General features: G+C 34.3%; 6 protein-coding genes across 11 annotated transcripts in view; all 6 read left to right on the forward strand.

Moving 5' to 3' along the window:
- The window catches only part of LOC131150617 (pentatricopeptide repeat-containing protein At3g51320), a 20,842-nt gene extending 16,788 nt beyond the window's left edge, over positions 1–4,054 (forward strand). For 3 of the 6 annotated variants that reach the window (XM_058101448.1, XM_058101447.1, XM_058101450.1), the window contains 2 exons: positions 29–72; positions 378–2,430. In XM_058101448.1, coding sequence (XP_057957431.1) covers positions 422–2,218 — 1,797 coding nt within the window. In that variant the 5' untranslated portion in view covers positions 29–72; positions 378–421 and the 3' untranslated portion in view covers positions 2,219–2,430. Of the gene's footprint in view, positions 1–28; positions 2,431–3,174 lie in introns of those variants that run through there. The other 3 variants (XM_058101449.1, XM_058101451.1, XR_009135577.1) reach the window with 2 other exon arrangements.
- Positions 4,055–6,715: 2,661 nt separating this feature from the next.
- LOC131150620 (putative disease resistance protein RGA3) lies at positions 6,716–10,041 on the forward strand. The gene has a single exon (XM_058101454.1). The coding sequence runs from the start codon at positions 6,979–6,981 to the stop codon at positions 9,928–9,930; it is 2,952 nt and encodes a 983-aa protein (XP_057957437.1). The 5' UTR covers positions 6,716–6,978; the 3' UTR covers positions 9,931–10,041.
- A 6,243-nt stretch (positions 10,042–16,284) lies between these two features.
- LOC131151533 (secreted RxLR effector protein 161-like) lies at positions 16,285–20,621 on the forward strand. Its single transcript, XM_058102774.1, has 3 exons — positions 16,285–16,399; positions 19,974–20,148; positions 20,306–20,621. The coding sequence occupies exons 1-3, from the start codon at positions 16,285–16,287 to the stop codon at positions 20,619–20,621; spliced, it is 606 nt and encodes a 201-aa protein (XP_057958757.1).
- A 3,999-nt stretch (positions 20,622–24,620) lies between these two features.
- Positions 24,621–28,200, forward strand: LOC131150621 (putative disease resistance protein RGA3). Its single transcript, XM_058101455.1, has one exon. The coding sequence runs from the start codon at positions 24,989–24,991 to the stop codon at positions 27,965–27,967; it is 2,979 nt and encodes a 992-aa protein (XP_057957438.1). The 5' UTR covers positions 24,621–24,988; the 3' UTR covers positions 27,968–28,200.
- A 12,931-nt stretch (positions 28,201–41,131) lies between these two features.
- Positions 41,132–44,431, forward strand: LOC131150622 (putative disease resistance protein RGA3). The gene has a single exon (XM_058101456.1). It carries the CDS (start codon positions 41,313–41,315, stop codon positions 43,605–43,607), a length of 2,295 nt encoding a protein of 764 aa, XP_057957439.1. The 5' UTR covers positions 41,132–41,312; the 3' UTR covers positions 43,608–44,431.
- On the forward strand, positions 43,661–44,431 carry LOC131150623 (putative disease resistance protein At3g14460). Its single transcript, XM_058101458.1, has one exon. The coding sequence runs from the start codon at positions 43,661–43,663 to the stop codon at positions 44,339–44,341; it is 681 nt and encodes a 226-aa protein (XP_057957441.1). The 3' UTR covers positions 44,342–44,431.
- Positions 44,432–72,089: the final 27,658 nt, after the last annotated feature.

The following is a 72,089-nucleotide window of genomic DNA, read 5'->3' on the forward strand; positions in this document are numbered from 1 at the left end:
AAAGTTAATTTTTGTTGTGGATCTGCAGAGCCAGTGGAGGCTTTCAATCTTCTCTCCTCAACGCAGCAGTGGGTAAGTTTTTTTTTTTTTTGTCCACTTATCTATCATGATTGTGTTTGTTTGGATCAAAGGAAAATGGAAGGGAAAATGTTAAAATCCCACTGCATATATGCATATGTGTGTGTGTGTATATATATATATATGTACGTATGATTTCTCCTGATCTGAAAGAGAGATGTATTGATCATGATCTCAGATTGATGATCTCTCTCTCTTCTTTTCTTTTATTTATTTATTTACTTGTTTGTTTGTTTTCTTGGATGCTACTTTCCTTTTATTTATTAATTTACTTATTTGTTTGTTTTCTTGGATGAAAGGAAGTCAAGTATCAGACGATCAACGAAACATGGGTTCCAGATGAATGGCAAGAATCTCAATACGAGGAACCTCTCATATTAGAAACTTGTTTCTCTCTCATCCCACTGCACTTCCCTCCAGATGTGCTCTCTATTCTTCTGCCTTTAGCTCTTCATCGTCTAAGGATAGCACAACTTGTCTCTACCATTCCATCGTTGCTCTCTTCAAAACATGTCAAAACACAAGACACTTGTTTCAAATCCAAGCTCACTTGATCACCTCGGGGCTATTTCTCAACCCTTTTCTCGCCGCCAGAGTTCTCCAACACTCTGCAGATTACTGCGACATCAACTACACCGTGTTGGTTTTTGGATTCATTGAATTACCCCACACTTATTGCATAAATACCCTCATCAAGGCGTACTCAGTTAGCGATGTGCCCCACGAAGCTGTGTCATCCTATTTTGAGATGTTGCGGAATGGGTTCTTCCCTAACAGCTTCACTTACCCTCCGCTAATTAGTTCTTGCGCCAAAGATGGTCGGTTGGAAAATGGGAAGAAATGCCATGGGCAGGCTATTAAGAACGGCGTTGATGATGTACTGCCAGTGTGTAACTCGTTGATTCACATGTACAGTAGTTGTGGTGATGTTGAAACGGCCGTGCAGATGTTTGATAGAATGTCTCAAAGGGATTTGGTGTCTTGGAATTCGATTGTTGATGGGCATGCTAGATTTGGAGACTTGAGTGTTGCGCGCAGGCTGTTTGGGGCAATGCCACAGAGAAATGTGATTTCTTGGAACATAATGATTGTTGGGTATTTGAGAGATGGGAACCCGGGGTGTGGGTTGAAGTTATTTAGGGGAATGACGAATAAAGGAATGAGAGGGAATGATACCACGATGGTAAGTGTGCTTACTGCTTGTGGTCGATCAGCTAGATTGAAGGAAGGCAGATCAGTTCATGGGGCTCTTGTGAGGACACTCCTAAAATCGAGTTTAATCGTGAATACTGCTTTGATTGATATGTATAGCAAATGCCGGAGGGTGAGTGTTGCGCAGAAAGTGTTTGACGGGATGATTGAGAGGAATTTGGTTTGCTGGAATGCAATGATTCTGGGGCATTGCATTCATGGGAATCCAGAAGACGGGCTTAATCTGTTTGCAGAAATGGTGGATAGATTGAGGTATGTAGATGAAGATGGAATGATCGACTTTCCTAAGGCAATGAATTCAGATAAAGGAGGAGTTTTCCCAGATGAAATTACCTTTGTTGGTGTTTTGTGTTCTTGTGCCCGCGCTGGATTGTTGATACGGGGAAAAAATTACTTTAGCCAAATGATTAATCAATTTTGTATAAAGCCCACTTTTGCACATTACTGGTGCATGGCCAATCTCTTTGCTGGTGTTGGGCTAATTCAAGAGGCAGTTGAAACCTTAAAGAGCATGCCATTGGATGATGCAAATGCATCACAACAATCCACAATTTGGGCTGGTTTGCTCGGTTTATGTCGTTTCCAAGGATATGTAACTTTGGGAGAGCAAATAGCCAAGTCTTTGATCAAATTAGAACCTCAAAATTTGTCATACTATGCGTTGTTATTGAATATCTATGCTGTGGCAGGCCAATGGGATGATGTTGCTAGGGTGAAAGAGATTATGAAGGTTAAAGGATTTGGAGAAATGCCGGGTTGTAGTCTCATGGACTTGAAAAAAATTGTTCACGAGTTCAAAGTGGGAGATCGATGGCAAATGGGGGTGGAGGAGGTAGGCATGGTGATCAATACACTTGCTCAGCGACTAAACTCGTCAACCACTGGTTCACAACCACAACCACTGTTGGAGACACAAGTCAAAAGTTAGTGTCAACCCCATTACATGTGAAAAATAAAATTGCCTGGATATGGATTGTCTAGTCAGGATGATGCATCTCCTAACTTTTTTGTTCTAAATTTTGGTTGAGAAAATGATTCATTAATCCCATCTTAAAATTATTGTGATATGGCTTATCATGCGAGAATAATGTTGATGATAATTGTGATGAATTGAATTGAATTGAATTTTTTTAAAAAGTATCAGATTGTGTCAGATTAGTTTATTGAAGTTTACATATGGGTTTTAAATTTGGAAATTTGTGCATGTGGCTCTTCTCTTTTACTAACGGACAGAGCATCGAGAACTTCGTTCAGCTCTTGGTTGTGTCGGGGAGGAGAAGCCTACCGCCTAGTTGAAATTAATGGTTAAATATTTTTTATATTATAGTAACAGGAAACAATGTGGATTAAACTGTGGTGGAGCATTTTGAATTATATTGTTTTAATTATAGAGCATATGTAAAATAATGTTATGCTTTAACCAAGTTACTCAATATTTACACATTCACACCTCTATGCACAACACAAGTATCGTATAAGTGGCCTAAGCCATCATGCATGATATCAATAGAATAATATCATCTATAAACATTCACATATAAGCGCATGAATTATGTTATAATTTCATCTATAAGCATTCACATATAAGCACATGAATTATAAACATAAGAAATAGCAATCACACATTAACATGCACAACAAATGAACTTCACATCATACATACATAAAAGGGTATATTTATGTTAGACATTATTAAACAAGACACCAAATACATTTCTTTACTCAAAAGAGCTCATGTTTACAATATAAATCCTGGAAAATACACAAAAAGCACAAATCCAAAAAGAGTAACATATCGAGTCAAGATCTCTCTAGTTTTAAATTTTATTTTTTAAAATATAAAATTTATTATATAAGGGCAGAAATGCAGAACTTAATTTGCAGGTTATGGTGAAGGCTGAAGGTGAGCTTGATGCTACAGAGGTGGACAGTTCATCCAAATGCCGAGGGAAATACTAGAGTTCATCACTGAGATTTTTTTAAAATTTTTTATTTTTTTTAAAAATAATTTGCTGATACCAAAGCTGCCTTTGGTTGGTATCATTCACAAGGAATCTTTGGTTGGTATCATTCACAAGGAATTTAGAAGAACATGATTGACTGTATTTTAGTGATTGATCTTTTAAGCTCTCACATAAGATGGTTCTGGCTTTGCCCATCATCTGCTTCATGCTACTGCACCCATAAGAGCAACAAATTTCTGACGCATTGTTAAAATTTGAAAATTCATCTAGCATGATTTTCTAGTTGGGGGCAGAGATGGTTTCAGGCCGTTCAGCACTTGCATTCCAACTGTTGAGGTTTTTTGAGTGGCAGTTGAACTACAAGGTTTTTGTGTGGTCTACAATTCAAATGTTCCTTCCCATAACCCTAATTCTAGATATTGTGGGGTCTTTCCTTGAAGGCTTTTAAGTAACAGTTGAACTAGAAGGATTTTGTGTGATCTACTGCCCAGATGTTCCTTTATAACCTTATTTTTAGCTGGATATTGTCTGTCTTTGATATGTGCTTCTATAATCTAGGTTGCTGCTATGTTTCTGGATAGTAATTTGATGTTCTGTAATCTGAGGGTTGACTTCTGTTTTATGAAGCTACTTAAGGCTGGGAGGTGACTTTTTTCTTCCCTCCTGTAAATCGTTTCTTGCTGCTACAATAAAATCCCCATGGCTGATTGTTTGAAAAGAAGGAAAAACATTATGCTTGTATGAAAGAGTTGGTTGCTATGCAATATTTTTGGAGGACAATTCTATGATAAGAATGGCTCCATCTGCTGTGGAAGGATTTCAACATATTTGCATTTTAAGCATTTGAGTCCAAGATTTTATTTGTTACCATTTAAGCACGAAGAGAAGATGTGGAGCAAGAAGTAAACATTCATCCCAAATTTTTTAGGTCAGAAAATCTGGCTTTTGTTTAAGCAAAGCCTGCAAAAAATTGTGTATAACAAACAAGAATGTTTTTTCCCATGGAAACAAGTTTGGGAACTAAGTTGAGAAACGACATATGGCTTATCAGGACTTTTGGGAATTTCAGATGGCCCAAAAAATTGGTCATGCTAACATTTATTATTGCCAGTTGGGTTTTATTAGCTACATTTCTTAACAGGCTTATTAGAGGTGTGAAGTGCACATTAAGATTTCAAACATGTCAGTGTTTAAGCATGAAGTTGAAGAGGGTCTGGGGCAAGAAGTAAGCTTTCTTGTTGATGACTTTAATTAATTCAACTCCCAAAGGATCAACATGATACCAAATGAATCCCAATTTTGTTTCGCAGTATCACATGCTATTGATTGTTCATTTTCCTTTTATTTTTGGCTGGGCTATGTAATTTTCCAAAAAATTTAGTGCTGGAGTTTCAGAAATTATTTTCCAAAAAACAATACCATTCAAGCTCTTTCATTAGGAAGAAATGAACTTTAGCCATGAAAAACTTGAGGCTTCCAGCAGTGACAGATTGAAGAATGAAAATATAGTATAGTAAAATATTAACTCTGGTTCTAATAATCTCATAATTTGTCGAGATATTATCTTTGATCAAATGGCATCATTGAATTGGCAAGAAAATTATGTATACATATCAATAGTGAAATGACATGAATTCCTGCTCATCTTCACAGCCAAAACTCAGATTATTGGAACCTCATGACCAAATTTGATAAGTAAAATAATTAAATTCATTGTTTTTTCTCTTTCCCAATTTTTTTGGTAGGCTACTTAATTTGGTTGTTTGATATTTTGATCTTTATGCTCTTGGTTTACTTTTGCATGTACTGATCCTGGTGATTCTTGGTAAAAGGATGAGTGTTAATACGCTGATGATTCTTGCTCTGTTCCACCTCCACAGCCAAAATTCTTCCACATATTGTAATAGCTAGCACTAGACTTGATCACACCAGGATTTATAGGTATTGTGTTATTCATTGCTGTGCTGGTGTATTTAAACCAATATTCTACTTAGAACCTTCAATTGTTATTCCTTCGCACAATGCCACCACTCCCTACAGCTATGAAGTAATCATTGCTCACTATAGAATTTAAAAAATATAGATTGGGAAAATTGGATGTCTTGTGTAAATGAAATGGTAGTTACATTTTGAAAATCATTTTAATGATGGCTTCATATCCTATAGAATTTTAAAATTATAGAATGGGAAAATTGGATGTCTTGTGTAAATGAAATGGTAGTTACATTTTGAAAATCATTTTTATGATGGCTTCATATCCTATAGAATTTAAAAAATATAGATTGGGAAAATTGGATGTCCTGTGTAAATGAAATGGTAGTTACATTTTGAATATCATTTTTTAAATTTTTTTTCCGGTATCATTCACAAGAAATTTAGAAGAACATGGTTGACTATATTTTAGTGGTTGATCCATGCTTCATGCTACTGCGCACCCATAAGAGCAACAGATTTTGACGCATCATTAAAATTTTAAAAATTCATAAAGCAGTATATTTTTTTCAAGTTGGGGCATAGTTGGTTTCTGGTGGTTTGACACTTGCATTCCAATTCTTGAAGGTTTGACAGAACTCAGAATATTGGAACATCACAGCCATTATTTTAGAATAATAATAATAATAAAACTAGGCCGTGTAATTGAGCTTGATATTTTGATTATGATGCCCCTGGTTTACTTTTGTATAATAACCCGATGATTGGAAACTAAAAGGTTGAGTGTTCATACTTTATACCAGAGGCTTGCCAATGTTTTACATAGCCAGAGGGTTATAAAGAGAATGGTAAATCCAACAATTATACAACTCAATGCTGGATCACATCTTCATCCTCTGTTTGCACTTTGTAATGGTTCACATCAATGCATATTTGCATTGGTTGCTTCGATACAAAATTTTTTATAGTCCAAGAATTGTAAAAAGAATTGCTTTGCGTGATGCTCTACCCCAACTCCAATTAAGGATGTGTCTTTGGCACATTGAGCTTTACAGTTTCCCCCATAAATGGGACCTCACAAGATTGAAATCTAAATCATTTATATAAGGGTCTTTCTAGGAATGTAAGAGGCCCCCTCAACCGATATAAATGATCCAGTCCACATTATTGTGTGAGACTTGCACCTTTATGTTATGGCAGTACTATTTTGGTAAGGCATAATCTTGGGGCATATTAACATGCTTGGTCTGATTGTGAGATGATTGCGCGCTCAAGGCATCCATTACTTTGAACCTTTGGAACATTAATTTAAATAATTAAATAAATAAATATGAATTTAAAGTATAAGTACAATAATAAAACTGAGTGTTATTTTTCCTTTTATTTTTGGCTGGGCTACGCTATTTGATTGTTTGGTAAGAGGAGGAGTCTCCACTTCAGAGGCTCACCATTTAAAAAAATGAAAAACTGTCCAAAGCGAAGGGGAAAAAGAAAAGTTACTTCTGATCATGACACAAGGTATCTGATGCTGACATGCTGGCCCACATTTTCATTACTTCTGATCATGCAACGCAAGGTATCTGACATGCTTGTCCACATTTTCATCCTAGAAACTTAATTTTTTTCGACAATGGAAATTGACGAATTTAAAGTAGGATGGATAAAGCTGAGCTCAAAAGCAAACTGGATCTGGTAAGGTATCAGTGCTCGTCTTTCTTTACCCTCGTTGGGCGCTTCTGAAGATCAGTCTTCTCTAGCTGTTGCTCATCGAATTCAAAGCAAAGAAATTGATATGGCAGCTGAAATGGTTCTCACTTTTGCAACAGAGGAAGTATTAAGGAAGGTGATTTCACTGGCATCTGAAGAAATAAAGCTTGCGTGGGGTTTCAAGGGCGAGCTCAAAAATCTTGAAGAATCACTGAAAAAGATTCAAGCTGTACTGCATGATGCCCAGAAACGGCAAGTGAGGGAAAAGACTGTTCAAATTTGGCTCAAGGATCTTGAAGAGATAGCTTATGATGCTGAGGATGTTCTGACTGAGTTCTCTTACGAAATGCTCCGACGTCAGGTAAAAATTCAAAATCAATTTATGAAAAACGTACCCTACTTCTGTTCATTCTCTAGCCCCATAGTGTTCCGTATCAAGATGGCTCATAAAGTGAGAAATTTCAATTTCTCATTGGAAAAATCTAAGAACGACGCAAATAGCTTTGGGCTTATATCGATGTCATCTAAAGATCCAATTTCTCAAATAAGAGCGAGTCGAGAGACCAACTCCGCCGTAGATGAGTCAAAATTTGGAAGGGAAAATGATGTATTAACTATAGTAAACAAGGTGACTAGCTCATCCAGTAATGATGTCTCTGTAATTCCAATCGTGGGTATGGGGGGCATCGGGAAGACTACGCTCGCTCAACTAATCTACAATGATGAGCAAGTGAAAGAACATTTTGACGTAAGAATTTGGGTATGTGTATCTGAAAATTTTGATGTCAAAAGGATTCTAAAAGAGATTTTGGAATCTCTTACCAAGAAAAGTTGTGGGATTGAAAATCTGGATACGGTCTTTGAAAACATTAAGGATGAGTTGGAAGGGAAAATATATCTTCTCGTACTAGATGATGTTTGGAATGAAGATCAGAATAAGTGGGAAGATTTCCGAAGTCGTCTGCTGCCAATGAGTTCAAAAAACGTCGGAAACAGCGTTGTTGTGACTACTCGGAGCGACAAAGTGGCTTCGATTATGAAGACACTTCGTCCTCATCGCTTAGGGAAACTATCAGAAGAAAATTGTTGGGCGATATTTGAGCGAAAGGCATTTGTAGATGGTGGAGCACCGAAGACTCAAGATTTTATTGATATAGGAAGGGGTCTTGTGAAAAAATGTGGGGGCGTGCCACTAGCAGCAAAGGTGCTGGGAGGGATCATGCGTTTTAAGAGGGAGAAGCAAGAGTGGTTGTCCATTTTGGAAAGTGAAACATGGAATTTACGAGAAAGTGAGGATGGGATCATAGCAGCATTGAAGTTGAGCTTTGACAATTTGCCATGGGCTTCTTTGAAACAATGTTTCACATACACTGCAATTTTCCCCAAGGATTATGTCATTGAGAGAGTAAAGCTAATCAAACTATGGATGGCCCAAGGATTTCTTGAGTCATCTCAAGAGTGCAGTTTGGTGATGGAAGACAAAGGTAATGAGTACTTCAATGTCCTGTTGCAGAATTCCTTGTTTCAAGATGTTGAAAGGGATGAATTTGGGGATGTCAAAACATGCAAGATGCATGATCTTGTGCATGACCTTGCACAATCTGTTTTCAAATCTGAAATTTCTGCAGTCCGACATGTGTCATTGACAGATTATGAAGAAGGGAAGCACATAGTTGGGAAGGACAATGGTAAAAAATTACGCACCTTAATTTTATCAGGGGTTGTTAATGTTTCCGATGAGGTGTTGGTTACCTCAAAATGCTTGAGAGTTTTAGATTTAAGCCGGAGTAAAATTAAGGTGCTGCCAGATTCTGTTGGGAAGTTGAAACATTTAAAGTGCCTTGATGTCTCCCGTACTAAAATTAGAAGGTTGCCGGATTCAATTACCAAGCTATACCATCTGCAGACGTTGAATATGGAGTACTGTTATGAGATGCAGGAGCTACCAAAAGAAATGAGGGCATTAATCAACTTGAGACATTTGGGACTTGACCAGTACAGTGCAGTGAGAATAATGAAGGATGGACCGATTGAGATGAGGCGGTTAATTCATTTGCGGACGTTACCGGTGTTTGTGGTGGGTCGGGGCAGGGGACGCCGAATTGAAGAGCTGGAACCCTTGAACGAGCTCAGAGGAGAATTATGGATTTACGATCTACAGCATATGAGGGGTAAAGAAGAAGCTGAAAAAGCAAATTTGAAGGGAAAGAAAAACATTGAAACATTGGGGCTTCAATGGGGTAATGATGATGAGGTTGGTATTGGTGAAAATGATGATGAGGTGCTGGAAGGGCTGCAACCACACTTAGATCTGAAGCGGCTTATAATAGATGGATTTAGGGCTGCAACCACACTTAGATCGTGGATGGCGAAGTTGCCAAATCTTCAGAAGTTGGTAATATACCGTTGCCATAAATTGAAATCCATTCTTCCCCCGAATTTAGAGGGCTTCCCGCCCTCCCTTCAGCAGATGAAACTCAACTGGTGTGAAAAATTGACGTCTCTGCAATTCGGTACATCTCTCAAGAAACTAGGCATATGGAATTGCCCAAATCTGGAATCTGTGCCGGCTGATTTACTAAAATTGCACTCCCTCTCAGATTTAAGTATTTGTAAGTGCAAAAGATTGAGTAGTTTGCCGGAAGGGCTATTGTGCTGCCTCCCCGAGTTGAAGAGCCTAGTGCTCGGAGAGTTTAATGAGGAGCTGGATGGTTTCCCCTCACTTCTCTGCAGCACCGACCACCACCGCCACTGTCACCACCAATTCCAGCTTGAATCACTATCTCTGTATGGTTGGCCTAAGCTCAAGTCTCTGCCTGACCATGAACAACTTCTTCTTCCCCGCCTCTCTTCCCTACAATTTCTCCGGATTGAGAAGTTTGGTCGTTTGGAAGCTCTGCCGGAGTTGCTTCCGAAAAATCTTCGACATCTATATCTTGAGAAGTGCGAAGACAATGAGCATCTGGTGGAATCCGTGCAAAGGGTCGCCAAATCAAGAAACTTGACTGTTCATAACGATGAGGTTAACTGGCCTTAATTTTTTAATGAGTAGTTTTTTTTTTTTTTTAACAATTTTTGTATTTTATAAAAATTTCGATGTTTAAGATATTCCCATAAAAATTTTAATAAGTAGAGTCTTATTTTTGCCATGCTGTCTTCCCTACAATTAAGCAGGAGGAGAATTAATTCTCCCTGTGCATGTTTTTATTTATATCTCATAGCTTTTTAATTATTAAGTGTTGAAATTATCTATCTAATTTTTTTGTTAAATAAAATATAATTTTATTTCAACAACTTTTATTAGAGATTAATATTGTTATTAATATAATTTTTTACTATTTACGCCTTCCCTCATTGATATTCTTATTATTATTATTATTATTATTAAAATTTTTAATATAATATTTTAATCATTCTTTGATTTACCATTTCCTGTCACTAATTTACAAGTTTGCATTTGCCTTTTTTCTCAGCTTCATCTTAATTCTTAAACAACTCAAATAATGGTTGTTATTTCACGTACGGACAGGACAGGGTAAATATTCTCCTTGAAATGAGTATCATCTTGGAATAATAATTATTTCCTTTGGAATGTAGAAAACTTATGGTCAATTTGGAATAAAGATTTTATTTGGGAAAAGAAAAGAAAAGGAAAATAAGTAGAGAACTCATTTCTTATTGTATTTTCCTTTTATATTAAACATTATTAAAAATGTTAAATTTTTTTAAGATAATTAAATATTAGAAAAAAACTAAATATGAATGTTGTATAAAATTAATATTTTATTTATGGATTTGATATGCTTTTTTTGTTTTCTTTCTCACTTTCCTACGAAAATATGGATTCCTTAATATTTTTCTTTCATTTCCTTAATATTTTTTGAGTTTTAAACAGAATGTCTAGAGAAAGGGAAATTTTTTTTTAAATAACTCATTTTTTTTTTATTTAATTATTAAGGAAAGTAAAAATAAAAATAAAAAATATGTCAAATCAAGAAACAAATTTTGATTTTATAAATCATTAATTTTTTATATTTTTTAATTTTTAATCATATTGTGAGCAAATTTTAATTTTAATTAGTAGAGAAAAATTATAATGAAAAGCTAGTTTAGTTTCTTTCCTATTTCCGTTCCTTTTCTTTTCCCACCAAAATCTTTAACTCAAACCAACTCTATATGTTCTCTATTATTTCATGTAACATGTAATGAGGAAAAAAAATATTATCGTTGTGAAATTTGAAAATAGTTATTCCTGAACTTGTAAAGTTTATATTTTTTGAATTACCATATAGTTACTATTTTTTGAATCCCGAAGAATTTGGTACACCATTAAATTTATAATCAGATGTATAAATAAAGTTTATTTTAATTCAAATTGCATTTTTATTTGTTTTTAAAATATGAATTTAGCCCAGTCGTAATTTGGTCCACTTCTAATAATACTGTCAATAAGAAGGTAGCATTACCCCCAGGGTGTGGTTTAGGTGGTAGTGCGGGCTGCGGGAGTGCCTCTTCCGAGGTCAAGTGTTCAAACCCTCCCGAGCTCGTTTCCACCCCTGGACTCATGAATTTATCCTCCCTTTGGAGTTGTGGGGTCAACTTTAAGGGGCGCAAGATTAGTCATGTGGACCGTAAAACGGACATGTGGGTACCCGGTGCGTAATCTAAAAAAAAAAGGTGGCATTTAATAAGGCAAATGAAATGAAAAATGAGTTTCTTCCTTATTTTTTTCTAAATAAAATTCTTGATTCAAATGGACCGTAAAAAAGTTTTTTTTTTTTTTATAAAAAAAAAAAATTTTATTTTACACATAATTAATATTTGTTTTTTCAAATTTTTAATCATATTAAAACAAAATTTTATTTTTATAGCATTTAATAAGGCAAATGAAATGAAAAATGAGTTTCATCCTTATTTTTTTCCTAAATAAAATTCTTGATTCAAATGGAACGTGAAAAAGTTTTTTTTTTTTTTTTGGTTGCAACATAACGAAAAGAAAATATTACAATTTTCTTTTGATTCCTTTAATTTGTTTCATTTAGTTATGAGGATTGTTGTTATTCTTGTAATTATGTTATCATATCCATCACTAGCTATGGGATGTATATGTGTTTAATTGAAACAAATAAGGCCTTGTTTGAACTTTGGACAATATGAGGGAAAGGAAAAATATCGAATTTCTCTTATTTTATTATTAAAGAAAATAAAATATATATCAAATTTATGAAAAAATAATTCTTTACGCCATTAATTTTTCTTAAATTTTAATCACATTAGAACAAACTTTTATTTTTAGTAATATTTGATATAGTAAAAAATATACAATGAAAAATGAGTTTTCTTCTCATTTTCCTTTTTCTACTAAAATTCTCTATTCAAACATATTCTAATTGTATAAATTTTTCAACCATAAAATGATTGAACAACAAAAAAATTAGTCTAAGTGAAAAAACTTTGATTGATTAAAAATAATATTTAATTAAAATAACTCGATACTGTTACAGTTCAATTAAAATAGGATGCATGCACTTATGAGGATCTTTTAGTTTTTAGAGTTAACCAAAATTTTTACCATGATACTTGATGAAAATTAGAAAATTGATTGACATCATAATGTGTAATATGTCTTTATTTAGGCTTTCTTTCTAGAACTCAAAAAATGCTAAGGAAAGGAAAATATTAAGAAATTTTAATTCTACTCATCATTTATATTTCATTTTTTAAAAATATTTTTAATCATATTAAAATGAACTTTCATTTTCAATAATATTTAGAATTCTTTTAGATTAAGAATTTTTTTGGAGGGGAAAGGAAAGAAAAGAATAAAAAGGAGAAAACTTGTCTTCCCTTGTATTTTCCTTTTCTATATAGAATACTATTAAAAATAAAAGTTTATTTTACTATGACTAAAAATTAGGAAAAACTAAATATCAATGATGTGTAAAATCATTGTCGTGTTCATAGATTTGATATTTTTAATTTTCTTTTTCCCTTTCCTCAATAAAGAAATATGAAAGTGTGGATTTTTTGATATTTTCCTTTCATTTTCCTAATATTTTCTGAGTTCCAAACAAGCCTTAGTATGGAAAAAAAAAATATAAAAAAAAAATAAATTTCCTTCTTCTTCCCCTTGGTAAAATCCTTACCCCAAATGGACTCTTAAGTTATCTTTGAAATTAAATTTGTGTGTTAGTATTTTAAAATGTTAAGAAATAGACACTAATGAAGGCACTTTATGTATGAATTATTTCTAAAATGTTTGTATTAGATGCAATTAGTTATGAATTAATCATATAATATTTAATATCTTCCTATAGTAAATTAGTTTTACCATTTAACTAATTAATTAGTAAGAACATTTTAGGGAATAAAAAGCAGACAACCAAATGTAAGAAGTTTGAGTGTGTACAGTAGGCATATTGAACCCGCATGAGTAGTGTTTGGAAGTATCGATTTTGAATTTTGAATTTTGATAAATTTTAATATAATTTTATATTATATCTTATTCAAATCCAATACAATTTCAAATCCAATGCTTCTCCAAATATGAGGAAAGGATTAATTTAAAACTTGAAAAATATGAAAGAAAGAAAAGAAAGATGTAAAAAAATATTGTTTTTCATGTTTGGTTATTAAGAAAAGGTAGCCAAAAAAAATTACATAGTAAGTCAATTACTAAAATTTTGGTTTTACACATTACAAATATTTAATTTTTTTTTACCTCTTAACCATATTAGAATAAATTATCATTTTTAATGATATTTGAAGCAAAGAAAAATAAAATAAAATAGTAAGTACAATTTCTTCTTTTTTTCTTTTCTTTTCTTTCCTCGAACGAGATCCTTCATCCAAATAGGGTGATAATGTGTCTACGAATATCTTCATTTATTTCTATATGATTAATACTTTTATTTTACTATTATTATTTTAATTTTCTTGAATTTTTTTTCTTGTCTAGATTATGTAATCCTTATTCCATCATGGATCTAGGGGTGACAAAACAGGTTAGCGAGTCGACTTTGAGCGGATCGTGAATGGATAGCGATAAAAGTGTTTGAATTGACTTGTTTACTAACAAGTGACTAACATATAAATTCAAACCCATCCGTTTAATAAACAAGACATAAAAGGGTACCCATTAAGAATCCGTTTAAAAATATATTTTATTTATTTTTAAACTTCAAAAAATTACATATAAAGTGACATTTAAAAAAAAAAACACTCTTTTATTTTATTTATTAATATTTTAATGAAAAAACATAAAATATAGAAAATAATACATCTTTTTTAATTAATATATTTTAAAATATTATATATATATATATATATATATATATATATCAAATTAAACGGGTCACCGGTAGGTACCTAACCCAAACCCACCAAAGCTGTTTATTATACGAGTCAAATTCGAATTGACCCGTTTATAAACGAATGACTTTCTACTAAATTCGAATCTAATTTAAACGGACGGATAATGAGTCACCCATGAGTTCTAATCCGCTTTGTCGTCCCTGTAAATTTTGGAGATAGAGAATTGCCCTAAAGAAAAATCCATTCTTCTTCCGAGTATAGAGGGCTTGGTGACCTCCCTCTCAGATCTAGAAACTACTACATATTCTGCAATCATATATTTCTAAAACTAAGAGAATGCAATTATAGTAAACTAACTAACATGGAGTCCACATTTGGGCACCTCCATATTCTAGTAGGATTCATTTTAGAACAATGAAAAATATAAATAATATATATATATATAATTTTATTTTTTATATTTTGATTATTATTAACATCCTAACAAATGCTATATCACAGCAGCAGCAGCTATCACGCAATAGCCTTCCAGCTCTTCATCGAGTGCTGCAATAGATCTCCTGCAATGCAGCAATTTCTCATTCAGCTATAATACACATCAGCAGTTTTTCAGTTCTCCATTGAATGCTACAACAGAAAATTATTTCTCCAGTAGTAGCATTAGTTAGTTAAATTAGACATAACAGAGTTAGCAATAACGGTTACAGTTTAGTTTAGGTTCTCTTATTCAAGTTGTTATTTTATTTTCTAATTGTTAGTTCAGTTGCTGAATTTTTGTATATATACAATTGTAAAATCACTCTTCAAATAATATATACAATTCAAAACCCTTTCACAATTTTAATATGGTATCAGAGCAATTCTGAATTTCTTCCGCATCTTATTTTCTTTTTGAAGTTTTCCTAAAGCTTTCATGGCTTCCACCAATTCATCTTCTTCCACCACTACTTTCTCAAATTCATCAACTGTGGATGATTTCATCAATCCTTATTTTCTGCATCATGGAGATAGTCCTGGTGTTGCTCTCGTTACAACACCTCTCACCGAAACAAACTACCATACATGGAGTCATTCCATGATTACATCTCTTCATGCTAAAAATAAGCTTCCATTCATTGATGGCTCTCTTCCACAACCTGCCATTAATGATCCTCTTCATTTTGCATAGGGACGCTGCAATTAAATGGTTGTTGCATGGATCACAAATTCATTATCTAAGGACATTGCATCCAGTGTCTTATTTTCTAATAATGCAAGAAATATATGCCTGGATCTGCAACAACGTTTTTCCAAGAGCAGTGCACCGCACGTTTATCAACTGAAGAAATCAATCTCAGATCTTTCTCAAGCGCAATTATCTATCACTCAGTATTACACTCAACTGAAGACTCTCTGGGATGAGCTCCAGACTTACCGTCCTGCTCCTTGTTGCTTTTGTTCACCATCTTGTTCTTGTGGAGCACTTCAAAAAGTGTTTGAACGTGAGCAATTTGATTATACTATTCAATTTCTCATGGGATTAAATGATTCTTTCTCAGCTATACAAGGTCATTTGTTAATGATGGATCCTCTTCCTACCATTAACAAGGCATTTTCTTTACTACTTCAAGACGAAGGCCAGCGAATACTTACTTCAATTTCAGCTCAGATCTTTGATTCTGCTGCCATGGTTGCAACTGCTAAACCGTCATCAAATGCAGCAAAGTTTTTCAAGAAAGAGTAGCTTGTTTGTTCTCATTATGGAATTTCAAACCATACTATTGCAAAATGCTATCGCCTTCATGGTTTTCCACTTGGATTTAAATTCACCAAATCTAAGAAAGAAAATTCTTCTGCAAATCAGGTTATCTCAAATATTCCTTCCTTACCATTTACTCAAGAACAGTGTACTCAATTGTTGGCTCTTCTTCAGCCTTCACCTCCTTCTTCTTCAGCTTTGGTAGCTTCCACTGTTCTCAATGGTAGCTCTTCTTTAACCTTAATGTATATGATAGGTATATCTTCATCAACTTCCTCTTCCATTTTTGTTTCCAATTGTTCTTCTTCCTTGTCTTCTTCCACTTCTTGGATTATAGACATGGGTGCAACTGATCATATGGTTAGTAGTGTTCATCTTTTAACTTCCATTACTTCTTCTGTAAAAGCTTCTGTTAATTTGCCCAATGGAACTTCTGTTTTTGTGACTCACATTGGTACTGTTTGTCACTCTTCTTCTTTAATCTTACATGATGTTCTTTGTATTCCCTCTTTCAAATTCAATCTTATTTTTGCTAATAAACTATCATCTTCACTAGCATGTTGTCTGATTTCTTCTTCTTTTTTCTGTTTTATTCAACACTTGCGGTTGTGGAAGACGATTGGACTGGGCAGATGTGACAACTCGAATAAAAAGGAATTTAAACAATAAAGAGGACTCATCAATGAAGGCAGGATTCGTCGACGAGGTCATAAGAGAATTCGTCGACGAAAGAAGACTGAATTTCGTTGACAAAGAAATACCGAGAGAGGTTTTGAGCCAATTGAATTTAGTCGACGAGGACTGAATTTTGTCGATGAAATTATTGAAGGATTCGTCGACGAATGACGTGGCTCGTTGACGAATCCAGTTATATAAATATAGAAAAATCCGGATTTTTACTTCACAACTAAGAAATCTCTCTCCTCTCTCTCTCTCCCCTTCGGCTCTCTCTCTCTCTCTCTCTCTCTCTCTCCTCAGTTTTGGGCCAGATTTATGTTGGATCAACAATCTGAACTCACCACGACTCTCCTAGGGAAGTTCTCTTCAAATCTGTCGGAGCAGATCATTGGTGAAAGCAAGTTGGAAATCATCCCTGAGTTAAGGTAAGGCTTTTTAAGTCAAATTTGGTCTTACGACAGTTATAAGAAATGATATACACGTAGAAATACTGAAGTTTAATATTAGGAGTTTTCAATTTCAAGGTATTGATAAGGAAATCCTACGGGGGTCAAGCTAGGATATTTTAGGGGCTTTCTTAGTAGCCAAGTAAGGGAATAAACTAAAACAGTTGCTTTCTTGAAAATTATTGTTATTTATGAGAAAAGTTATTTTCAGGAAAAGCATATATTATATCTGTATATTACGAAGGAAAAGTACGCTTGAGAAAAATACTGTTACTATGTTGAAATGTATATATATGTATGAGATGTCAGAAACTATGATTTTAGATTTCAATGCATGGTTTTTATACAGCAAATGTGTGGCATATTATTTTACATGGAAGAATATCATGATATGATAATTATACGAATGAGATATGTTTTGAGAAATTATGAAAGAGTACAGTACATTACAATGTTGAAATACATGATAAATGATTTATTTTCATACTGATATTATGATATGTTCGGCGCAAGACTATAATTTATGAAATGTTCGGCATAAGGCCGTAATTTATGATATGTTTGGCGCAAGACCGTAATTTATGATATGTTCGGCACAAGACCGTAATTTATGATATGTTCGGCACAAGGCCATAATTTATGAAATGTTCGGCGCAAGGCCGTGATATATGAAATATTTGGCGCAAGGCCATATTTATGCAGTTATGAAAGATGCTATATGATTATGTAATATATGTTATCAAAACTCAGATATTAGTTCAGTTCAAGAGCTCGGTACCGTAACTATTTATAGATCAGATATCTATGTTCAGACGTGTGCTAACCACCTCGCAAAGGGGTGAAAGATGGATAGTCAGTGTGACTTTCAGTGTATAGTTGTAAATGTCCACCTAACAGTCCGGACTAGGGTGTGGCGGGCCCATCGTACTTACAGACATATTTGACTCGACAGTGGTCGGTTTGCCATTGTCGGGTCCCACCTTCGGGTTGCACAACCCGTCATGGTGGGTAATACATGACATTAGCTGGCTATTCATCCTAAGTATGTTTTTAGTATTACAGTTATAACAGATGCTTTACGTACTATATGATTTATTAGCAAGTATGAAAGTAAAAGATTATTTAGTATGTTATAATAAATGCCTACAGATATATGAACTGTACTGTATATGTATAATTGCATTAAATGTTCATGTTATCACACAGCTGTATTTAGTTCATTTTTCCTTACTTAGATGTGTCTCACCCCCAACATTAATTAATTTTTCAGGAGACCTTGAGTGACCGGCGAGTCGTGGCAGCTGTTGAGTTTACTAAGCTACCCTATTAGAAGGGTAAGCAATATACTAGGATCAGAATTGTTTTGGTTATAGGATCCTAGATGTATTTTGAAATATTTTGGAAGAATGTAAATAATCACAGTATTTTGGGAATGTAGATAACTCTAGTATTATGTTTTATGGTTGGATGATTGAGATTTTATACTTGCTGCTGCTTTGGTTTCCGCTGTGATTGACAAAGTGTCCCCGCTACCCACGGGTGCGGGTTGAGATTGTTATTATTTATGTTTACTTTATGTTAAATTAAGCAGGTCGTTACAGCAGACTATCTAATGGCCTTTATCATCTGCTTCCCTTTTTGAATTATAATTGTTCTTTCGCAAATACTGTCAATACCACCTCTTCTTCAAACAATGTACATCAATTGTTTGATCTTTGGCACCAATGACTAGGTCATCTTTCTTCATAACGGTTGTATTTGTTATGTGATTGTATTTCATTTTCTACTTCAAACAAACATACCTGTAATGTTTGTCCACTTGCAAAACAACACATACTTCCATTTCATCATAGTAAATTTGTATCCACTTTTATTTTTCAATTAATTCATGCAGACATTTGGGGTCCATTTGCAACTCCTTCATTACAAGGTTTCCATTATTTTTTGTCCATTGTTGATGATTATTGCAGATGCACATGGATTTTTCTTATGAAATCAAAATCTGAGACATGTATGTTACTTCGTTCATTTTTTGCTTTAGTTCACAATCAATTTCAGTCCACTGTTAGGATAATTAGAACTGATAATGGTTCAGAATTTAATATGACTGATTTTTATCACTCAAATAGCATTATCCATAAAAAATCATGTATTAATACTCCTCAACAAAATTCTATCGTGGAACGAAAACACCAACATTTGCTTAATGTTGCTAGATCAATTCGTTTCCAAGTTCATCTTCCATTAGCTTTTTGGTCTGACTGCATTTTAGCATCTGCCTATATCATCAATTGTACACCAACTCCTCTATTATCAAATAAAACTCCTTATGAACTTTTATTTGGTAAAACTCTTGATTATTCTCACATGAGGGTCATTGGTGCACTCTGTTTTGCTTCCACTCTCCCTTTCAATCGTCACAAATTTGATGCTTGTTCTCGTCATTGTATCTTTCTTGGCTATCCATTTGGCATCAAAGGTTACAAACTATTTGATTTACAATCTCATCAAACATTTGTTTCTCGTGATGTTATTTTTCATGAAAATGAAATCCCTTTTGCTTCCTTACCTTCATATTTTCTTATGACACCATCATTTTCTGATATTGTTCTGCCTACTCCTTAAACAGATTGTTGTCTTGATATTCATCACACACTCCATCTTCATCAACCAACCTACCCTCATCTTCACCTCTCTCATATATTTTTCCTTCTCATTCTAATTCTCTTCCTCTTCGATGAACAACACGTCCCAGACATCCACATTCTTATCTTCGTGATTATCATTGTTCACTGGCCAATAATTTTGCATCAGCTCTTTCTTCTCTTCACAGTTCAGACTTGCCATCCTCAGGTAATCCGTATCCTCTATCTTCTGTTTTATCATATTGTAATCTTTCTTTAGCCTATCATTCTTTTATATTGAATGTCTCTGTTCATACTGAACCACAATATTATCATCAAGTTGTTAAATATGCTGAATGGCGCGATGCCATGGCCAAGGAAATACGTGCACTTGAGGAAAACCAGACCTGGTCACTTACTTCGTTTCCTCTTAGTTACAAACCCATTGGCTGCAAGTGGGTATATCGCATTAAGTACAATATGAAATGGCTCCATTGAAGGATATAAGGCTCGATTAGTAGCTAAAGGCTACACTCAACAATAAGGCATCAATTATTTCTATACGATGTTTATTAGTCTTATTGGAAGATTGTTATATCTCACAATTACCAGACTGGACATTGCCTTCTCTGTCCAAACTCTTGCTCAATTCATGGATACCCCACGGTTACCTCATCTTCATACTACTCATCGTGTGTTTCGTTATCTTAAATCTTCTCCTTGCCAAGGTCTCTTCTTTCCTGCTCATTCATCCCTCAAACTTACTGGTTTCACTGATTCAGAATGGTCTAGTTGTCCTGATTCTCGTCGATCAGTTATTAGATTTTGTATTTTCCTTGGTAATTCCCTCGTCTCATGGGAATCTAAGAAGCAAACTACTATCTCTAAGCTGAATACAGCGCTATGGCAACTACTGCTTGTGAATTAACATGGCTTGTCACCCTACTCAAAGATCTTGGTGTTTCGATTTCTTTGCCTATTTCTTTGTTTTGTGATAATCAAGCTGCTATGCACATCGCCTCTAATCATGTTTTTCATGAACGAACGAAGCATATAGACAATGATTGTCACTTAGTTCATGATAAAGTCCAAGCTGGATTTCTCTATCTTCTTCATATTTCAACACATCACCAGTTAGCTGATATTTTCACAAAAGCATTGGGATCTGATGCATTTCACCATCTTTTGCGCAAGATGGGTATGTTGAATATTCATTCCCCATCTTCATCTTGAGGGGGCGTATTAACATCCTAACAAGTGCTATATCACAGCAGCAGCAGCTATCATGCAATAACTTTCCAGCTCTTCATCAAGTGCTGCAATAGATCTCCTGCAGTGCATCAATTTATCATTCAACTATAATACACATTAGCAGTTTTTCAATTCTCCATTGAATGCTACAATAGAAAATTATCTTCTCCAGTAATAGCATTAGTTAGTTAAATTAGACATAACAGAGTTAGCAATAGCAATTATAGTTTAGTTTCAATTATTAAGAAAAAAAAAATTATCTACCTGTTTCGTAGTCCACACCAAATTATGTGCATTCAAATAAGGACAATCCTTATTTCCTACAGTCAAGCCGACCAAAAATATTACTATATTTATTTAAAATATATATATTAATTATTATAATTCAATTTTGGATTGAAGAAGAGTTATTTATTAATTTAAATTAACATTAAATAAATTAAAATTTTAAATTTAATTAATAATGTTATTTTTGTCTTAGTTTAATATGATGGTAATATGTTATAAATATAGATTAATAACAAGATTATTATTAATTAAAAATAATAATCTTCTATTATTTTTTAATAGAAAATTATTTAATTATAAATAATTACAATAATATATAACTTTATTTTTTAATTTCATTGTATTGTGTAAACCAAACACAACGTTTTATGGCTCATGACAATGAAGTTATTAATATAATAGGTCTAATGTATTTAGACAGATATATAAGCATCACTATAATTTTTATCGATGCTCCCATATTCCAAACCCATGGCCTTCTTCTACCCATGGGCGACTTTTTGATATGTGTTTGGTTTCTCAGAAACTTCAAGAAATATTAGGTTACAACCATTCAAAATTTTCATTTGTAGGAAAATTTCCCTTCCAACTTTGATTAAATTTGGGTTTCTTTTAGGGCATTCAATGTTTTAACATACACATTCCCAAAAATTGTGGAGTTAATGCGTGATGTAACCTCTCTCTCATCTCGCGTAAAATGGAAAAGTTAATTCTTTCATATTTTTATTTTATCCCAATGACTTACTTTTGGATCTCCAAATTTCCTACTTTGAATTTTTACTGATTTAAATGCAATTAGAAAGGCAAATGCAAATAAAAGGAAGAAGGAAAAAAATTATTTTTTCTTTTGGGAGATATTAAATTTAGATTTATATATTTTATTTGAATAAAATATAATATATTGAAATATAATCAAATCTATTCAAATTTAAATTCGAAACATGCACTACCACCGACAAACACAAGGAATCAAATGCTTTCACACTAATTTTCTAAGTACGAGAATAAGAAAAGAAAAATATAATTTAATTCAATTTTTCATATTTAGTTATCAAGAAAATTAAAAAAGAAAATAAAAATATGTCGTATCAATGAACAAAATTTGATTTTATACACCATTCACGTTTAACTTTTCTTAATTTTTAATCATATTAGAACAAATATTTATTTTTAGTAGTATTTGATATACAGAAAAAAATATAATGAAAAATAAATTTTCTTTCCATTATCCTTTCTGAAGTTAAAACTCATTTCCCTTATATTTTTTTTTTACTTTATTAAATATTATCAAAAATAAAAGTTTGTCTTAATATGATTAAAAATTAAGAAAAAATAAATATGAATAACATGTAAAATTGAAGTTTTATTAATGGATTTGATATATTTTTTAAACTATTTTTTCCTCGACCTCGATGACCAATCATGAAAATGCATATTCTTGATATTTTCATTCTCTTTCCTTAATATGTTTTGAGTTCCAAGAAGGGAAAGATAAAAAAGTACTAATAACATGGTTCTTCACATAAATAATTTTTTTAAATACATCCAAGAAATTGAACGCTTCATAACAACTTCTATACAAAATCATGCTTTGAGAGTCAGTCTTCCATTCCACAACCAACCAAATAAAAGTCTATTGAACTAGTAAATTTTTTTCAAAATTTTGCATAACAAATTAAAAAATCTAAAAAATAATAAAAGAGTGTTGCAAATTTAGTAATTTAAAAAATAATTGTAGTGTCGTATAATTACTTTAAAAAATTGAAAATAAAAGATAAAACTATTTTCCACCACGATTTTTCATTATTTTCTAGTTATTTAACCCAACTAGTGTTCTTTAACCTAATAAAACCGAGCGTTCTTTTTCCTTTTATTTTTGGTTATTTAGTTGTTTGGTAGTTTTGATTTACTCTGCAGTAATAGCACAATACAATGATAAATCTTCGTTCCCATTGATGGAATGACAAAATCAAAGTGAAGCAATGATCCTGAGCAAAACCCTAACCTGTCAAAACATAAAGTTTAGTCCGATGCTGACATGCTGGCCCACATTTTCGTGCTTGATAGCAACTTGATGATGCTTTGAAAGTCTACCACTCTTTTCAGTTTACACAATATATACATACCATATTCACATGAGTTAGTCTTGGTTTGGGCAGAAGTTGCAGAGTTGACAGCAGGCCTTCAATGGCAAGGAGGAAAGTTCTTGCATGGAATAATAATACAAGCAGCAGTTTCCGTGTGTCAAGCCATGCTCAGCTTCTCAACTTGTGCTGCCTTTTTTGACTTTGGGATCAAGAGGGAAATTAAGTATCTTATAGCAGTCATAGTTGCCTGCTATCTTATTTCACACCTAATTATCTATTTAAATTTTTAAATATAAAAATATTGATATTTTTATATTTAAAATATATTTAAAAATATATATTAATTATTATAATTTAATTTTAAATGGAAGAAAAGTTATTTTTTAATTTAAATTAACATTAAATAATTTTAAATTTTAAATTTTAAATTTAATTAATAATATTATTTTTGTTATAATTTAATATGATAGGAACATGTTATAAATATACATTAATAACAAGATTATAATAAAAGTAAGTATTCAACCCTACTTATTTTATACACAATCAAACACCACTTTTAACTTTCAGTACTTTTCCAGTTTAACACTTATTATCAGTACTAATTAAATTCAATACAACACTTATAACTTTCAGTACTTTTCTAGTTCAAAATTTGCATTTTTTCTCTTTATAGATTTGTTACTAAAGATAACAAGAGACCGAACTGTTGTCATCTTAATAGCAAACTTATAAAGAGTGATAGTTTGTAGACATCCTAAATTGTTCAGGCTTATAAAATAAAAATAAATAAATGTTGACTAGGGAGTTGACTCGTGCCAAAAAAGTGACAGTTAATTAAAATAAAAAGATTTAATTTAATAGGGTTTTTCGAAAGGAAGAGGTATGCTTTTTCTATAGGAGTCAATTTTTTAAAATTGTTCCAAAATTGTTCATCCAAAATTGTTCCAACACATTTTATTTATTTTTAATATTAAAATTAGCTTTTCAACAGTATGAAGTAGTGAAGTATTAATGGTTCTTAATGCAAGCCCACATTACTTGGAACCTTTTGAAACATTAACTTAAATAATTAAATAATTATATATGAGTTGATTGTAATATTTTCATCCTGACTTTCCAAATCATTCACACCAACAATTTTTTGAATACTCATCCTCACTAAGCAATTATTCACACCAACAATTTTTTTGAATACTTCTACCCACAATTAGCTTTTAAATATAAAATACCCATCATGCAATCTTTTTATTTATTTTTATTTTTTATTTGAATGCTTCCACCAACAATGGAAATTGACGAATTTAAAGTAGGATGGATTTCATTTGCATTTGTGCATTTGCATTTGCATTTGCATTTGCTTCGGCAGTGCATATAAATATCTGCTGTTCTTGTCTTTTGTGTAAAAAAATAGATAATAGAAAAGAAAATTTTCTCCCACTTTCTTGTTTTCTCTCGGAGATAATTCTCTCTCTCTCTCTCTCTCTCTCTCTCTCTCTCTCTCTTTCCTTCTTCTTCTTCTTCGATATAATTTATTTTTTCACATAGCTCAAAATCAAACTGGGTCTGATAAGGTATCAATGCTCGCCTTTCTTTTCCCTAGCTGGGCGCTTCTGAGGATCAGTCTTCTCTAGCTATTGCTCATCGAATCCAAAGCAAGGAAACTAATATGGCAACTGAAATGGTTCTCAGTTTTGCAACAGAGGAAGTATTAAAGAAGGTGGGTTCACTGGCATCTGAAGAAATAAAGCTTGCGTGGGGTTTCAAGGGCGAGCTCAAAAATCTTGAAGGATCACTGAAAATGATTCAAGCTGTACTGCATGATGCCCAGAAACGGCAAGTAAGGGAAGAGACTGTTCAAATTTGGCTCAAGGATCTTGAAGAGATAGCTTATGATGCTGAGGATGTTCTGACTGAATTCTCTTACGAAATGCTCCGACGTCAGGTAGAAATTCAAAATCAAGTTATGGAAAAGGTACGCTACTTCTGTTCATTCTTTAGCCCCATCGTGTTCCGTATCAAGATGGCTCATAAAGTGAGAAATGTCAATATCTCACTGGAAAAATCTAAGAACGACGCAAATAGCTTTGGGCTTATATTGATGTCATCTAAAGATCCAATTTCTCAAATAAGAGCGAGTCGAGAGACCAACTCCGCCGTAGATGATTCAAAATTTGGAAGGGAAAATGATGTATTAAATATAGTAAACATTGTGACTAGCTCATGCAGTAATGGTCTCTCTGTAATTCCAATAGTGGGTATGGGAGGCATCGGGAAGACTACGCTTGCTCAACTAATCTACAAAAATGAGCGAGTAAAAGTGCATTTTGACGTGAGAATTTGGGTCTGTGTATCTGAAAATTTTGATGTTAAAAGGATTCTAAAAGAGATTTTGGAATCTCTTACCAAGGAAAGTTGCGGGATTGAAAATTTAGATATCATCCTTGAAAACATTAAGGATAAGTTGGAAGGGAAAAAATATCTTCTTGTATTAGATGATGTTTGGAATGATGTTGAGAATAAGTGGGAAGATTTCCGAAATCGTCTGCTGCCAGTGAGTTCAAAAAAAGTGGGAAACAGCATTGTTGTGACTACTCGAAGCCACAACGTGGCTTCAATTATGAAGACACTTAGTCCTCATCACTTGGGGAAACTATCAGAAGAAAATTGTTGGGCGATATTTGAGAGAATGGCATTTGTAGATGGTGGAGCACTGAAGACTCAAGATTTTATTGATATAGGAAGGGATATTGTGAAAAAATGTGGGGGCGTGCCACTAGCAGCAAAGGTGCTGGGAGGGATCATGCGTTTTAAGAGGGAGAAGCAAGAGTGGTTGTCCATTTTGGAAAGTGAAACATGGAATTTACCAGAAAGTGAGGATGGGATCATAGCAGCATTGAAGTTGAGCTTTGACAATTTGCCATCAGCTTCTTTGAAACAATGCTTCGCATACACTGCAATTTTCCCCAAGGATTATGTCATTGAGAGAGTAAAACTAATCCAACTATGGATGGCTCAAGGATTTCTTGAGTCATCTCAAGAGTGCCGTTTGGTGATGGAAGACAAAGGTAATGTGTACTTCAATGTCCTGTTGCAGAATTCCTTGTTTCAAGATGTTGAAAGGGATGAATGTGGGGATATCGAAACATGCAAGATGCATGATCTTGTGCATGACCTTGCGCAATCCGTTTCCAAATCTGAAATCCTGGTTTTGGGGGACGGATATCAGGGGAATGAAATCCCTGCACTCCGACATTTATCATTGACATATTATGGAGAAGGAAAGCAAATAGTTAGGAAGGGCAAAGGTAAAAAATTACGCACCTTAAGGGTTGTTAATTTTTCCGATGAGGAAGTAGTTTACCCAAAATGCTTGAGAGTTTTAGATTTAAGCTGGAGTAAAATTGTGGTGCTGCCAGATTTTGTTGGGAAGTTGAAACATTTAAAGTACCTTGATGTCTCCCGTACTGACATTGTAAGATTGCCGGATTCAATTACCAAGCTATACCATCTGCAGACGTTGAATATAGAGTTATGTTATAAGCTGCAGGGGCTACCAAAAGAAATGAGAGCATTAATCAACATGAGACATTTAGGACTTGACCCGGGCAATGCAGTGAGAATAATGAAGGATGGACCGATTGAGATGAGGCGGTTAATTCATTTGCGGACGTTACCGGTGTTTGTGGTGGGTCGGGGCAGGGGACGCCGAATTGAAGAGCTGGAACCCTTGAACGAGCTCAGAGGACAATTATGGATTTGCGATCTACAGCATGTGAGGGGTAAAGAAGAAGCTGAAAAGGCAAATTTGAAGGGAAAGAAAAACATTGAAACATTGGTGCTTCAATGGGGATGGGCTAATGGTGGTCGTGGTGATAATGATGATGTGTTGGAAGGGCTGCAACCACACTTAGATCTGAAGCGGTTTAAAATATATGGGTTTGGGGGTATTGCTGTGTCACCATCGTGGATGGCGAAGTTGTTGAATCTTCAGGTGTTCGAGATACACTGGTGCCCTAAATTGAAATCCATTCTTCCCCCAAATTTAGAGGGCTTCCTGCCCTCCCTTCGAGAGCTGAAAGTCGGCCGGTGTGAAGAATTGACGTCTCTGCAATTCTGTACATCTCTCAAGAAATTAAGCATAGAGAGCTGCCCAAATCTGGAATCCATGCCGGCTGATTTACTAAAATTGCACTCCCTCTCAGATTTATGTATTGGTGAGTGCAAAAGATTGAGCAGTTTGCCAGAAGGGCTATTGTGCTGCCTCCCCGACTTGAAGAGGCTAGTGATCGGAGGGTTTAATGAGGAGCTGGATAGTTTCCCCTCACTTCTCTGCAGCACCAACCACCACCGCCACTGTCACCACCAATTCCAGCTTGAAGGCCTATTACTGTTTGGCTGGCCTAAGCTCAAGTCTCTGCCCAACCATGAACATGAACAACTTCTTCCCCGCCTCTCTTCCCTACAATTTCTCCTGATTGAGAAGTTTGGTCTTTTGGAAGCTCTACCGGAGTTGCTTCCGACAAACCTTCGAAGTCTATTTCTTAAGGATTGCGAAGACAATGAGCATCTGGTGGAATCCGTGCGAAGCGTCGCCAAATCAAGAAACTTGACTGTTAATGGTTACAGGCCAAATCAAGAAACTTGACTGTTAATTAATAGAAGAATTTATATTTTCATTTATACTATGCTAAATGAGAATTTTCTTACTTTCTTTTCATTTCCTTTTTTTTTTTTTTTATTTCATTCTCTTTCTCCTCTCTTAGCATTGAGAAATTATTTTGCATTTTTTTTTTAAATAGCGCTTTTGAATATTAAGTGTATGTAATTTATTGAACTAAAATATATATTATAATACAATTATATATTAAATTTGTTAAATATTAGAGATTAATATTGTTATTAATATAATGTTTTACTATTTGCTATTTATGGGAACTTTCATTACGCCTTCCCTCATTGATATTATTATTATTATTAAACTTTTTAATATAATTTTTTAATTATTATAATTTATATCTTAGAAGCTATTAAAATAATATTTTTTAATACTAAGAGATCAAATTATATATTTAATTTATTGAATCTTAGGGAGTGATATTGTTATGAAAACAATCTATATTCACAATATGTAAATAAAAATAACTAAATCATAATATAACTTATTGATAATAGAATTATAAGTATAATTTAACAAATGTAAATTCTTCAATGCCATCAATCTACTACGGCATTATTTTAAAAAATTCAACCCCAACGAATTGTAACATCATTCTAACATGAAATTTTACTTAAAATCTAAATAAATTGCCTATGAGTACAAGTTTGCTAATGCAACTAGGGGTGAGCAAAATTCGGTGAAAACCGAATTAACCGAATTAATCGGTCGAAATTGGTCGGTTCGGTTTGGGTAAAAATCCCGGTTCGGTCGGTTCGGTTATAATTCTACAAAATTTCGGTTAATCGGTTTCGGTTCGGTTAAGGGTAAAAAAAATTTCGGTTAACCGAATTACTAATTAATTAGATTTAAATATAATTTATGAATATAAATTTTGCTTGTGTAAGTGCATTAAGAAGTTTAATTAACCTATTTGGATTCTTTGTTCTATGGTAAAATATTATTTTCATTAATAAAATTAATAAATAAGGTATTTAATTAAGTTGGATTTGGTTTTAAAAAAAAATTATAATTGTATTATATTTCTAACAATTAATTTTAAATGACTTCGGTTAAAATCGGTTAACCGAATTACCCGAATAGGCAATTCGGTCAGGGTCGGTTCGGTGTCTTTCGTTAATTCGGTCGGTTTGGTTAATGATTTATATTAACCGAATTTTTCGGTTAATTCGGTTAATTACCCGAATTTAACCGAACCGACCGTTTGCTTACCCCTAAATGCAACAAAACTCAAATCGAGCCTTGTTTGGTTTACCTTCTCCATGAAACCATGCCTATCACTAATTTACAAGTTTGCATTTAAAACTCAAATGATGGTTGGTGTTTCACTTATAGGCGAGATAAATATTCTCCTTGAAATGAGTATTCTTTTTTAATAAGATGGATTATAACAACAATTTTATAAATATAGGAAATAATTATTTCCCATAGTGCCCTTTGGAATGTAGAAAATTTACGGTCAGTTTGGAATAAGAATTTTATTTGGGACAAGCAAAAAAATAAATAAAGAGAAAACTCATTTCACATTGGATTTTCCTTCAACATTAAACATTGTTAAAAATGATAGTTTGTTTTAAGATAATTAAAGATTAGGAAAAACTAAATCTGAATGATGTATAAAATCAAAATTTTGTTTATGGATTTGATGTAACGCCTGGCCCCGGAGTACTACTACACTTGTGTAACACACCTGTTTCTAATAAACATACATATACAACCCGCCCTGAAAGGGACGTATAGGTGTTTCATATTGATTTGTATTTTCATGCACATCGGAAAACATAAACATTCATACGGAATCTAATAGACATACCAGAGTTTTTAACTGTATCCTTGCATATATACGCTTGTACTTAAAACATAATATGTTCTTACATCCCCAAAAGACATTCTGAACCAAGTTCAGTACATATACAAAACACTTAGGTAAACTACTGACTAACTACGCTCCAAGTTCTTCTGGAAACTACGACCAATGCCTTGCAGGACTTGAAACAAAGGTTGTATGTTGGGGTTGTTGTGTTGGAGCCAGGAAATGCATTGTAACAACCCGAAAAAAAAAATAATATTTAAATATTAAGAGAGAGAAAAATGAAAGCAAAAATAAAAGGGAAGCTGCCAAGCTTCCTCGACGAACACAAGGTTTCGTCGACGAAGGCTTTAAGGATTTTGTCCACGAACACAAGGTCTCGTCGACGATAAAGTACCGAGAGGCGGTTAGGGCTGCTCTAAATTTTGTTGACGAACACAGGACTTCGTCGACGAATTTACTGAAGTGTTCGTCGACAAAGTGACGTGTCTCGTCGACGAACCTGACAGTATAAATAGTGGAAAGACGAGATATTTCTCATTTTCCAGCGCCTCTCTCTTTCTCTCCTACGACTCTCTCTCCATTCTCTCTTCATTCTCGGCCCTACTGGCCACCGGATCGACGATCCGAAGCTACCGCAACTCTCCTGGCAGAATTCTCCACAAGTCTGCCGGAGTGGATTGTCGAGAAAATAAAGTTGGATTTCATCCCAAATTCAGGGTAAAGTATTTTATTCAGTTTTTGACTTTTTGGCAGTTATAGGGAATGATGTAGACTAAGAAATACTGGTGTTTTGTTATGGGACATTGTGTTTTCAGGATGTTGAGTTAGGAATCCTGCGGGTATAGAGCCAGATTTTTATAGGGGCTTTTCAAAGTTGAGGTAAGGGAAATATGCTATGCTAGGAGTTTTTGTAATGATATTAGAGATTTTATAGATGCATAACTATATATGTATATATGTATATAGTATCAGATCCCTGAGGAAAGATACACGGACAGATACAGATTACAGAGCACGGTACCATTGCTAGATAGAGATAGAGTGCAACCACATATCTTAGATAGTATGTGGGTACCGTCAACCGCGCTAGAAGAGTATGCGCTCCCTAGTACACTGAGTTGAGGGGGCCAGTTTGACGAAATAGTAGCCAGTTCCGAGCTTAGGAGAGGATGCAGTTTGGCCGGACTGAGGTAGTGTAGAGTATGATGACCTATCTGGAGGGCCGACTAGATAGAGTCTCACGTACGGGCCGCACAATCCTATCATGAGGGGTCAAATCATGACATACAAAGTCCCAGGGATAAAAGCATAGTTATATATATATATATATATATATATATATATGTTTACAGTTTTACGATATATGATGAGTATAGTATGATATTACCAGTATGAAAAGTAGAAAAACAAATGATACAATATGTTTTAAATTGTAAAAGAAAGATATGTTTTACAGATGATTTATTACATTGCAGTTCAGTTATTATTTTTAAAAGTATCCTTAACTTAGTTGTCACACACTAGTAATAGCATATTTCCACTTACTGAGCATCGACTCATCCCATTACTCTAACATTTTTCAGGTGAGCCAGTGAGGCGAGCAGATCAGGCTCGCGAATAGAGGGTAGCTCAGGTCACCCTGGTTATAGGGTGAGTTTTTGTCAGAGTGGTGTATGTTTTTGGATAGATGACACTGGAGGGACATTTTTGTATGGTCTGTATATTCTTGATTCTGGTATTGTACAGTTTATGTATAAATGGTTTTATGATTTGTGTTTCCGCTGCATAAGAATGTTTATTGTATATATTTAAAAAAAAATGATAAGAATTTTGAGGTCATTACACATGTGAGCTGAGCTGGAGATGCGTGAGCTACAAGCTAGAGACGCGTCCGTCCGCGTCCATTAATTGTAAAAGGATGAAATTGTAACGACCTCAATTTCATAATATAAAATGTAACGTAATAAATAAAATGGTCAACCCGAACCCATGGGTAACGGGGACACTTGTCAATAACAGTGGAAACATAAGCAGCAGCAAGCATAAAATCTAAATCATCCATCCATAAAGTATAACACCAGAGTTTACTACAACATCATAATACAGTATTTATATACATCCTTATAAACATCAAAATAACTCTAGGGTCAAACAAAAAATGATTCTGACCCTAGTACAAAATCTCACCCTCCCAACGGGGTAATATCACTAACTCCACTGCGGCTACGGCCCGCTGGTCACTTAGGGTCTCTTGAAAAATATATTTAGTTCGGGGGTGAGACACTTCTTAGTAAGGGAAAATAAATTAAATACAGTTGTGTGACAACATTAATATTTAAGGCATTTATACATATACAGTACATTTCATATTTCTGTAAACATTCATCATATCATACTGGATAATCACATACTTTCATATTTACTAATAAATCATATTGTACATAAACCATCTATGATAACTGATAGTACTGAAAACATACCCAGGATGAATAGTTAGCTAATGTCATGTATTACCCCCCCATGACGGGTTGTGCAGCCCGAAGTGGGACCCAACAATGGCTGGCCGACCACTATCGAGTCAAATATGTCTGTAAATACAATGGGCCTGCCACATCCTGGTTCGAACTGCCAGTTGGACATCTACAACTCTACACTGAAAGCCACACCGACTATCCATCTCCCACCTCCTCGTGGGGTGGTTAGCACAAGTCTGAACATAGATATCTGATTTATATAGCTACGGTACTGAGCTCTTGAAACTGAAAGAAACTAACATCTAAGTTCTGATAACATATAATACATTATAATATAGCATCTTTCATAATTACGGCCTTATGCCAAATATTTCATAATTACGGCCTTGCGCCGAACATTTCATAAATATGGCCTTGCATCGAAATCATACACAAATACGGCCTTGCGCCAAAATCATACATACATACGACCTTACGCCGAAATCATACATACATACGGCCTTACGCCAAAATCATATATAAATACATCATTCTGAAAATAATCATTTAATCATATATTTGAAAAAATCATAATGTACTGTATACTTTCATAACTTCTCAAATCATACTGCATTCATATCATTATCATATCATAATATTTTCCACATAAAATAATATTCATGCCGCACATTTTCTGTGTAAAACCATACATTACATTTTAAAATCATACTTTATGGCATCTCATACATATATATACACATTTCAACATATAGCAGTATTTTCTCAAACGTACATTTTCTTTCGTAATCTATAGCTATAATACATGCTTTCCAGAAAATAACTTTTCTCATAAATAATAATAATTTGTATGAAAATAATGACTTTTTTAGTTTATTCCCTTACCTGACTATTGAGAAAGCCCTTAAAATATCCTGGTTTAACCCCCGTAGGATTTCTTGATCAATACCCTGAAACTGAAAACTCTCAGTATTAAACTTCAGTATTTCTACTTGTATATTATTTCCTATAACTGTCGTAAGACCAAATTTGGTTTAAAAAGTCTTACCTCAACTCAGGGATGATTTTCAATTTGCTTTCACCAATGATCCGTTTCGGAAGATTTAGAGTGAACTTACCCAAAAGCGTCGTGGTGACTTCAGATCGTTGAACCGGCGTAAATCCGTCCCAAAAACAAAGAGAGAGAGAGAGAGAGAGAGAGAGAGAGAGAGAGAGAGAGAGAGAGAGAGAGAGAGAGAGGGCCGAATAGAGGAGAGAGAAAATGAGGGATAGCTTAATTGTGAAGTAAAATCCGAATTTTTCTATATTTATAGAACTGGATTCATCGACGAGCCACGTCATTCGTCGACAAATCCTTCTATAATTTCGTTGACAAAATTTAGTCCTCGTCGACAAAATTCAGTCGGTACAAAACCTTTCTCGGTATTTCTTCATCGACGAAATTTAGTCTTCGTTGTCCAATTTTCTTAAACCCTCGTCGACGAAGCCCTGATGATTTCCCCTCAGTTATTCCTTCTAAAATGCAATGTCATCGACTTCCTCCTTCTATTACTGTTTCCATTTCCCTTCCTCCTTATTACTTAAATCCCATAATTATTCGGGTTGTCACAAAAATTCCTCAATTTTTTGATTTTTTGTGATTTATTGTGATTGATTATCAGCTACCTATAAATAAAGGAGCTGTTGAGTGATAGAATGTACAGAGAAAAACAGAGAGGAGGAAGAGAGTGTGAGGTAGAGAGATTGTATTTTCTTTCCCGGCGATTTAAGTGAATTATGGTATGCTCCGTGGACAAAGGTCGATCTTGACCGAACCACATAAATTTCTAGTGTCTCAATTTTACTGATTGCTTACAGGGTCCTAACAAGTGGTATCAGAGCCAAGTTTGGAGTAGAAAGGCCAGATTGGAGTTTTTCACTGAAATCAAAGCTCTGTCCAGTGGCTCGAAATTGAATTTTAAGGCCACCATCATGTTCACCTCGTTGAGATGAAGGATCTCTATCTGTTTTCGGATCTCTATCTGTTTTTGGATCTCCTTCTTCAGACCTCTCTGAAATTTCCAGGCCTTCATTGCCTCATTCGGTATCATAAATGGAGCAAATCGGGATAACTCTTGGAATCTAGCAGCGTGCTACTGAACTGTCAGCTGCCCCTGCATCAGACTCATAAATTCCTCCATCTTTGCATTTCTGACCATGGATGAGAAGTACCGTTCAAAGAATATTTCTTTGAAATAGGCCCATGTCATCACTACTGGAATAGGTCGATGCTCCTCCAATATTTTTACTGATTCCCACAATCTCTATGCCTCTTTTGTCAACTTGAATGTTGCAAAGGCTACTTTCTGCTTCTCAGTGCAATTCAGAACATCTAGGATTTTCTTGATCTCTCAAATCCAATTCTCAGCTCGAATCGGATCTGCACTTCCTAATAAAACAGGAGGCTTTAGTCGGGTGAACTGATCTATAAAACAGCTCAACTTAGCCATAGGATGGTCCTGCCCCCTATTTGTTCACACCACCTTAGCCATAAGTTTTTGTGTGAAATCCCGTAGTACCACTGTAGAGTCACTGCCAGCCTCATGGCTGACACCCTCGCTACTACTGCCTCCTACGTTGGCAGTATTATCCCTAGACTCCATCCTGAAGAAGCAATTGTGAAAATCGATTAGAAGCCCACTAACCTACTTATCAGGCAATACCACAATACTATAAGCTCATTTCCCTAAATCAACATTCCTACTACTGACATACTCTGAGAATTAAACATTCTCATTCTAACTCAAGTTCCGCCCTTCCACTTGGAAATGAAACCGTCAATAAATTGTTGTGATTTTTTGAACCCTCGATTGATCTAGAAAAACACAGAATTATGTCAATAGATTTTTGTCTCCATGTAATGACCCGAAAAATAAAGGTTTTTTTAAATAAAGAAGAGGGGGGGAATGAAAACAGAAACAGAAGGAGGCAGTAGGCTTCGTAGACGAACGCTTTGCGTTCTTCGATGACATTGCACTTTGGATGGAATAACCCAGAAGTAACACACAAGGCTTTGTCGACGAACACAGGGAGTTCGTCAACGAGTGCATAAGGGGACCTCGTCAACAAAGTCATGCCTCGTCAATGAGAAGATATCAAAAAGGGTTTTTGGGATAGTCTGAAATTTGTCAATGAGGGTGGAAGTTCGTCTACGAAATTATTAAAGGACTCGTCGACGAGGTGACGTGTCTCGTCAACGAATCTGGCTCTATAAATAGTGAAAACCTAGATTTTTGATGAAAAATTGGCACAAGAAACCTCATTTTCTCTCTCTACGCCCCTCTCCCCTCCTCTCTTCGATTTCGACCTCGTTTCATGCCGGATTGACAATCTGAAGCCACCACGACACTCCTAGCAAAGTTCTGTGCAAGTCTACCGGAGCAGATCATCGATGGAAGAGGTTTGAAATTCGTCTCAAATTTAGGGTAAGGTGTTTTGTTCAGAATATGCTTCCCCTACAGTTATAAGAAATGTTGTAGGCAAGAAAATACTGATGTTTTGTTCTGGGGGATGTTGTTTTCAGGGTGTTGAGTGGAGGACCTTATGGGTGTAAGGCTAGAGTTCAATGAGAGGCTTTTCAGATTTAAGGTAAGGGAAATATGCTATGTTAGGAATTTTTGTAATGTTATCAGAGATTTTACACATATGTATATACCAGCTTATTACCCAGTTTTACAGAATATGAGTTTTAAATGCTTGTGTGACCTGAGTAAATATTTATGTGATGAAGAACTTACATAGTTTTTACAATATATCATACTATACTGATTACACAGATATAGACAGTATGTTACAAATATTTATCCAGAATAGTATATTATAGTTTTACTCAGATCAGTATGTTATAGTTTTATACAGATCAGTATATCATAGATATTTATCCAGAATAGTATATTACAATTTTACTCAGATTAGTATATTACAACTTTATTCAGAACAGTATATACAATATTTATAGTTTGTCATGTTTCCTATTACCATAACATATAGAGTATACAGACAAAGTATATAGATAGAGTATGTAGACAGAGTATACAGACAGATATATAAAGATAACATCAAGATGCTACTGATACAGAATATAGGGATTACAGAGTCTACAGTACAGAAAGATAGTGTTATGGTAATTTTGGAAACATGATGAAAACAATAAAGGAGTATAAATTTGTATATGTATATATATATATATAGTATCAGATCCCTAAGGAATGATTACAGACAGATAAAGATAAAGATTACAGAGCACGGTACCATTGCCAGATACAAATAGAGTACAACCACATATCTCAGATAGTGTGTGAGTACTGTCAACCGTGCTCGGAGAGTATGCAGCTCTCCAATTTGCTGGGTTGAGGGGCTCGGTTTGATGAGGAAGTAGCCAATCTCGAGCCTAAGAGTGGATGCAGTTTGGCCGAGTTGAGGTAGTGTAAAGTATGTTGACTTATCTGGAGGGCTGACCAGATTAAGTCCCGCCTACGGGCAGTAGTTGCATCTCTGGTCTGTCTCCACTCCTACCAGCATATCACAAGTACGCAGTTTCCCCTTTAGAGTCAACCATAAACAGAAAGCATGTTTAGGTTGGGATCCGTTGAACCAAACTTCCTTTCTCCATGAAACTCTAGGCATTTTTCCTCTCCAGAATTCGTAGCATCTGTGTGAGCATAAATCCCACCCTCCCATCAACTCAATGGCACATCCAACACTCCCAGATTTGACAAGAAGTTGATCTCTAATCTCTAGAATTTTCTTGAAGAGCTGGGAATCCTCCTTCTTTACTGTAATCCCCCAAATATTGTTGTTCTTTAAGTAGTTATGGTGGATCCATTTAGTCCATAGAGAGTCCTTCTTGGAATGTATATTCCAAAGAGCTCTAGTTAGTAAAGCTTTGTTCCAAGAGCCCAGATAAAAAATGCCGAGACCTCCCTCATCTTTTGGAAGGTAAATGTCGTGCCAAGCCACCAGGGGTTTCTTCTTGCCACCCCGTAAGAAGACCCTACACACCTTAATAATCTATGTGAGCACATTTAAGGGGACAGGAAAAATGGCAAGCCAAAAACATTCCACCCCTTGAATGATAGAATTCAGAATTTCCAATTTCCCTACATATGATAATGTGTTACCTAGCCATACTTTAGCTGGTCTAAGATTCGATTAATTAAGGGACTATAGTGAGCCGAAGTTAATCTTGAAGCCAACAATGGAACCCCCAAATAACGAAATGGATAGTCCCCTATCCTCATACCAGTAATATTCAGAATCTGCTCCAGTTCTTGATCTTTGATTCCTGCATAGAACAAATTAGACTTCTGGTAATTTACAGCAAGGCCTAAACATTTAGAAAAATTATCAAGACATTCTATTAGGCTTCTAACAGAGATGGGCCGCACAACCCTATCTTGAGGGGTCAAATCATGATATATAAAGTTCCAGGGATAAAGCACAGCTATGTATATGTACACAGTTTTACAGTATATGATGAGTATAATATGATATTAGCAGTATGAAAAGTAGAAAATACAGATGATTCAGTTATATGTTAAATTGTGAAAATGATGGACATGCTTTACAGATTTATTATTTCACTACAGTTCAGTTGTTACTTTAACAGTATGCAACTTATTCGCTACACACTAGTAATAGCATATTTCCACTTACTAAACGTCGACTCACCCCATGACTTTAACATTTTTCAGGTGAGCCAGCTGGGCGAGCTAACCAAGCTCGCAGATAGAGAGTTTATTTGATTACACTGGATTATTGGGTAAGTTTGTGTAGGGCTTTGTGTTTTTGGGCAGATATTTTGGAGAGAGATGTATTATATAGTATGATTTAGAAATACAGATTTATGGTATTGTATGATGTGTATGGATGTATGGATTACGTTTCCGCTGCATGGGTATGATTTTATATTCAAATTTACCCTGGTGCCTTCTGAGGCTCAAGTTTCATAGCAAGGGGTATCAGAGTAGTTCATATAATATATATATATAAATGATGTAAATTTTGAGGTCATCACACTCCAAGTATACAAAGTTAAACTCAAAGATCTTATTCTCATCCTATACTCTGGTAAAGTCTAGTCTACAGAACTTAGCAACCTAAGCTTTGAATATTTTCATAACCAAGCAATGTGAATCACATCACACTTTCGGTTAGTTAAGGCTCTGATACCAACTATAACGCCCCAACCCTTTATACAGCCCTAGAGTGCTACTACACCTGTATAACACACCTATCTCTGATAAACATACATACACAACCCACTCTGAAAGGGATATACGAGTGTTTCATACTTATCTGTATTCTTATGCATAGTGGAAAACATAACATTCATACAAAATCTAATAGACATACCCAAGTTCTAACTATATCCTTACATATATTCATACTTAAAACATAATCTATTTTTATAATCCCTAAAAATACATTCTGAACTAAGTCTATTACATATACAAAACACTTTTCTAAACTACACATAATACTATGCTCCAAGTCCCTCTAGCAACTAAGATCGATGTCCTGCAGGGCCTGAAACAAAGGTTGTATGTTGGGGTGAGACACTTTTCAGTAAGATGGAAGATATTATATTAGTGTGTGACAACATATGTTTAAACCAGTAAAAAGCAGTTACATACTTAAAGCATTCTCAATCTTGTAATATAGGAGATATATATATATATATATAGTTTAATATCATAACAAGCGAGAGTTCCCGAGGTTAGGTTAGGGTACAGGCCCATACACTGTACAATCCCTCTACCCGGTACTCAAACCTATGACTTTACCCATTTTAGTTTTTAAATAATGTATATGCATATTTAGAACACCGTCCATCTTTGAAACAATCAAACTAATGCTAGTACTACCCTATGGCGCGGGTTGTGTGATCATAAAGCCCTAATCAAGCCCTACCTTGCGCAGGCATTCTCGGTCATTATGGTTATTATAGTCCAACTGAATCTAATCCACATGGTCCATTAATTCACCAATGGCCACACCTACCTAGCCAACTATCTTAATACCCACACAGAGAAATAGATGTGTGGTTGTACTGTACCTGAATTATAGCAATGGTACCGCACTTAAACTTTTTAAGGCTTCCATAAAATATTGAGCTTTTTAAGGCTCTCATAATAAAAAGTTGTGATCCCAATATCATATATACAATTTACAATAAGACAAATTAACTTGTTTCCAATTCATAAATCACCTGTGCTGTTCTAGTATTTTCACAAACTCATTCATTCGTGTGGTACACACACTCTCGGTTTAACCCTTTTCACATATAGAGCTCGGTATCTAACCGACACCTGTTTTCTACATTCTAATAACAATTTGGAACTTCAGTTCCCATAGTTCATATACATATTTATCAGTTCAGTATATTCCATTTCGTATCATATGCCACACTCATTTGGGTAAAAACATGCTATACATAGTATATGGTTCGTAAAATATCATTTGGACTGCAAACAAGGGTTTCTAGCATCTCCTACTTTAAGTTTAATACAAATAAAATTGTTTTGAGAAATTTGGAGGTCATACGACTCTAGTTTTTACCAAAACGTAAGATCATAAATTCGGAATTTTTACCCAGTAAACTTTTCAAATAAGTAGTCATATCGTACATATAAACATAAACTAACTTTATAATGGTTTAGTTTTCTAAAAATATTGATGTAAACAAATTCCCTTACCTATTTCCTGAAAATAAATAAACGTTCGAAAACTGACCCTTGACCTTTTTCACGAACTCAAGAATCTGCTCCACTAGTATTAAAGATCTTAGCTCCCTAATCCTCGTGATAACTTCCGATCATCGAAATGGGCGACAAACGACGAAGGATCGAAGAGAGAGAGAGAGAGAGAGAGAGAGAGAGAGAGAGTTTTCCAGTTCTAGAGAGAGGGAGAGGGAGAGAGAGCTTTTGTGATTTCTTAACCCCTATGTAATGAAAAATGATATTTATAGACCCCTTGACTCAGTCAAATTTGTTGACGAACTGGTGCCTTCGTCGAGAGCCACAGAAGGCTCTTCATCGACGAACCCTAGTTTGATATTTTTCCTGTTGGTCAAGATCTCTTTGTCGACGAGATTCTAAATTTTGACGGCGAAGCACAAGAGGGCCTTCGTCAACGAGAACCTGGACATCGTCGACGAAGTCGGCAAAAATTTCCTTTTTACCCTTTTCTTATTTTACGGGTTCGGGTCTCTACATGACTTGTGCCAAAAAGTAACGTTAATTAAAATGAAAAGATTTAATTTAATATGGAGTTGATTTTGACTTTTTTTTTTTTGCCTTGGGAAGGAAGTGTGTGGGGGAAGAGGTAGGCTTTTCCTATAAGTTAACTTTTTAAAAGTCAGTTTCAACACATTTTATTTTATTTAATATTAAATTTGACTTTTCAACAGTGTGAAGTAGTGAAGTATTAATTGTCCATTCTTAATGCACACATTACTTTGAACCTTTTGGAACGTTGACTTAAATAATTAAATAATTAAATATGAATTGATAGTAATATAGAATTCTAACGCACGCAACATTTTCATCCTCACTTTCCAATCTTTCACACTAACAATTATTTCTAACAATTATTTGAATACACATCCTCACTTAGCATTCGTTCACACCAACCATTTTTTTGAATGCTTCAACCCATATGCAATTAGTTTTTAGATATAAAATTGACTTATCACCTGTTTTCATGCAATATTTTTATTTATTTTTATTTTTTATTTGATGCTTCCACCAACCATGAAAAAAAATAGAGAATAGAAAAGAAAATTTTCTCCCACTTACTCGTTTTCTCTCAGAGATAATTCTCTCACTCTTCAACTTCTTCTTCTTCAGTTGAATTTATTTTTTCACAGAGCTCAAAATCAAACTGCGTCTGATAGGGTATTAGTGCTCGTCTTTCTTTCCCCTCGCTGGGTGCTTCTGAGGATCAGTCTGCTCTAGTTGTTGCTCATCGAATTCAAAGCAAGGAAACTAATATGGCAGCTGAAATGGTTCTCAGGTTTGCAACAGAGGAAGTATTAAGGAAGGTGGGTTCACTGGCATCTGAAGAAATAAAACTTGTGTGGGGTTTCAAGGGCGAGCTCAAAAATCTTGAAGAATCACTGAAAAAGATTCAAGCAGTAATGCATGATGCCCAGAAACGGCAAGTGAGGGAAAAGACTATTCAAATTTGGCTCAAGGATCTTGAAGAGATAGCTTATGATGCTGAGGATGTTCTGACTGAGTTCTCTTACGAAATGCTCCGACGTCAAGTACAAATTCAAAATCAATTTATGAAAATGGTACGCTACTTTTGTTCATTCTCTAGCCCCATCATGTTCCATATCACGATGGCTCATAAAGTGAGAAATGTTAATATCTCATTGGAAAAATCTAAGAACGACGCAAATACCTATTGGCTTAGACCAATGTTAGCTATAGATCCAATTTCTCAAATAAGAGTGAGTCGAGAGACCAACTCCGCTGTAGATGATTCAAAATTTGGAAGGGAAAACGATGTATTAACTATAGTAAACAAGGTGACTAGCTCATGTAGTAATGATATCTCTGTAATTCCAATATTGGGTATGGGGGGCATCGGGAAGACTACGCTTGCTCAACTAATCTACAATGATGAGCGAGTGAAAAAACATTTTGATGTAAGAATTTGGGTATGTGTATCTGAAAATTTTGATGTCAAAAGGATTCTAAAAGAGATTTTGGAATCTCTTACCAAGGAAAGTTGTGGGATTGAAAATCTGGATACCGTCTTCGAAAACATTAAGGATAAGTTGGAAGGGAAAATATATCTTCTCGTACTAGATGATGTTTGGAATGAAGATCAGAATAAGTGGGAAGATTTACGAAGTCGTCTGCTGCCAGTGAGTTCAAAAAATGTGGGAAACAGCATTGTTGTGACTACTCGGAGCGACAAAGTGGCTTCAATTATGAAGACACATAGTCCTCATCGCTTAGGGAAACTATCAGAAGAAAATTGTTGGGCGATATTTGAGCAAAAGGCATTTGTAGACGGTGGAGCACCGAAGACTCAAGATTTTATTGATATAGGAAGGGGTATTGTGAAAAAATGTGGGGGCGTGCCACTAGCAGCAAAGGTGCTGGGAGGGATCATGCGTTTTAAGAGGGAGAAGCAAGAGTGGTTGTGCATTTTGGAAAGTGAAACATGGAATTTACCAGAAAGTGAGGATGGGATCATAGCAGCATTGAAGTTGAGCTTTGACAATTTGCCATCGGCTTCTTTGAAGCAATGCTTCGCATACACTGCAATTTTCCCCAAGGATTATTTCATTCAGAGAGTAAAGCTAATCAAACTATGGATGGCTCAAGGATTTCTTGAGTCATCTCAAGAGTGCGGTTTGGTGATGGAAGACAGAGGTAATGAGTACTTCAATGTCCTGTTGCAGAATTCCTTGTTTCAAGATGTTGAAAGGGATGAATATGGGGATATCGAAACATGCAAGATGCATGATCTTGTGCATGACCTTGCACAATCTGTTTCCAAATCTGAAATCCTGGTTTTGGAGGGTGGATATCAGTGGAATGAAATCCCTGCAGTCCGACATTTATCATTGACAGATTATGAAGGGAAGCACATAGTTGGGAAGGACAAGGGTAAAAAATTACGCACCTTAATTTTATCAAAGTCAAGGGCTGTTAATGTTTCCGATGAGGTGTTGGTTAACTCAAAATGCTTGAGAGTCTTAGATTTAAGCGGGAGTAAATTTGAGGTTCTGCCAGATTCTGTTGGGATGTTGAAACATTTAAAGTACCTTGATGTCTCCTATAATAGAATTGAAAGGTTGCCGGATTCAATTACCAAGCTATACCATCTGCAGACGTTGAATATAGAGTTATGTTATAAGCTGAAGGGGCTACCAAAAGAAATGAGAGCGTTAATCAACTTGAGACATTTGGGACTTGGCCCTTACCATGCACGGAGAATAATGAAGGATGGACCGATTGAGATGAGGCGGTTAATTCATTTGCGGACTTTACCGGTGTTTGTGGTGGGTCGGGGCAGGGGACGCCGAATTGGAGAGCTGGAACCCTTGAACGAGCTCAGAGGAGAATTATGGATTTGCGATCTACAGCATGTGAGGGGTAAAGAAGAAGCCGAAAAGGCAAATTTGAAGGGAAAGAAAACATTGAAACATTGGTGCTTCAATGGGGTAATGATAATGATGATGAGGTTGGTATTGGTGATAATGATGATGATGGTAGTTGGGGTGATAATGATGATGAGGTTTTGGAAGGGCTGCAACCACACTTAGATCTGAAGCGGTTTAAAATTGAAGGATTTGGGGGTATTGCTGTGTCATCGTGGATGGCGAGGTTGTTGAATCTTCAGGTGTTGGAGATAGACCGTTGCCATAAATTGAAATCCATTTTTCCCCCGAATTTAGAGGGCTTCCCGCCCTCCCTTCAGCAGATGAAAGTCACCTGGTGTGAAGAATTGACGTCTCTGCAATTCGGTACGTCTCTCAAGAAATTAACCATATTGCATTGCCCAAATCTGGAATCTGTGCCGGCTGATTTACTAAAATTGCACTCCCTCTCAGATTTAAGTATTTGTAAGTGCAAAAGATTGAGTAGTTTGCCGGAAGGGCTATTGTGCTGCCTCCCCGAGTTGAAGAGCCTAGTGCTCGGAGAGTTTAATGAGGAGCTGGATGGTTTCCCCTCACTTCTCTGCAGCACCAACCACCACCGCCACTGCCACCACCAATTCCAGCTTGAATCACTACATCTATATGGTTGGCCTAAGCTCAAGTCTCTGCCCAACCATGAACAACTTCTTCCCCGCCTCTCTTCCCTACTAATTCTCCGGATTGAGACGTTTGGTCTTTTGCAAGCTCTACCGGAGTTGCTTCCGAAAAACCTTCGACATCTATTTCTTATGGATTGCGAAGACGATGAGCATCTGGTGGAATCCGTGCGAAGCGTCACCAAATCAAGAAACTTGATTGTTAATGGCCAAATCAAGAAACTTGATTGTTACAAAAATTAGTGGTTTTTTTTTTTTGTATTTTATAAAAATTTCAATATTTGACTGAAATTTCCCATAAAAATGTGAATAAGTAGAGTCTCATTTTTCTCATGCTCTCTTCCCTACAATTATGCAGCAGAATTACTCCCTCACTAATTCTCCCTGTGCTTGTTTTTATTTATATCTTATAGCTTTTTAATTATTAAGTGTTGAAATTATCTATCTAATTTTTTTGTTACAATAAAATATAATTTTATTTCAACAACTTTTCTTAGAGATTAATATAATTTTTTGCTATCTACGCCTTCCCTCATCCGATAGTCTTATTCTTATTATTATTATTATTATTAAAATTTTTAATATAATTTTTTAATCATTCTTTGGTTTACCATTTCCTATCACTAATTTACAAGTTTGCATTTGCCTTTTTTCTCAGCTTCATCTTAAGCAACTCAAATAATGATTGGTATTTCACTTACGGACATGAGAGGATAAATATTCTCCTTGAAATGAGTATCATCTTGGAATAATATAGTAATAATTTAGTAAATATAGGTAATAATTATTTCTCATTAGAAAACTTATGGTTAGTTTGGAATAAAGATTTTATTTGGAAAAAAATTAAAGAGAGAACTCATTTCTCATTGCATTTTCCTTCTATATTAAATATTGTTAAAAACGATAGCTTGTTTTAAGATAATTAAAGATTAGAAAAAAACTAAATATCAATAATGATGTATAAAATTAAAATTTTGTTAATTGATTTGATATGTTTTTTTGTTTTCTTTCTTACTTTTCTTGATAATCAAATATAAAAATGTGGTAAAATACAAAAAATTTGGTAATACTTCTTTGGATTATGTGAAAAATATAATATAATATTTTTTCATTAGTCATTAGTAGTAACAACAATAACACAAATGTCACCTCCAGGGTGTGGTTTAGGTGATGGTGCGGACTGTGAGAGTGTATTTCATGAGGTCAAGTATTCAAATCCTCTCGGATTCGTTTTCGTTCCTAAATTCCTGAAATTTACCTCTCTTTGGAGTTGTGCGATTAACTTCAAGGAGTGCGGGATTAGTCACGTAAACCGTAAAAAGGACACGTAGAAATCTAGTGCGTAATTAAAAAAAAAAAAAAAAACACTAATGTCCCTACTGATTAGAATAAGAAATAACTCTTGAGAGTAAATAATGTGCAAATATAAACTACTTGTCAGCACTATGATTGAGTTGGAGAATATGCTGTAATGATGCTTTATTCAATGCAGTCATTAACTATCCCTCATTTGGAAATTTATAGATATATTTTTTAGAAATTTTGATCCTTCATTTTTATTTTACTTGTAATTTAGCATAATAGATTTTACGTTTAAATTTTAAAATTTTTAATTTAAATTTTTATGAATTTAGATATAACGTAATATAATTTTATATTATATTTTATTCGAATCTTACAAATTAAACTCTAAAATCTCGATTTTAAGTTTTTGTATATGGGTTAGTCCTACACTTTTAATTTTTTTATTCAAAATTATGTTAAATTAGGCTATTTAATTATGTGATATTTCACGAAAAAAAAAACCTGAAAATGACTTTTTAAAAAAAAAAAAAAATTTCTTCGTTATCAGTGATGAAAATGATAAAAATAGGAAATGTCGTTTTCTAATGACAAGTCCCGCTCAACTAGTCACAGCGGCGAGAGGTTGTATGTAACATTGACACTGGGCCTGAAGTGGGCTCACCCACAAAGCAAATAGCCCAGTGGGCTCAATAATTTACCCGAAAGAAACAAACACAGCAGAACGCTAACCAATTTTTTCCCCAATTCAGCACGTGCTTCGAGGCCTCGGGCACGTGGGCCCGGTTACAGCTAAGCTATTCCCCCGATAAGGATGAGGCCCAAGGCCATAACCGGGACAAACGGCGCCTGGGCCTCTGGGCCCACCTCTTTGACTGCCCAAAATGAAAAAAAACTAATATTAATTGGTTTGACTCACATAAATTCTATTCAATTGAAAATTAATATTAATTACACCAATAAATTATATATGATGTATATATATGTGCGTACAAAATATATATTATATGAATGACATTAATGTAAGATACAATTCAAAAGTCGATTAGGCTTAAACATAGTATTACAAAATTTAAATTCTACTTGTTAAACTACTTGAGCAGTCCAAGTTCAACTAAAACTCGATTAGAATCAGATCTAGTCATGTTATAAAGTGACTCGAACCCAAGTAATTTGTGAGTAAGCTGGACTCTGTTACATCCTTAGTGAGTTTATTGCATTTCTTATCTAGTGATGTAACCTGAGCTCGTAATATTTTATTTATTTTGAATAGACATAAATATTTAACATAATCTTACATGGAATATAAATAAATAAAAAATTAATTATGAGTTAAAAATTAAATAGATATTGGACCGATTGAATAGGTTTGGTTCAGCGCTTGTCTTATAAATCCTTGAGTTATACCCTACCTTTGAAAAATTTATAATTAAACTCGCCCTAACTTCAAACGCCTATATTGATTAACATTTTTATGGGAAGATGTCAAATATTGAAATTTTTATAAAATACAAAAATAGTTAAAAATATATATATATATATATATATATATAATTTTATACATCATTCGTATTTAAAGAATATACAGGTTGCCTCGCCCTATGCCACACGTGGGTCTTAATCGTAATTTTGATTTGTTTTTTCTTCATTAAGTAATTTGATTGTCATTGAATCTGATTTTTCAATGACAATATAGTATTAAAGAAAAAATAATGTGGAGTTGTGGCGTTTAGCTCAAATTGTCATTGAAAAATCAGATTCAGTGACAATCAAATTATTTAATAAAGAAAAAATAAATCAAAATTACGATAAAGAGCGAAGTGTGGCACAGGGCCAGGCAACTTGTACATTCTTTAAATATGAATGATGTATAAAATTATATATATTTTTTAACTATTTTTGTATTTTATAAAAATTTCAATATTTGACTGAAATTTCCCATAAAAATGTTAATAAGTAGACTCATTTTTCTCATGCTCTCTTCCCTACAATTATGCAGGAGAATTATATTAAAATTTTCAGTAATTCTCCCTGTGCATGTTTTTATTTATATCTCATAGCTTTTTAATTATGAAGTGTTGAAATTATCTATCTAATTTGTTTGTTAGAATAAAATATAATTTTATTTCAACAAAATTTCTTAGAGAATAATATTGTTATTAATATAATTTTTTGCTATTTACGCCTTCCCTCATTGATATTCTTATTATTCTTTTTATTAAAATTTTTAATATAATTTTTTAATCATTCTTTGGCTTACCATTTCCTATCACTAATTTACAAGTTGGCATTTGCCTTTTTTTTCTCAGCTTCAACTAAAACAACTCAAATAATGGTTGATATTTCACTTACGGACAAGATAGGATAAATATTCTCCTTGAAATGAGTATCATCTTGAATAAGATGGAATAATATAGTAACAATTTTATAAATATAAGTAATAATTATTTCTCATTGTATTTTTCTTCTATATTAAACATTGTTTAAAATAATAGTTTGTTTTAAGATAATTAAAGATTAGAAAAAAACTAAATATGAATGATGCATAAAATTAAAATTTTGTTATGCTTTTTTGTTTTCTTTCTCACTTCTATAAAAATGTGGATTCCTTAATATTTTTCTTTCATTTCCTTAATATTTTTTAAGTTTTAAACAGAATCTTTAAAGAAAGGGAAAAAAAATTTAAAAGAACTCATTTTTTTTTTGTTTAATTATTAAGGACAGTAAAAAAAAATAAAAAATATGTCAAATCAAGAAACAAATTTTGATTTATAAATCATTAATGTTTGATATTTCTTAATTTTTAATCATATTGTGAGCAAATTTTCATTTTAATTAGTAAGGAAAAATTATAATGTAAAGTTAGTTTAGTTTCTTTCCTATTTCCATTCCTAATCATCGTGAAATTTTAAAATAGTTATTTTTTGTTATGAACTTGTAACTATTATTTTCTTGTGATAACTTTTTGTATAACTAATTTATTTCATAAATGGATCATTGATTTTCATTAGATAATATAGATAGGAAAATTACCATATAGTTACTATTTTTTGAATCCCAAAGAATTTGGTACACCATTAAATTTATAATCAGATGTATAAATAAAGTTTATTTTAATTCAAATTTCATTTTTATATTCTTTTAAAATATGAATTTGGCCCAGTCGTAAATTGGTCCACTTCTAATAATACTGTCAATAGGAAGGTAGGATTTGAGTTTTTGGAGGTTTCTCTATCCCCCAACACAACATTGTTATATATACTAATTTGTTGTTCATTAAGATCCTATTTGGAACTATCAAAGAATCTATAACTTTATATTTGATTATAATATATATATATATATATATATATATATATAAAATACGTCAATTTTATAAACATAAATTTTATTTTACACATAATTAATATTTATTTTTTTTAATTTTTAATCATATTAAAACAAAATTTTATTTTTATAGCATTTAATAAGGCAAATGAAATGAAAAATGAGTTTCCTCATTTTTTTTCTCTAAATAAAATTCTTGATTCAAATGGATCGTAAAAAAGTTTTTTTTTTTTTTTTTGGGTTGCAAAATAACAAAAAGAAAATATTACAATTTTCTTTTGATTCCTTTAATTTGTTTCATTTAGTTCTCAAGAATGTTGTTGTTATTCTAGTAATTATGTTATCATATCCATCACTAGCTATGGGATGTAAATGTGTTTAATTGAAACAAATAAGGCCTTGTTTGGACTTTGGAAAATATGAGGAGAAGGAAAAATATTGAATTTCTCTTATTTTATTATTAAATAAAATAAAAAATATATCAAATCTATGAGAAAATAATTTTTTATTTTTAGTAATATTTGATATAGAGAAAAATATACAATGAAAAATGAGTTTTCCTTTTATTTTCCTTTCTCTACTAAAATTCTCGATTCAAACGTACTCTAATTGAATAAATTTTTCAACCATAAAATGATATAATTGAACAACAACAAAATTAGTCTAAGTGAAAAAACTTTGATTGATTAAAAATAATATTTAATTAAAATAACTCGATACTGTTACTATTCAATTAAAATAGGATGCATGCACTTATGAGGATCTTTTAGTTTTTATAGTTAACCAAAATTTTTACCATGATACTTGATGAAAATTAGAAAATTGATTGAAATCATAACGTGTAATATGTCTTTATTTAGGCTTTCCGTCTAGAACATGGAAAATGCTAAGGAAAGGAAAATATTAAGAAATTTTGATTCTACTCGTTATTAATATTTATTTATTTTTAATATTTTTAATCATATTAAAACAAACTTTCATTTTCTATAATATTTAGAATTCTTTTGGATTAAATTTTTTTTTTTTTGGGGGGAAAGGAAAGAAAAGGAAAAAAAGGAGAAAACTTGTCTTCCCTTGTATTTTCCTTCAATATAGAATACTATTAAAAATAAAAGTTTATTTTACTACGACTAAGAATAAGGAAAAACTAAATATCAATGATGTGTAAAATCATTGTTGTGTTCATTGATTTGATATTTTTTATTTTCTTTTTCACTTTCCACAGTAACCAAACATGAAAATGTGGATTTTTTGATATTTTCCTTTCATTTTCCTAATATTTTCTGAGTTCCAAACAAGCCTTAGTATGGAAAAAAAAATATAAAGAAAAATAAATTTCATTCCTGTCATTTCCTCCTTCTTCCACTTGGTAAAATCCTTAGCCCAAATTGTAATGACCCCGGCCCGCCACGTGGGCTCGGAGTGCTACTTTAGTGACGTTAGTGTATTTGATACCTTATTCATCAAATATAAAACACACATACGCAGCAAAAATAAAATATAAAATCCTCAAATTACATTACTAGAGTTCTAACTATCTTTATACACAAATATATCCATTTTCACATAATTAAACAAAAAATAAAATCTCTATTTACACACTACTTACATAAAATTCACACCACTAGCCTGGCTCCTCTAGCCTGCTAGACCCGATCTATAGGATTTCCTGAAAAGCCAGTTTGTAAAGTAGGAGTGAGGCACAACTCAGTAAAGGAAAGACTAAGTTAATGTCAGCGTGGGGCCAACATGCATTTAGTGTACATAAAATAACCAGTTCACTAAGCAGATAAACTCATTTATGAAAACATTCTTATTTTACACTCACACGCACAATTAGCTGAGAACAGGGAAGATTACCCGCCTATATAAGTAGCTTCCCTCTACTCTAGTACCATTACTACTACCAAGGTACTCACCTTTCTCAGTAAGCCCTCGAAGTTATCTTATTAATTAACCATATTCACATAAATTAACAGATATGCATATAAGACACTTCCTGTGACAAACACGCCATTTACATCCCCATGGCACGGGTTGTGCGGCTCGAAGGCTGGACTAATGACCTGGGGGATCCACCTAGACAGTAGTCATCTATACTCTCCACTAACATACTCCGCGGGTACATGCAGCTCCAACTGCAGGTCCGATTGCCCTCACCCAGAGGTGCATTTTCCTCACGTAGGCAAATCGGACAAGACCACCCTACACCTCTCAGCACTGGTGTGGGCGCACATGACCACATAACAAATCTCTAGCAACGGTACCGTGCTCATACTACATTGGTCCCCAGGGTTCTTAAAACATATCATGCAATTTAGATAATATAAAATATAATTTAAAACATCATTTCACATATATTTCTTATCATTCCAAAAACCTGGCCTCCGGCCAAAAAATACAATCCGGCATATAGCTATCAATAAAACTCGGCCCTCATCCGTCAAACAATAATCCTGACCCTTAGCCAATCAAATAATACCCGGCCACTGGCCGTTAATTCAAACATCTGCATTTCATAAACAATTCCAGTATTTTCACAAGCATTTCCAATATTTCTCAACAATTCCAGTATTTCTCAAACAATTCAGTATGTCAAAATCTCAAATCCAGATATACAATAATTCATACAAGTTAAGTCATCTACCACACAATTTTCCACATTTTAACATATCCATATAAATAAACAAACTTTTCACCGATTATTTTATTCAAAAATACCATACCATATATCCTAAGTTTGTAAAATTCATTTCGAACGGTTGGTTTTCAAAATAACCTTTAAATTCTCAAATGAATAAATAAATATATATATATATTTGTATAAACATAACAATTAAATTGATTCAAATTTCATAAAATTACTGACTTAACTTAATCCCCTTACTTGATTCCTGAAAAAAGCCCGATAACACCCCGGCCTACGCCCCAAGTGTTCAAAAACCCCTGAACCCTGAAATTTAAATTTCACCATATTATTCATCATAATTAATAGAGTAACTTTCCCTAAAATTCCCTTAGGTTTTGAATCCCCTAAATAGCCTAATAAAAGTCTAAATTATCAAACTTACCCCTATTTAGGATTGGTACCCTAGAGCTCCAATTTGAAAACTCGCTCCGACTAAATTGTACAGAATCTCCCCACGAGTCTCCTGATAATTTATGTTCGTTAATTAGGCTTATGGTTTAAGAGAAATTGAGGTAAGTTTGAGATTTGGCCTTACCCCAACAGATATGCCTACGCCGCTTCCATAACAGATCCACTTAAGTAGAAATGTCAGTGGCGGCGAGTAGAACCCAATGGTATTTTTCAAATTTTTGATTTCCTGAATAACAGAGACAAGATGGAGGAGAGTGGGAGAGAGGAGACGAGCGCTGCTGTTTTTTTTTTTTCAGAAGGTTTTCCTTCCTGAAGCCTCTCTTATATTATTATTATTATTATTATTATTATTATTATTATTTAATTAATAACAATTATTCAATTAAAATTTTTAAAAATATTTTAATTTTAATTTTTTAATTTTTTTTAGGATCACTACATTCTCCCATTCCTTACGAAAATTTCGTCCTCGAAATTTGTTAATTATTACCAATCACATTCTTAACTCACTACCCCTGTCTACAGAAGAGTCGATAGCCACCCACATGGTGGCCCTGTCCTGCGTTTATTAATTACCCACACTTGTGGGAAAGGAATATCGTGGTTACAATACTGTTTTTGGGAAGTTACAATAATCATAACAAAGTTTCCCAAAGACTATCCACAATTAAAACTATACACAACTAACCACACAACCTACTCTAATCCCTCTTTATACAACCATACCCTTACCCGTCTGGTACTAGTCCTCGCTGAACAGTTGCGGGTACTTCTGGCGTATCTCCATTTCCAACTCCCAAAAAGCCTCCTCAACTGCATGATTTTGCCACAGCACCTTCACTAACGGTATATCCTTACTACGCAGTTCCTGTATTTTCCTATCCAAAATCTGAACTGGTACCTCCTCGTATGCCAGAGTATCCCCGATCTCCAATAATTCATAACTGATCACATGCGAGGGGTCTCGAACGTACCTCCTCAACATGGACACGTGAAATACGTCGTGTATCTTGGACAACGCTGAGAGTAGTTGTAACAACTCGGAAGAATAATAGTATTTTAATAATAAAGAGGGAGAGAAAATGGAAACATGAATGGAAGGAGGTCGTGGACTTCGTCGACGAGTGCGGACATCGCATTTTGGAGATAATAAAAATTTCACGAAATTTCCAGATTTCGTCGACGAATACAGGGTTTCGTCGACGAGAAAATACCGAGAGACGGTTTAGGGCTACTCTAAATTTCATCGACGAATACAGGGTTTCATCGACGAATTTATTGAAGGATTCGTCGACGAATCTGACCCTATAAATAGATAAAAACCAGATTTTTACCACAATTTAGAGCCCCTCTCTCTCTCCTCTCTTTTTTCCATGAATCCTCTCCCTTCCCTCTTCGATTTCGGCCCGCCAGTCGCAGGATCGAAGATATAAGGCTACCACGACGCTCCTGGTGGAGTTCTCTGCAAGTCTGTTAGAACGGATTGTCGGCAAAATGAAGTTGAATTTCATCCCAAATCCAAGGGAAGGTCTTTTATTCAGTTTTTCACTTTCCGACAATTATAGGAAATGATGTAGGCCAAGAAATATTGATGTTTTGTTCTGAGATTTATGGTTTTCAGGGTATTGAGTGGAGAACCCTGTGGGTGTTGAACCCGTTATAGTAGGGGATTTATAGTAGGAAATAGGTAAGGGAAATATGCTATGCTAGGTTACTTGAGAATGTTTTTAGTATGAAATTATAGATATTCCACTAAAGTGTTGTTTACAGCGGAGTTTTATACAGTTTGCCAAATGTGATTAATATGTTTTAAAATTATTGTGTGGCTTGAGAATATGTACATTGTATATAAACATGTCTTATAGTATTTTTTAGAGATGTGTTTTACAGAATATATAGACAGTGAATGTATTTTACAGTAATTACAGAAATACCATGATTATACAGTTTTACAGTACCATGACATATAGTTTTACAGTTCAATACATAAACACAGTGAAATAGATACAGTTTTCTACAGCGTCATGGTTTACACAGCTATTACAGAATCATGGTAAAACAGATAGTGGTATACAGAGATATATTATATAGTATCAGACCCGATTAGACCATACAGTTATAGAGCACGGTACCGTAGTTACATACAGTTTATAGAGTGCAACCACCTATTCAGATAATATGTGGTATAAAGGTCAATCGCATAGAGCTCACGAGTGGACAGGCTCCCCATCAAATATGGGTTGAGGAGGGCTGATCAAACTATGGAGTATAGTGATTTACTCCTGGTTGGCCAACCAGGATAAATCCCACCTACAGGCCGCACAACCCTATCATGAGGGGTTAAATCATGACACACAATTATCCACATGGAGGTTTACAGTTATTACTATGTTTATACAGCTTTACAGAAATAGGAAAGTATATACACATATTAGTAGTATTTTGCATAGAAACCTAAAATACAGAAATGTTAAGCAATAGATAAAAGATGAAGACTATATTTCTAGTATTGTGCTTTATAGATTCAGTAATACATGATTATATGAAAACAGATTTGCACAATATTGTAACTCATTTGCCACACACTAGTAACAGTATATTTCGTCTTATTGAGCTTTGGCTCATCCCAATGTAGAATCATTTTTCAGGTGATCTAGATAGGCGAGCAGACCAAGCTCGCAGATAGAGGGGCTTCAGTACTGCCCTGTCAAAGAGAGAGTGAGTATATTTTGGGAATATTTTGTGTACCCCTCACTGGTTGAAGATGTTGGGGGAACAGTGATATGTGTATATTTTAGGAAACATGTTAGCACTCTGGTATTGTATTGTATATGATTGTGTATGGATAGATTTATTTGATTTCTACTTCTTGCTGCTTAGGTTAATGATTGGGTTTACCCCTAGTATGGTATTAGAGCATGTAGAATATGACAGTATAAAAATAAATAAATAGAAAACCCAATTAAATAGTAGGTTGTTACAGTAGTACTATCTTGTATGCCGCCGAACTAATCCTCTCCAGAATCTCGAATAATCCAATGTATCTAGGGGTCAGCTTGCCCTTCTTTCCATACCTCATCACTCCCTTCATCGGAGCAATCCTCAAGAATATCATTTCCCCTATTTCGAATTCTAGCTCCAGTCAGCGAGTATCCGCATAACTCTTCTGCCGACTCTGGGCTATTTTAATCCTTTCCCTAATAAGTTCAACCTTTGTAGAGGTCTGCTGAACAAGTTCTGGTCCCAAAATCTGCCGCTCGCCTACTTTGTCCCAATACAACGGAGATCTGCACCGGCGACCATACAAAGCCTCATATGGTGTCATTCCAATGCTGGTCTGGTAACTGTTATTGTATGAAAACTCAACCAATGATAGATATCGGATCCAACCATCCCTAAAATCTAATACACATACCCGTAGCATATCCTAGAGAATATGAATGGTTCGTTCGAACTATCCATCCATCTGAGGGTGAAATGTAGTACTGAAAGTGAGTTAAGAACTCAACGCTACCTACAAACTCTTCCAGAAATAGGAAGTGAACCGCGGATCCCGATCTGAAACGATGGACACAGGCACGCCATGTATTCTGATTATCTCCTGAACATAGAGTTTTGCTAGTATATCCATGGAATAATTAGTTCTAACCGAAATGAAATGGCCAGTCTTCGTCAATCTGTCAACTACTACCCATATAGCATTCTGCCTATGCAACGCTGAAGGCAATTTCAATACAAAGTCCACTGAGATATGCTCCCACTTCCACGTAGGGATGTCCAGTGGTTGAAGTGGTCCCGCTGGTCTTTGGTGTTCTGCCTTCACCTGCTGACATATCAAGCACTGACCCACAAATTTAGCAATTTCCCTCTTCATGTTACTCCACCAGAACGATTCTCGCAAGTCTTTATACATCTTCGTGCTACCTAAGTGAACAGTATAGAGAGAGCGGTGAGCTTCCCCCAAAATCGTCCTCTTTAGTTCTGCGTCATCTAGCACACACAATTGAGTGTAAAATTTGAGAACTTCATCCTCAGCAACATTAAAGTATGTGTGTTGCTTATCCTGTATCTTCTCTACAATCATCATCAACTCTACATCTTTCAACTGAGCTATTCTGATTCTTTCCAGTAAAGTCGGTTGAACCACCAGACTAGAAATGAATGCCTGATGATTCCCTTCCACCAATTCTACACCCAACCTCTCCAGGTCCATCACGATATGATGAGAAGCCATAACTGCTGAGGCTGACGTACCCCCAAATTTTTGGCTTAATGCATCAACTACCACATTCGCCTTTCCTGGGTGATAACTAATGGTGCAGTCGTAATCCTTTATCAACTTAAGCCATATGCACTGCCTCAACTACTATCAGCTCCAAGTCGTGCGTAGGATAGTTCTTTTCATACTTTTTAGACTGGCGAGATGCATACACAATGACTTTCCCCTGCTGCATTAGAACACAACCAAGTCCCTTCTACGATGCGTCACTGTAAATTACAAATCCACCCTCACCTGATGGAAAGGCCAACACTAGGGCAGTGACTAAATGCTGCTTCAATTCCTGGAAGCTCTGCTCACATTCGTCGGTCCAGTCAAACTTCACATTCTTCCTCGTGAGTCTTGTCAAAGACCCTGATAATCTGGAGAACCCCTCGACAAATCGGCGGTAGTATCCGGCAAGACCTAGAAAACTTCTAACTTCCTGCACATTCTTCGGCCTTGCCTAGTCAACTACAACCTCCACTTTGCTCGGATCCACGAAAATCCCTTCCTTGGATACCACATGACCTAGAAATGCAACCTGCTCTAGCCAGAATTCACATTTCTTAAGTTTAGCAAATAACTTCTTTTCCCTGAGCACCTAAAGTACTAGTCTTAGATGAGCTTCATGCTTCTTAGGGGTTCTCAAGTAAACCAAAATATCATTTATGAACACAATAACAAACTGGTCTAAGTACTCGTGGAATACCCTATTCATCAAATCCATAAATACCACTGGAGCATTCGTTAACCCGAACGGCATAACCAAGAACTCGTAATGGCCGTACCGAGTCCCAAAAAGCAGTCTTCGATACAACATCTGATCTAACCTTCACCTGATGATATCCAGATCGCAGATCGATTTTAGAGAAAATCTGCGTACCTTGAAGCTGATCAGACAGGTCATCAATTTGGGGTAATGGATACTTGTTCTTCACTATTACCTTATTAATCTCTCGGTAGTCGATGCACATCCTCATCGACCCATCTTTCTTCTTCACAAACAACACCAGTGCACCCTAGGGCAATACACTCGATTTGATAAACCCCCCGTCTAGAAGCTCCTATAGTTGCTCCTTTAACTCCTTTAATTCAACTGGAGCCATTCTATATGGGGCTTTGGAGATTGGTGTTGTCCCTGGGATCAAATCAATTGCAAAATCCACCTCACGATCAGGAGGCAACCCCGGTAAATCCTCTGGAAAAACATTAGAGAACTCCCTTATCATTGGGATATTTTCCAACTTAAGCTCCTCCTTTGGCGCTTCCTTCAACACTGTAAGGTAACCTTGGCATCCCTCCAAAAGTAACCTCTTCGCCTGAATAGCCGAAAGGATTTGTGGTGCCAAACGCACACACAACCCAACAAACACAAACTCCTGCTCCCCAGGAGGTCTGAATACCACCTCCTTCCTGCGACAGTCAATGCTCGCATTGCTGGATGCTAGCCAGTCCTTTCTTAGAATAATGTCAAAACCATACATATCAAGGACTATCAAAACTATCAGGCAACACTCTCCCCTGAATCTCTACCGGCTAATCCCTGATCACCTTACTAAATATTAACACTAACGCTGTCGGTGTGCCCACTACTAACTCAGTTTCTAATAGTTGAGCTTCTAACCCACATAGTTGAACAAATCCACAAGACACAAATGAGTGGGTTGCACCTAAATCAAATAATACAATAACACTATTTGGCAGTATATAAATAGGATATAACTCGACTTAGAAATTTCACCCTTGACATAATTAATACAAATATGGAATAATGGAATTAATATAATATATAGGTTCTAATTTAATAATTCATACTCAAATTCTATCACAAAACCATTGATGTAAAAAATCTTCATCCTAACATTAACTTCACACACATACCCACTTATCCTAACATTCCAACCTAAATTTCCTGAGTTCAAGTCCCTCAACCTAGAAACGAAACCATCGATGAATTTACCATGGTTTTCTGAAACTCGCGACTGATTCAGAAAATCATAGAAGTCCGTCAATAGATTTCCGCCTCCAAGCTTCCAAATTAAAACCCACCTTAACCTACCCACTTCTATCCCTATCTTATCTCAACCTATACTCTGGTAATTATCAATTCTCGAAGTCTGCAGAACTTAACAAACCTAGGCTCTAATACCACCTGTAACAACCCCGACCCGCCACGTGGACCCGAAGTGTTACTTTAGTGACGTCAGTGTACCCGATACCTTATTCATCAAATATGAAACACACATATACAGCGAAAAATAAAATATAAAATCCTCAAATTACATTATCAGAGTTCTAACTATCTTTATCCACAAATATATCCATTTTCACATAATTACATCCCACAAAACTAAAAAAAAACTCTATCTACACACTACCTACATAAAATTCACACCACTAGCTCTGCTCCTCTAGCCTGCTAGACCCAATCTATAGGATTCCCTGAAAAGACAGTTTGTAAAGTAGGGGTGAGACACAGTTCAGTAAGGAAAAGACTAAGTTAATGTCAGTGTGCGGCCAGCATGCATTTAGTGTACATAAAAGAACCAGTTCACTAAGCAGATAAACTCATTTATGAAAACATTCTTATTTTACACTCACACACACAATTAGCCAAGGATAGGGAAGATTACCCGCCCATATAAGTAGCTTTCCTCTGCTCTAGTACCATTACTGCTACCAGGGCACTCACGTTTTTCAGTAAGCCCTTGAAGTTATCTTATTAATTAACCATATTCACATAAATTAACATATATGCATATAAGACACTCACTGTGACAAACACGCCATTTACATCCCCATGGCACGGGTTGTGCCGCCCGAAGGCTAGACTAATGACCTGGGGGATCCACTTAGACAATAGTCATCTATACTCTCCGCTAACATACTCCGTGGGTACATGCAGCTCCAACTGCTGGTCCGATTGCCCTTACTGAGGGGTGCATTCTCCTCACGTAGGCAAATCGGATAAGGCTACCCTACACCTCTCAACACAGGAGTGGGGCACACGGCCACATAACAAATCTCTAGCAACGGTACCGTGCTCACACTACAATAGTCCCTAGGGTTCTTAAAGCATATCATGCAATTTAGACAATAGAAAATATAATTTAAAACATCATTTCACATATATTTCTTGTCATTCCAAAAACCTGGCCTGTGGCCAAAAAATACAATCCGGCATATAGCCATCAATAAAACTCGGCCCTTAACCATCAAACAATAATCCTGACCCTTAGCCAATCAAATAATCCTCGACCACTAACCATAAATTCAAACACCTGCATTTCATAAACAATTCCAGTATTTCTCAAACAATTCAGTATTTCAAAATCTCAAATCCAGATATACAATAATCCATACAAGTTAAATCATCTGCCACACAATTTTCTACATTTTAACATATCCATATAAATAAACAAACTTTTCACCGTTCATTTTATTCAAAAATATAATACCATATTATATCCTAGGTTTGTAAAATCTATTTCGAACGGTTGATTTTCAAAATAATCTTTAAATTATCAAATGAATAAAAATAAATATATTTGTATAAACATAACAATTAAATTGATTCAAATTTCATAAAATTACTGACTTAACTTAATCCCCTTACCTGATTCCTGAAAAAGCTCGATAACACCCCAGCCTACGCCCCAGGTGTTCAAAAACCTCTAAACCCTGGAATTCAAATTTTACCATATTATTCGTCATAATTCCTAGAGTAACTTTCCCTAAAATTCCCCTAGGTTTTGAATCCCCTAAATAGCCTAATAAAAGTCTAAATTATCAAACTTACCCCCGATTTAGGATTGATACCCCGGAGCTCTAATTCGAAAACTCGCTCTGACTAGATTGTAAAGAGTCTTCCCACGAGTCTCTTAGTAATTTATGTTCGTTAATTAGACTTATGGTTTAAGAGAAATTGAGGTAAGTTTGAGATTTTGCCTTACCCTAAGAGATATGCCTACGCTGTTCTCACAACAAATCCGCTTCGGTAGAAATGTCGGTGGCGGCGAGCAGAACCCAACGGTATTTTTAGATTTTTAATTGGCTAAATAACGGAGACGAGATGGAGGAGAGTGGGATTGTGGAGACGTGGTGACGTGCGGTGCTTTTTTTTTTTTTTTTTTTTCAGAAGGTCATCCTTCCTGAAACCTCTATTATAATGTTATATTATTATTATTATATTATATAATTTAATTAATAATAATTATTTAATTATATTTTTTTAAAAAAAATTTAATTTTAATTTTAATATAATTTTTAATTTTTTAATTTTTTTTTAATTTTTTTTTAATTTTTTTAATTTTTTTAATTTTTTTTTTTTTTGGATCACTACACAAATGGACTCTTAATTTATCTTTCAAATTAAAATTTGTGTGTTAGTATTTTAAAATGTTAAGAAATAGACACTTTATGCATGAATTATATATAAAATATTTGTATTAGCTGCGATTAGTTATGAATTAATCATATAATATTTAATATCTTCCTACAGTAAATTAGTTTTACCATTTAACTAATTAATTAATAAAAACATTTTAGGAAATAAAAAGCAGACAACCAAGTGCAAGAAGTTTGAGTATGTACAGGAGCATAAGTAGTGTTTGGAAGTATCGATTTTGAATTTTAAATTTTGATAAATTTTAATATAATTTTATATTATATCTTATCCAAATTTAATACAACTTTCAAATCCAATGCTTCTCTAAATATTGGGAAATGATTAATTTAAAAGTTGAAAAATATGAAAGAAGGAAAAGAAAGATGTAAAAAAATATTGTTTTTCATGATGGATGGGATAGGATAGGGACAACCACATCATGTTAATCATCCATTTATAAAAATATTGTTCTTTTTTCTTTTTCTTTTTGGCCGAGCTACCTAATTTGGTTGTTTGGATGAGTGTTGACTCCATAGGCTTGCCATGTTTTACAAAGCCAAAGGCTTCTAGAGAAAGGCAGATCCAACCATTAATTAAAGGAGAATAACACTTTTCATACTTATTGATTTGGAATGATCCATAAATAAAATTATTAATATGTTAAAATTGCCTTTAGTATTTGTAATTTAATTTTTCTAATGTTTAATAATAATTGAATTAATTTTATTGCATTTCTCTATGATTCTTGAATTTAGTAGATAAGAAGGTCCTACAGTTTTGTATTTTTAATTTATATATTTTTAGAATTATTTATATTTCCTTTCTCGCTCAATGTATACTTCTTATTCTTCAATTTTGTATCATTTATTTTTTCTATGGAAATTCAAACTCGTTTTCTCCCAATTTTCCACAAGTGATACACCGTAAGTTTGAAATTCGTATTTGCCATGAACTTATAATTTAATGATTTTATATTGTTTTTGCTTTTGAAAATATACCCGGGGATACAAGTAGAAATAGTGAAGTATGTTTTTAAGGGTAAGAAAAAGAAGGATGTTTTGGTCACTCAAATAAAATTATCATCAACAAATATCTAGAACTACAAACCACTAAAAGATACAAGAGTTTGAACAATTATTACTTAGACAATTTACAGAAAAGGGGGAATTGCTAATTCTTCTCTTTTAGAACTTTATTTGTCTATTGTGGCTATTTTGATGTGATAAAGCTAGAATAAAAAATATTACACAAGTTTCCTTCTTTTCCCAAATAAAATTTGAAAATGAAGGTTTTACTACACCCTTCTATTTGTTCTCTTCTGCGTTCTTTCCTCCCTTATTCCCCAAGCATAGTGTGACAATGGATGAAGAAGTCAATAGTACTTCTTAAAATTACAAATCTACTCAACAAATGAAATAGGCAAAATCTTCTTACGAGTGCATGTTGCGGTACCATTTTCAGAATAAGTGAACCATGTTATTAATCACTCCTTCAGAAACGATTGCCTTTATTTATTTTGTAGAGGAAGTTATAAACTTTCATTTTTGAACTATTTTATTAAGATAGTATTCGAGGACATGAATTTAGGGTTAAGTAAATTTAAAAAATATGAAATTTTATATAAATTTTTATTAAACTCTATATAATTTAAAATCGAGTCGACAAATACACGTTGGGTAAACATAATTTTCATCTAACAAAGTCTTTTAAATATCTTTATTGAGTAATGACACATTGATTTGCTAAAATGACACTTGAACCACAAGCCGATGACTATTTATTGAGAGAGCCATATTTTCTCAAGCACCAAAGGACAATGAAAGGACATTAAATGCAATAAATCCTCCAGCCCATATGCACTTTCGTTTGAATTGGTTTGAGCAATCTAGAAATTACATGGAAAGAAAATAAAAGTGTTGAAACCAAAGTATTTACATGGAGAAATAAATATGATGCAAAAAATGGTCTCACAATAAACAATAATTAAAGGAAACCCCTAATAGTTCTAAGTTCTTTCTTTGATACTTAAATCAAAACAACATTTGGGTGGGAATAGAAATTTTTGTTAGAGCTGGAGCCAGAAGATAGCTAGGAGAAGCTGAGTTGGAAAACGCGGTGAAATTAATTTCATACGGTGCAATTTATATCTATTTATCTCTCTGTTGTAACTTCCAATTTGTATTGATTTTATTTAAGTATGATTTAACTTCCAAGCCCTATAGATAGAGGGTTGTGGAAGATGTATACAATAACACAACACAGAGAGAGTGTAGAGAGAAGTGTGAGAAGCTCAGAGAGAGCTGAGAGGAAGAAAGGAGGAAGAGAGGGAGAGAGAGAATTGTAATATTTTTCGGCGATAGTGAATACTTGGTGTGTGCTTCGTGGACGTAAGTCGTTATTAACCAAACTACGTTAAAATTTTGGTTTCATTTTGATCTGGATGCTCACAGGTTCCTAACAAGTGGTATCAGAGCCCGGTTGGAGCAGAAAAGTCAGATCGGAAGTGATCCCAAAATTCAGAGCTCTGTCTAGTAGAACAAAACTATGTTTTGAGGCCACCATCGCATTCAGCTCGCCGAGATGAAGAGAAGGGTGCCAGCTGGAGCTCGAACGGAGTTCAGACAAGCCCGCACACGCCTTCACACGCCCTGCCGGAGCAAGACGCCTCGCCATGTGCCGGTCACCTGATCCATACGTGCTGCACACGTTGCACACATCCTCCTCGTCCAATCCGCTTCGACCCGACCCGGTTCACTACCTGACCCGACCCGAACACAGACTTAGCCTAGGTTAATCTAAGAGCCGGTTCCTGACCCAGGTCCAACCATATGCCTCACTGCCACGTCAGTAGGTTGACCCCACTGCCACGTCAATAGGTGAGCCCCACTATCACATTTGTAGGTGGGCCCAATGGCCAAGTCAACAAGTGGACCCCCGCTGCCATGTCAGCACGCCACGTCGTTGTGCCATGTCAGCGCCACGTCAGCTGCCACGCCAACAAGTTTGACTAGGTTTGACCAAACTTTGACTAAGCTTTTCGAAGTCGTTTTGAGTCTATTTTTCGAGTGACTTGAACCATTTCTAGGGTTTTCGATCATTCCGGATCCAACCGTGCTATCCATTTGAGCAAATTACATATTTAGATCAGCAAATTGAGATGTCGAATGAAAAGAGCTTAAAAATCAAAATGTTCAACGGAAACAATTTCTGTTTTTGGAAGATGCAAATAGAAGATTATTTGTTTGGAAAGGAATTACACTTACCGTTAAAGGGTAAGCCAACATCCATGAACGAGGATGAGTGGGAGTTGTTTGATCGAAAAGCCCTTGAAGCCATCAGAATGATTCAATATCAAGCATATAACATCCACCAAGTCTCTGATGGATGCGCTCTCTAATGTGTATGAGCAGCCTTCAGCTGCAAAGTACATCTCATGAAAAGACTATTTACGATGAACATGTCTGTAGGTGAAAGTTTCAGTAGACATTTGAATAACTTCAATGAGTTGTTTGATCAACTTGCTTCAGTTAGGATAACGTTTGATAATGAGATTCGGGCTCTATTGATTCCCAATCAGTTGCCTGAAAGTTGGAATGGTGTCGTCACTACCATCAGTAGCTCCGTAGGAAAATCGAAGCTTGTATACGATGAGGTCATCAGCATGATTTTGACGGAAGAAATAAGAATGTAGTCGAACCATGGCTCCACTTCGAGTTCAGCCTTGAACATGGAGAGTCGAGGTAGAGGAAACAGGCATGGACGATCAAATAACCGAGGAAGATCTAGGCCTAGACAGTCTAAATTCGAAAATCCCAGAGGTACTCAGGACACAGATTTGCAGAGTATAAAAGTTATTAAGTGTTGGAACTGTGGAGAGACTGGTCATTACAAGAACCAGTGCAAGAGTCAGAAGAAATAATTTGAGACGAGGGCAAAGACAGAAGCAAATATTGCTTCCGAAAATGATGAGATGTTGATCTGCTCTTTGGAGAGCAAGTAGGAGTCCTGGGTCTTATACTCCGGAGCCTCATTTCATGTCTCATGTTGCAGAGATTGCCTAGATGAGTACACACCAGGTAATTTTGGTAAGGTGTACCTTGGCAACGATTAACCTTGCGACGTAATGGGAGTTGTAAAGATCAATATAAATGGGTCAGTATGAAAGCTGAAGGATGTCAGGTATATTCCAGACTTGAGAAAGAATTTGATCTCAGTGGGTGGGTCAGCTGGCAGATGAGGGATACATGACGAAATTTATTGGCGATGAATGGAAAATTTCAAATGGTATACTAATGATTGCGTGAGGTAAGAAAAGCGGAACACTTTTTCTAACCTCCAATACCTCTATGTCTATTTTAGTTGCTGCAAGAAATGACAACAGCAACATTTGGCACCAACGACTTGGTCACATGAGCGAGAAGGGACTCAGGGTGATGCACTCAAAGGAAAAATTGAGTGGTCTATAGTCAGTACAGATTGACATATGTGAGGATTGTATAGTCGAGAAACAGAAGAGGGTTAGTTTCCAGATAAACACCCATGCCCCAAAGAAGAAGGGACTGGAATTAGTCCACTCAGAATGTGTTGGGCAGAATACCGAGAATCCTCAGGTAAAGGAATCAGTGGAGTAGATCGTCGTACCGCCGTTTCCTACTCCGGCTCCGGAGCTTAGGAGATCTACTTGGTCCCATATACCAAACAGAAGGTATATTGATTACTTACTTCCTACAGATAGAGGAGAGCCCGAATGCTATGATGAAGCATGTCAGGTGGCAGATACGAACAAGTGGGAGCTTGCGATGAAGGATGAGATGAAGTCTCTCACCTCCAACAGAATGTGGAAGTTACCCAAAGGCCTTCACAACAAATGGGTGTACAGAATCGAAGAGGAGCATGACGGCTCCAGAAGGTACAAGCCTCAATTGGCAGTCAAAGGCTTTGAGCAAAAGGAAGGGATTGACTACAATGACATTTTTACACCAATTGTGAAGATGACAGCCATTAGATTAGTCCGCAGAAATCAAGCAAATTGGAAGATGGTGACTACAGAGAAACAGAAGTTGTGTTCAACTTCAGTTGGTCTTCATGCTTAAAGACACATATTATGAGCACATCATTTATTCATGATACTCTGGTTGAGGAGGTGTCTCTATCTCCAAGTGGGAGATTATTAGAGCTAGAGCCAGAAGACAGCCAGGAGAAGCTGAGTTGGAAAACGCAGTGAAATTAATTTCACGCAGTGCAATTTATATCTATTTATCTCTCCGTTGTAACTTCCAATTTGTATTGATTTTATTTAAGTATGATTTAACTTCCAAGCCCTATAAATAGAGGGTTGTGGAAGATGTATACAGTAACACAGCACAGAGAGAGTGCAGAGAGAAGCATGAGAAGCTCAAAGAGAGCTGAGAGGAAGAAGGGAGGAAAAGAGAGAGAGAGAGAGAGAGAGAGAGAGAGAGAGAGAGAGAGAGAGAGAGAGAGAGAGAGAGAATTGTAATATTTTCTGGCGATAGTGAATACTTGGTGTGTGCTCCGTGGACGTAGTTCGTTATTGACCGAACCATGTTAAAATTTTGGTGTCACTTTGATCTGGATGCTCATAGGTTCCTAACAATTTCAAGATTGAGAAACACTCCTCTCTACGAGAGAAGATAAATCTTTAAAACTGATTTGGAACCTAAATTTTCAGCATCAGATTGAATCAAAGATTTTGTATGGAGAGAGAAAAAGAAAAAGAAAAAAAAAAAGAGGAGCAAATTCATTCTCTACTATATTTTATTAACATTTGTAGCTTTTTTGAGTAGGAAAGTAATCAATAAAGATGCACTTAATGGCACGAGGTTCCAATTTATCTCAATTGTGAGCATGAACAAGAACAAATGCAGTATATACAAAGATTTTCAGAGAAAGATTAGAGTGGAGCCAAAAGTTAAGAAAACATTCTTGGAGTTTCTAGAGAGGAGTGACAAAAGAAAGAACTCGACTAGGCATTCAATTAATGAGATGCGTAGCAGTGGAAAGGCATCAACACGTAAGAAGGAGTATCGGGGATTCAATTCCAGGTAGATACACTCACGGAGCTAGCAATACTTGTGAATGGTGAGAATTTACTTTGCGAGCCAGTGGTGAAGGTGGATGGTGAGAGTTCGCTCTTTGAGTCAGTGGGAACTGTGGATGGTAATGGAGATGTGTCCCGGGGTCAGGTTGGCTGAACGTTCAACTGATGCACGAAAGCCATGTCCGCATTCTGGAATTTACTTGATCAGCGAGACCTAGGGGGAGGACACTGATTCGTTCGTTTGATGCCACACTAGGGGGTCCGAAAGACTTGTTGGTGGCTGGAGTTCCTATGTAATCAAAAAAGAAAAAAAAGGACAATCCCTCAGGCCCTCTTTTTGTGTCATTTGACCAGTTGGCTTTTGTTGGTTCGATTTCTCATTTATTTATTTTTTTAAAAAAACTAGGAGACTTCATTAATTAGGGGAGTTAAAATCAAAATAAAGAAATTGAAATAATAAAGTACATTAAGAGTTCAAACTTAGTCTTATTATGAACAATTTAACAGTTCATGAATTGTACATAATTCAAAATGATTGAAATTTCTACATATAATTTATGTGATCTTTGATTTGCATAATGAATTGAGATGAGAATTGAATTGAATGAAATAAAAATTTCAAAGGAGAGTATAAAAAAATAAAGTGATAATTAATATAATTATTATTTAATTTTTTATTATAAAAATATTACTATATTTATTTAAAATATTATATATATATTAATTATTATAATTCAATTCTAGATTGAAGAAGAGTTCTTTATTAATTTAAATTAACATTAAATGAATTAAAATTTTAAAATTAATTAATAATGTTTTTTTGTCGTAGTTTAATATGATAATAATATGGTATAAATATAGATTAATAACAAGAATATTATTAATTAAAAATAATAATCTTATATTATTTTTTAATGAAAATTATTTAATTATAAATAATTACAATAATATATAACTTTCTTTTTTAATTTCATTGCATTATGTAAACCAAACACAACATTTTATGGCTCATGACAATGACGTTATTAATATGATAGGTCTAATGTATTTAGACAAATATATAATCATCACTATAATTTTTATTTATGCTTCCATATTCCAAACTCATGGCCTTCTTCTACCCATGGGTGACTTTGATATGTCATGTTTGGTTAACTTCAAGAAATATTAGGTTACAACCATTCAAAATTTTCATTTGTAGGAAAGTTTTCCTTCCAACTTTGATTAAATTTGGGTTTTTTTTAGGGCATTCAATGCTTTAACATTCGCATTCCCAGAAATTGTGGAGTTAATGTGTGATGTTACCTCTCTCTCATTCGGCGTAAAATGAAAAAGTTAATTCTGTCATATTTTTTATTTTATCCCAATGACTTACTTTTGGATCTCCAAATTTCCTACTTTGAATTTTTACTGATTTAAATGCGATTAGAAAGGCAAATGCAAATAAAAGAAAGAAGGAAAAAAAATTATATTTTCTTTGGGGAGATATTGAATTTAGATTTATATATTTTATTTGAATAAAATATAATATAAGATTACATTAAAATATAATCAAATCTATTCAAATTCAAATTCGAAACATGGACTACCACGACAAACACAAGGAATCAAATGTTTTTACACTAATTTTCTAAGTACGAGAATAAGAAAAGAAAAATATAAAGTAATTCGAATTTTCATATTTAGTTATGAAGAAAATTAAAAAAGAAAATAAAAATATGTCGTATCAATGTGCAAAATTTAATTTTATACACCATTCACGTTTAACTTTTCTTAATTTTTAATCGTATTAGAACAAAAATTTATTTTTAGTAGTATTTGATATACAGAAAAAAATATATGATGAAAAATGAATTTTCTTTCTCTCAAGTAAAAACTCATTTCCCTTATATTTCTTACTCTATTAAATATTATTAAAAATAAAAGTTTGTCTTAATATGATTAAAAATCTTTAAAAAACCTAAATATGAATGACGTGTAAAATTGAAATTTTATTAGTGAATTTGATATATTTTTTTAACTTTTTTTCCTTGACCTCGATGACCAATCATGAAAATGTGGATTCTTGATATTTTCATTTCTTTTCCTTAATATTTTTTTAAGTTCTAAACGGAGCATAAGGAAAAATAAAAAGGTACCAATAGCATGGTTCTTCACACAAATAATTTTTTAAATACACTAAACACTCAACAACTTTCAACAACTATTAATCTAACACAATTAATACTTACTAAAAAAAACAAGGAACTCCAACTTATAAGCATACAAGTCAAGTTTAGTTGTCTTACATTATTACAATTCAAATTTGAAATTTAAATATATTTCAAAAGGAAGGACAAAATCGTGTGGGACCCATTGGAGCCATGTGGGGGTCACATGGGTTTTGAGCTGGACTTTACTTCAATACTTCACTTGGGTCTTCAAGGATGGTCTTCAAGCACCTAATAATCTTGAAATAACATATTCACGGAAAATATAAATTAACACAATAGCAAAGTCTTCACATAAAAATAGTCTTCCATTAAAGAAGTAGAAGATCTTCAATTAATCTCATGTGTTCCTGCAAAATAGTTATAAACAATAGTGGACATTTAGAGGTCATCCATGTGTCACCATGTCAACAAAGGAGTCGAGAGATCGTTCATGTGTTATCATATCAGTAAAAGGGATACATGAGTCATGTTGATCTCCATCAATGGTTCTTCACACAAATAATTTTTTAAATGCATCCAAGAAATTGAACGCTTCTATGCAAAATCATGCTTTGAAAGTTTCCCATTCCATAAACAACCAAATATCAACTTTTCGTATGCAAATTTAGAAATTTGAAAAATAATTATAGCATCTTGTAATTTCTCTAAAAAATTGAAAATAAAAGACACAATTATTTTCCACCACGATTTTTCATTATTCAACTAGTGTTCTTTAACCTTATAAAACAGTGTTTTTTTTTTTTTTGGTTGGGCTAGATTATTTAGTTGTTTGGTATTTTTGGAGGCACCATAACCGAAAAAAACAAAGAAGAGTACTTCTGAATTCTCATCATGGCAGACACATGGTGGTCCACATTTTCGTCCTCCGTTCCAATCCTTCACACCGACAATTCTTTTTGAAATACTTCTGAAGTCTCATCATGGCATGGCCCAATATTTCCCAACTACTTTCACGAGTGTTTTACCAAAATATTATAAAAAAAAAAAAAATCAAAAAACACAAATACGTAGGAAATTGAAAAATTTTACATAAATGTACCTAAAAAAAAAAAATTCAGCTGTAATTCTTGGCTATCAAAATAAAAACTAAAAATTAAGAACCTACTTTTCAAAAGTCACCCCCTCAAAAACCAAATCCCAACCTCCCACCTAAAATCAAATAATAAAATATATATTATTTTTAATTTAAATAATAATAAAATATATATTATTTTTTAAATTTTAAGATTTAAATAAAAATTTGTAAATAAAAAAAATTAGTGTCATTTAATATAAAAAAATATTTTCTACATTTTATTTATTTTTCATAAGAATTAAAAAAAGTAAATTAATTTTTTAATTTCAAAATATTATATAAAAATGAATACAATAACAAAAAAATTGAATAATTTACTTTTGAAAATAATAAGACAAAAAGGACATCTTACTTCCTAATTACATAAAAAAATTTATTTAAAAAAACTAACTACTATTTTTTCCCCAAAATAGAAAGTTTGTCTCTCATTTTAATTAATCTTTCATTTCCTTACTATTCTACTTTTCTTTCGAATCAAATAGGACTGATGTACTACAACGAAATCTATCATCTCTTCTACTAGTACGGCCTGAAGGGAGCTGTGTGGGACAACATCGTTTGAGTTCACTCCATCTCCGAGGACCTCATCAACTAAGTCGCCCATGAATTCCCACTTGACAAATAGGAAGCAGAGTGGAATTCGTGGCCGTTGGCGTGTGAGTCCCACGTGGGATGCGCGGAGGTGAGCTAGCAAATCCATGTGGCTCCAAATAAATGAGTTTTTTACTTCAAATCCCCCCAGTTATGCTCCAGCCTCTCCCCTTAAAAGTGGGAATCATAAAGTTTTTTAAATTTAAATAATAATAAAATATATATTATTTTTCAAATTTTAATATTTAAATAAAAATTTATAAAAAAAAAAAATATTTTTAAGTGTCATTTAATACAAAAATATTTTTTACGTTTTATTTATTATTCAAATGAATTAAAAAAAAGTAAGTTAATTTTTTAATTTCAAAAAATTATATAAAAATGAATACAATAACAAAAAAAATTGAAATAATTTACTTTTGGGAATATTAAGACAAAAAATGACATTTTACTTCCTAATTACATAAAAAAATTATTTAATATATAATTAAGAATGGAAAATTTATTTAACATATTATTTGATGTATATTTTATATAGGAAAATTTTAAAAATATTTCTTACCAAATCGACTTTTCAAAAGTCGGTTTGGATTAAAAAACAAAACAAAACAAAAAACTTGCACAAAAATCTAGGCAACAAAAAAAAAAACAATTAGAATGAAATAATGGAATGGAAGAAAAATGTAATGAAATAAAAAAATTATAACACGTATTTCACATGTTCTCCCATCACTAATGTGTTCAATCCGTGCCGCCCCGCGCACCACAACTGGGTAAAAATTCAGGCATTCCCACATTTCGATTTTTGGAGTATAGTGGAGTAGGTGTTTTGCCTTGACCCAATTCACGAAATCTCTGCTTTGGTATAAGTAGGACATTCCCTGGTGCTTCCTTCAGCTGCCGACGACCATTCTCCAATGCTCATCTCGCCCGATCTAGCCTGTGGTCGGGTCATGGAACGTGCTCATGTTCATGTTCAGGGTGAGAACCACAAGGGGGTTGTTATTGGGTTTGATCCATTCACGAAGATGCGGGTTGGATAGGTTAGCGGATACGACGTAATTTTGGACCTGTCTGTTCTGGGGGTCGAGTCTAGTGTAGAGGACGACGGGTTTGTTGCCCGGGAGGATGGTAGCAAATCTGGGCCAACACCCATTTATGTCGAAGGGCTTAGATGGGTAGATGGTTGGGTTAAGAGCGACCCAGTTGATGAGGTTCTTGAAGATGGAATGAGCCCAAACGATATTACCCCACACAGTTCTCTTCGGGCTGTGCTGGTAGAAGAAATGATAGATTCCACTGTAGTACATTGGTCCTATTTGGTTCGAAAGAAAAGTAAAATAGCGGAAAAATGAAAGATTAATTAAAATTAGAAACAAATTTTCTATTTTGGGGGAAAAAATGGAAGTTAGTTTTTTTAAATAATTTTTTTATGTAATTAGTAAGTAAGATATCATTTTTGTCTTATTATTCTCAAAAGTAAATTATTTCAATTTTTTTTGTTATTGTATTTATTTCTATATAATATTTTGAAATTAAAAAATTAATTTACTTTTTTTAATTCATTTGAAAAATAACTAAAAAGTAGAATTTTTTATATTAAATGCCACTAATTTTTTTTATTTACAAATTTTTATTTAAATCTTAAAATTTTAAAAATAATATATATTTTATTAT

This window comes from Malania oleifera, chromosome 3 (assembly GCF_029873635.1).
Source record: "Malania oleifera isolate guangnan ecotype guangnan chromosome 3, ASM2987363v1, whole genome shotgun sequence".
NCBI lineage: Eukaryota > Viridiplantae > Streptophyta > Magnoliopsida > Santalales > Ximeniaceae > Malania > Malania oleifera.

Coding starts and splice junctions, on each gene's coding strand:
- LOC131150620 (XM_058101454.1), top strand. CDS start 6,979: ATGGCAGCTGAAATGGTTCTCACTTTTGCAACAGAGGAAGTATTAAGG.
- LOC131151533 (XM_058102774.1), top strand. CDS start 16,285: ATGGGTGCAACTGATCATATGGTTAGTAGTGTTCATCTTTTAACTTCC. Junction 16,400..19,973: donor TGTTTTTGTGACTCACATTG/GTACTGTTTGTC, acceptor ATCTTTCTTTAG/CCTATCATTCTTTTATATTG. Junction 20,149..20,305: donor TACAAACCCATTGGCTGCAA/GTGGGTATATCG, acceptor CACAATTACCAG/ACTGGACATTGCCTTCTCTG.
- LOC131150621 (XM_058101455.1), top strand. CDS start 24,989: ATGGCAACTGAAATGGTTCTCAGTTTTGCAACAGAGGAAGTATTAAAG.
- LOC131150622 (XM_058101456.1), top strand. CDS start 41,313: ATGGCAGCTGAAATGGTTCTCAGGTTTGCAACAGAGGAAGTATTAAGG.
- LOC131150623 (XM_058101458.1), top strand. CDS start 43,661: ATGGCGAGGTTGTTGAATCTTCAGGTGTTGGAGATAGACCGTTGCCAT.